Source organism: Lithobates pipiens, unplaced genomic scaffold (genome assembly GCF_037356315.1).
Source record: "Lithobates pipiens isolate NorthernLeopardFrog02 unplaced genomic scaffold, aLitPip1_a1.2 Scaffold_16, whole genome shotgun sequence".
In the NCBI taxonomy this organism is placed as follows: domain Eukaryota; kingdom Metazoa; phylum Chordata; class Amphibia; order Anura; family Ranidae; genus Lithobates; species Lithobates pipiens.
The window spans coordinates 179,369,526-179,441,614 of record NW_027507748.1 but is presented as its reverse complement, the minus strand read 5'-3'; the positions used below and the strand labels follow the sequence as shown (position 1 = coordinate 179,441,614).

The following is a 72,089-nucleotide window of genomic DNA, read 5'->3' as shown; positions in this document are numbered from 1 at the left end:
GCACATTCTATTTGCCTTTAGTAAATCAACCCCAATGTGTGATGCCATTCAAAGTCATGTGTGTGGTGCCATTCACATTCATTGTGAATGGCACACCAATGCACTGTTCCATAGAGCACAAAACACAAACCACTACAGTGTACTATAATGCATAAAGCATGCATTGTGATGCATTGCATTGCCAAAAAAGGGTTGTGTATGTTTTTTTCTTCCATGTTAGCAGCCCTTTCATAATGTATGGTTTGCCTTCACACAAGTCAGGCCATAGCACACTCTAACATACGTGTGTTTATTATTATTATTATTATTATTATACAGGATTTATATAGGGCCAACAATTTGCGCAGAGCTTTACAATATGAGGGCAGACTGTACAGTTGTAATACAATTCAATACAAGAGGAATCAGAGGACCCTGCTCGTTAGAGCTTACAATCTGGAAGGGAGGGTTAGGTGATACAAAAGTTAATAACTGTGGGGGATGTGCTGAAGGAGAAAAATAAAAGAATAGTTGTTTCTGAAGAGAAAAGTTTTCAGGGATCGCTTAAAAAGAAAGGCTACTTTCACACTGGGGAGGGCGGTAAAGGGGTGCTATATTTAGCACTGCTTTACTGTAGTTTTAGTGGCTCTATTCGGCCGCTGGTGGGGCAATTTTAACCCCTGCTAGCGGCCGAAAAAGGGTTAAAACCACCCACATATCACCACTGCAGCGGCGCTATGCCAGCGGTTTAACAGCACTGCCCCACTGTTTTTAATGGGAAGAGGCACTTTTGGGAGCGGTGAATACACCGCTCCTACAGCACTCCAAAGTTGGGGATTGCAGGACTTTTTGGTACCGTCATGCAAGTGCACCATTCCAGTGTGAAAGCCCTCGGGCTTTCACAAAGGAGACACAGGAGAGCTGCTTTACAGGCGCTATACAGCCGTATTTTGAATTTAATTAGTTGGGTAAGTGGCAGCCAATGGAGGAATTGGCAGCAAGGAGTAGCAGACGCTGAGTTGTTTGCAAGGTGGATGAGCCTAGCAGCAGCATTCATAATGGAGTGAAGGGGGGATAGCAGTAGTCGAGGGGAGAGATAACCAGGAAGTGGATTAGGAGTTTTGTGGTGTCATTGGTTAGGAAAGGGCGTATTTTGGAGATGTTGCAGAGGTTGAGGCAGCAAGATTTGGAAAGTGATTGAACGTGGGACCGAAAAGAGGTCCAGGACTACACCCAGCACTCTGGCATGCATGGATGGGTTTATGGTTGTGCCATTGATTTTTGGCAGAGAAGTCAGGGCAAGGGGCACGTGGGAGAGGAAATATTATGAGCTCATATTTAGACAGGTTGAGTTTGAGGAAGTGGCGTGACATCCAGACGAATATGTAAGTTAGTAAATTAGTGATGCGTGAGGAGTGAGCTGAGGGGTAGAGAGATAGATTTGGGTATCGTCAATGTAGAAATTATATTAAAAACCATGGGAGGCTATCAGCTGACCCAGGGAGGAGGTGTAGATCGAGAATAGGAGAGGTCCAAGGACAGAACCTTGGGGAACCCCGACAGAGAAAGGAATAGGAGAGGAGGAAGTAGGTAGGATTAGAGCTAACAAAGAGCACAGCCACGGAGACCAAAAGAGTGGAGTTTTTTTTTTAATAGGGAGTGGTTAACCATATCTAAGACAGCCGAAAGGTTCAGAAGTAGGAGTACAGAGTAGTGTCCATTGTTTTTTGCTGTAGGGTGTTACCAAAACACATAAACACTTTCAGTGCATAGAGTTCTGCCACAGAGTCTACTATTGCAGTGGATCAAAAGCATCCTTCAGGTATGCTTTGTCATAGCAGCCCACCTCAGATCGAGTAGTAGACAGCTGTAAAAGAGCACACAGGAGGCCACAAATGCCCAATGCATTACCAAAGGTTTATTGTATAAAAAAAAGATACAGACAATTGGAGACTCACAAAAATAAATGTATACAAATGTTAACACACAAAATTTCAATAAAATGAGGGAATAACGTGGCCAAACACACCATACCGCTGTTCTGGCAAGCTGGCACATTTCGGGGATGTGCCCCTTCTTTAGAGCAATGCACCAGGCATGTGTACTCTCTGTGTGCTCTTTTACATGCGTGTTACCACACCACAATGGATCACTCAAGGATAATAGGCCCTCATTGGTGACACATAAATCACTGTTATTGAAAAGCTCTGTTCACTTCAGTTGTGTGTAAATCCTATGTTTCCTGCACAGGATTGAGTATTTGAAGTGAACACATCTTTAGCCTAGGTTCACATTGGTCCAATTTGGCATGCGATTTCACATGTTAAATCGCATGCCAAATCGGAAGCTATTGCCACCAATGGCACCGTCCGAATCCGTGCGGCGTCAACTTTCTGATTCCCAAAAGAAGTTCCTGTACTAGTTTTGGGAAATTTGAGGGGCGATTTGTATAGACATCTGTGCAGGAACCCACACAGATGTCCATCAAATTTCCCCCCGAAGTTGTATTGCATTGCCTGGTTGAATTTGTGCGAGTTCAGCTGAACTCTCACTATTTCGAATCCACAGCAATGTGAACCTAGGCTTAATGGGAAAAGTGAACTTTCTTCTCCTTTAGAAAATCAACCGCATTATATTGAAACCATTAATCTGCCAACCAATTTAGCATTTTTTTGGCTGTCATGGAAGAAGGATCTATCAAGAATCTAATCTGTGGAATTACACACATCCTTAAAAACATGCAGGGGCATGCAACTCATTTAGCATTGTCAATCTAGGAAATGAAGTATGTTATTGTGAGCATAACTTACTAAAAAATGAAGGAAAAGGGCAAAAAAAATTAAACTGATTCAGTGAGCCAATACATCTAGTTTTTGAGTTTAGATATGTTTTCAGTGTGCCAGAATAATTGTCAGGTCAGATATCCATCAGTGAAGACAATAGGTACACAGCCACTGGCACTGATTGCAAAAGACATCTTCTAGAATCTCCTCTTTTACATAGGATATTTTCTTGTTTTACTTTCCCCAGCTTAGAATTATTTAAAATGTGTAGCTTATAAGCTTGTACAAAGTGATGGTATTTTTTTTATTGTTGTTGAGGGGAAAAAATTGCCAATAGCTATACAAAGGAAAGATGCCTTTTTGTCTACAGCATCTGCAAACAAGTCTACTGTGCCTGATTGTAGAAGCCAACACTGATCATTGAGGTGGATTTACTAAAGGAAAATAGGCTATGCACTTTGGAAGTGCAGTTATGGTAGAGCTTAGTAAATGAGTGGAAGATCTGCTGACTTTCATCTTCCACTCATGTGCAAGCAAAATGTTTTATTTTTTTCCCTTGTATGTGATTGGGTATTCTTTGCAAAGTGAATTTACTAACCTCTGGATCTACTGCACTTCAAAAGTGCACAGTGTATTTAGTTACACAGTTAGTCTGGTTAAAAAAAAAGATACAAGTCCGTCTAGTTCAGCCAATAAAAAGGGAAAAAGAAAACTTGCCCCTCGAGAAGCAATTCGATATTCTCTGGATCCACTTCATCTATAAGTGTTAGTATACAGCTATATGATGTGCATTTAGAAAAGAGTTTAGGCCTCTTTTAAAGCAATCTACCGAGCTTGCCAGAACCATATATTGAGGAAGTTTATTCCACATTTTCACAGCTCTTACTGTAAATAAATCTTTCCATATTTGGAGATTAAATCTCTTTTCCTCCAGACATATAGAGTGTTCCACTGTCCTCTGTGATGACTTTAAAGTGAATAACTCAACACCAAGTTCACTATAAGGACCACTTATGTATTTATACTTATTTGCCTTTAGTAAATTCAACCCATTGCCTTAACAATGCTGATCCTGCTTTCTCATTCTTTTATGCTTGACCCAATATATTTATATTTCAATTTTATCTCTAATGTGCTTGATCTCAATGTCTTCCTTGACGTTTTTGTTTTTTGACACAAAATGAAAAGGAATGAACAAAAAAAATGAATTTTAGGGGTTTTTAAAGTGCCAAACCAGGACGCATTTTTTTTTAAATTGTAACAATTAAGTAATAATTGTAACAATTAAGTAACAATTGTAACAAATAAGTATTTCCACAAGATCACATAAACTTTTATTATCTTATCTTATATTATCTAAAAGAGTTTACACAAGTGTCATAATTGTAAGAATGCTTATGATACACTTGGAAAGCTGCCACAAATATTCAGCTAAAAGTCATTAACTTGACATGTTTCACCTTAATATATGGCTTCTTTAGGAGAATGTGATACAACATATAAGTTGTATCACAGAATCAAAATAAGGAAATATAGGAATACAATCATTTAATCCAAGATGAAATATATATGGTTTAACAACAAACTTACAGTATATGAAACAAAATTAAATATTCATAGTGTATTGATGGAGTATGATGAAAGGCATCTCACCAACTGAATATATGTAGATATGCATCAAAGGTAAGTATGAACAGCATAAAGAGGGCAATCGGTCCATACAATTGTATCCAAACACAACTTTAGGCAATATAGGCAAGCCACAGAATGGGCACACAAAACGGCCCTAAAAATTTTTGGGGGAAAAAAAGAACATAAAATGGAATATAGATAAAAAAACTATTGGAATGCCTAGTTATTGTCCTCATCCATAAGCAATGGGGAAAAGGTATCATAGAATATATAGATATGCCTGTAAAATGGATGAACAGTGAAAAAAAGGAATCCCAGTGAGTGTACTAATGAGGGTCCCCATGATATGCAAAAGAACAAAAAGGAAGAAAAAACAATTTAATGGCAAAAATAAATGTCAGCACACGATGACTAACCATATATTTTGAAGGCATATTAGGCATATTAGGCTGGACAGAGACTGTGAGCAATAGCTCCATATACTTGAATGGACCGACTGCATGCTTCGACAAGATGGCCACCGGGGGATGCACCTTATTTCCTATCATTGCTTGTCTCCTCTGCTGATCTATGATGTATGTTACAATGTAGAACCTGTCAGAATGTTTTTGGTTGCTGAACCTCTGTTTTGTTTCTCATTGCTTATTTTGTAGGACGCTTCTGACATAGATGGTCAATGAATAATACCTACTTTACTTTCTTGTGATACAAATGCATTGGAGAACATACAATCATAGCTGGATGTGTGCATCAATGACACAACCATTTATCAATGGCACAACCATTTCTAGTCTAGTGACTCTTCTTACCACTGCCAGTATAAAAAAAGAAAAGTGACCATGAGTTTGGCCAGAGGGTAGGAAGAAAACTCCTAAGAGAAAAAAGAAACGGATTACTAGTTAACATGACAGGCCATATTAGGACATAAAAACTGGCAAATGTACTTGGAGAATAAAGCACTGAACCAGCTGAGTCAATTATTTTGCAAGTTTTAAGAAAATAGGTATTATAGTGCATTTTCCTTTTTCTAAATTGATTATGATGTTATAATTTTTTATAAAGCAAGTATGTTTCCTGAAAGCTTTTTTTTTTTTTTTTTATGGAACATCCTTCGCCTGTTAAATTAGTAAATGTCTTTTTTTTTCTTTTCCAAGAACTCTAGTACTACATTAGCTGCCTGTATCACTGAGCATCCATTATCTGCCTCAGTAGACTTAGTTTTTATTGATCGCTTTCAATGGTGTTTTTTGGAAAAATAATTATTGAAATATAATCGTCAATTTGTAATCCTTCCTTAAAAAGGTATCCAACAAATGCAATACAATTAAGCCTTTATATGGCACCCAATTGAAGTTTAAAGCACCTCTATCCCTTCTATTTAGTATTCTGTAAAATGAAAAAAAAATGGCACAATATACAGTATGAATGATCTATACAATTTAGAGAGGTAAAGGTGCTCTATAAAATCTGAAAAGAATCTTGCCCATATTGTTTTAACATAAAAAAAAACTTGAAGCAGTACTCTGGGATGGCCCAAAGTTAAACATGTTCCCTTCCCCACCAGCATGTGCAGAATATGATGCTCATTTTGTCTAGACGGGATCAAATACAGGGGATTACTTACCTTAACCCACAATCCCACGACAGCCGGCACTTCGATCATCTTCTCTCAAGCACCAGAATGTAGGCAGACCCTGTACATCATTATGCAAGATTAGCAATGGCCTACTGCTCCTGTATTACATGTGATGATGTCAACAAAAGGGCCACAGCATTACTAGGGGGTTCATTTACTAAAACTGGAGAGTGCAAAATCTGATACAGCTCTGAATATAAACCAAACAGCTTCCGTTTTTTTTTTGTCAAAGCTGAATTAAACAAGCTAAAGTTAGAAGCATGATTGGCTTCCAATGCCATGCACAGCTTCACCTGATTTTGCACTCTCCAGTTTTAGAAAATCAACCCCTACCAGCAGTGGGGGCCCATCCATAGGGAATGCCTGGGCGCTGCCCCCCCCCTCCAGGAGGTCACAAAAAAATAAAAAAATAAACAATTTTTTTAAAGCCGGCCCTTTAAAAAAAATACAAAAAAAGTCCTTAAGTGCACTGTGTTCAGACGCCAGACACAGTGCACTTATGGGAAGTGCCACATCTATGCAATCACAAGTTTTCAGACATGGCGCTTCATTTGCGGGCATTTAGCATGTATTTAGTATGTATTACTATGGCCAGAGTGGTTTGATTGACATCTGAGTTTGATGTCACTTCCTGTTTCCTCTCTCCATTTGCGCCCAGGAGAGAGGAAACAGGAAGTATGAGAGGGGCAGACCTCTCAATCGCCGCTGTGGAAGGAGACACCGCAGGAGAGGACAACACACAGCAAGGTAAGTAACAGGGGGAGAGGGGTTTGATGGTGACACAGGCTGCTGCAATTGGTGGTGACACATGCTTCTGCATTTTGATGGTGACACAGGCTTCTGCAATTGGTGGGGACACATGCTGCTGCAATTGGGGGTGACACAGGTTGCTGTAATTGGTGGTGACACATGCTGCTGCTATAATGCTATAATTGGTGGTGACACAGGCTGCTGCATTATGATGGTTACACAGGCTGCTGCAATTGGAGGTGACACAGGCTGCTGTGATTGGTGGTGACACATGTAGCTGCAATTGGTGGTGACACATGCTGCTGCTGTAATTGGCGGTGACACAGGCTGCTGCAATTTGATGGTGACACATGCTGCTGCAATTGGTGGTGACACAGGCTGCTACAATTTGATGGTGACACATGCTGCTGCAATTGGTGGTGACACATGCTGCTGCAATTGGTGATGACGCATGCTGCTGCAATTGGTGGTGACACAGGCTGCTGTAATTGGTGGTGATACAGGCTGCTGCAATTTGATGGTGACACAGGCTGCTGCAATTTGATGATGACACATGCTGCTGCAATTTGATGATGACACATGCTGCTGCAATTTGATGATGACACATGCTGCTGCAATTTGGTGGTGACACATGCTGCTGCAATTGGTGGTGACACATGCTGCTGCAATTGATGGTGACACAGGCTGCTGCATTTTGATGGTGACACAGCCTGCTGCATTTTGATTGTGACACATACTGCTTCATTTGGTGGTGACACAGGCTGCTGCAATTGGTGGTGATACATGTTGCTGCATATTGTGGTGATACATGCAGCTGCCATTGGTGGTGACACATGCTGCTTCATTTTGATGGTGACACAGGCTGCTGAAATTGGTGGTGACACAGGCCGCTGCAATTGGTGGTGACACATGCTACTGCATTTGGCTGGTGACACATGCTGCTGCATTTTGATGGTGAAACATGCTGCTGCATTTTGATAATGAAACAGGCTGCTGCAATTTGATGGTAACACAGGCTGCTGCATTTTGGTGGTGACACAGGCTGCTGCATTTTGGTGCTGACACAGGCTGCTGCATTTTGGTGCTGACACAGGCTGCTGCATTTTGGTGGTGACACATGCTGCTGAAATTGGTGGTGACACATGCTGCTGAAATTGGTGGTGACACATGCTGCTGCAATTGATGGTGACACAGGCTGCTGCATTTTGATGGTTACATGGGCTGCTGCATTTTGATGGTGACACATGCTGCTGCATTTGGTTGTGACACAGGCTGCTGCAATTGGTGGTGATACATGCTGCTGCATTTGGTGGTGATACATGTAGCTGCAATTAGTGGTGACACATGATGCTGCATTTGATGGTGACACATGCTGCTGCATTTTGGTGGTGACACAGGCTGCTTCATTTGATGGTGACACATGCTGATGCAATTTGGTGGTGACACAGGCTTCTGCAATTGGTGGTGACACAGGTTGCTGCAATTTGGTGGTGACACAGGGTGCTGCATTTGGTGGTGGCAAATGCTGCTGCATTTTGATGGTGACACAGGCTGCTCCATTTTGGTGGTAACACAGGTTTCTGCATTTGGTGGTGACACATGCTGCTGCAATTTGGTGGCAACACACGCTGCTGCATTTTGATGGTGACACATGCTGCTGCATTTTGATGGTGACACATGCTGCTGCATTTGGTGGTGACACATGCAGCTGCAATTTGTGGTGACACAGGCTGCTGCATTTTGATGGTGACACATGCTGCTGCATTCTGGTGGTGACACAGGCTGCTGCATTTGATGGTGACACAGGCTGCCGCTGCAATTTGGTGGTGACACAGGCTTCTGCAATTTGGTGGTGACACATGCTGCTGCAATTTGGTGGTGACACAGGCTGCTGCATTTGGTGGGACACAGGCTGCATTTTATGTGACACAGGCTGCATGTAAGGAGGGACTCCACTGGGGACACCTGGTGGCATCTGGTGACAGGTGACGTGGCTAGTGGCGCGCTCAGGGCTCCCACTGATTCTGCATTATGGTGAGTTGAATGATTTAATTTTATATTAAAATGTAATAATAGAAATAATGCGCTTCAGTCACCCTGACACATAACAACCATGGTGCCGGGATGATTGAAGCGCTAACACCACGTGTTTGGAGTATCTTTATCTGCTGATTGTTAAACTTTCTAGAATACACATATTTCTATTGTTGTGTAGGAGCTGGGCCTGCTGCCCCTCCACCCCTCTCTCCCTCTCCCTCCATCCCTCATTCATCTTAGACACTAACCATACCACCTTCGAGCTACGCCCGCTATTTCTCAGAAACCACGCCCATTTTCACCAAGTGGGAGGGGTCAAAAAGGAAGAGTGCTGTCTGGCACCCTCCCATTCTAAAACTTCCCCAGCCGCCACTCTCTACCAGTCAAATATTAGCAAAAGGAGAGGCTTTTGGAGACTGGTAGTCACAACTGGAACCAGTGATGAGAAAGGCTGCAATGCCATTTATTAAGGTAAGAATGTTCTTGGTTAAATCATGATCCAAACAAAAAAAGCATTATATTCTGCATCTGCTGGGGGTGGAGAGAGATAAAGAGATCATTTTGACACCACTGCCAATACCTACTATTTTGGATTTTATTCCAAAAAACTGTATCTCAACATACCTGTAGTTAAAATAATTTCTTTATAAGTCTCAAATGTTAGAAAATTAGATATTGCCAAATAGCATGCTATAGACATTTAAGAGTAATCATATAGCATATTTAGTTTGCTTGCACTTAGCATAATAGCAGGAATCTATATAGCAAGAACAATACAATAGTGTTCAAATCATTACATTTGTCATGACTTGTCTGCTATGTTTAGCACCTGCCATTAAGTTCAGCTGAATAGTTATTCTTGTACTAAAGGCTTTTTATAGCAGGTACAAAAGGTATCTTAAACAAGACCAGAAATATTAAAGACATTTGTAAATGTAGCGATCCCCCCCCCCCCCCCCCTCAGGCGAAAGGGAATACCTCCAGCGCAGGGTAGATCCATCGTCACAATGGAAAGTCATAACAATGGAGGGCACCAGTTCTTTTAGCCTTTTAGCATTGTCCAAGTTTTTTTGTGCCAGCTCACAGAAAGAGAGGGTTAAAGCTTCAGATACCTCCAGCAACATGAATTCCAGACTCCACCACACTTATCTTACCTAGAGAGTACCAGGATCCTCTGAGGGCAGATTCTATCCCCTTTCAGCAGGACTGAAAATCCTTGGATCTCCACCTTGGTTGCTGTACCCTCCTTGACTAGGCAAGGCAACTTAGGCGGAATCGTGCTAGGCCTAAAACAGGCTTCTGGCCCAGTCAACACAAACTCTGCACTTATTTCCACAGGCCACACAAGGAGAAGGAGAACTCACCAGGCCACTCCCCAAATATTTATTTCAAGAAAGTTTTATTGTATTTTCATAGTTAAACAGAATAGCATTGGCTCCATTGCTATAAAGAGACATAGAACAGTAAGGCGACCATTATACATGTACCACTAAATAAATGAAATACCTGTAATTGAGACAAATAGAATATCATGAGAGAGCCATACAAAAAGCAAAACTTAACCTATTCATGAAAACCCTCAAAAATGGCCTGAACTGATAGGGAATAACTCCCCAATACAGATCATTCAGGTTCAGGAAACCAGAAGTATGATAAAAACGAGAATAATAATAAAAAAAAAAAAAAATGAGAAAGAATTATAAAAACGGGGGATCCGGTATAAGGCTCCAGAGCGACCTCCGAGAGTCCAGGCCCCCCCACCCCAATGGGAGCTAACTGTGTGAGGGCCTAGGACTTCCAGAGACCACCCCGACACCCCCCACCACACCCACCCTCCACTGGTAGAGTTAGTCAACATAACTGGCCTCCTGGGCCACAAAATCAAAGATAGAAAATTGATTTATATGTACTTTTAGGAAGTGGGTCAGACCGAATTCCCCCAATTCCTTAAACAGCCTCTGACCTTCAAATATGCGTGGGTGTCATAACAAGTTTTGTAGAACAAATGGGGAGAGAGGGAAAGATACCCCCCTAGAGAGAAAAGAAGAAAACGTGGGAAAAGAAAGAGCGGAAAGGAGAATAGAGACAGAAAGGGTAGTACTTGAGTATCTACAAGAAAAATCAAAAACAAATCAACATGACAAGCCAGGTCTAAGGGGAAAGTGGCAATAAGCGGCCCATGGATCCCAGGTGGCAAAGAAGCTCTCAACCTTATCATTCAATTTAGCCACTAGATGTTCCTGCGACATAATCCAAGAGATTTTCCTTTTACAACACTGGAAAGAGACCGTAGGCTTCTTCCAGGCCTTCGCTATCGTAGTTTTAGCACCCAACAATATGAAGAAGGCAAGTTTCTGTTTATGTTTGGATAGGTTGGGAATGTATTGATTGAGAAGAGCTACATTTGGATTAGGATGTACATTGGTACCGGATACTATGTTGATGGTTCGAAAAAATTTCTGCCAAAAAGAACGGATATGTGGGCAGGACCACCATATATGTATCATAGTACCCTCCAACTCGCAGCCTCTAAAGCATAGGGATGAAGTACCTGGGAACAACCGTGTCAATCTAGCAGGGACATAATACCAACGGAATAAAATTTTAAGGCTGGCTTCTATTAATGAAATATTGTAAATACCTGTAAAAGAGCGCGTGGCCGCCTGAGACCACTCAGTGAGGGACTATGAGCTTCCCGTGTCCTCCTCCCATGCCCGAGCGTATGTCGGCTTTCCCATCCTCGTCAGGAGCGCTGTGTAAATCAGAGAGATGCCGCCTTTCTGATCTGTAGTATTGACACACCAGTGTTCGTAAGGTGTGATGGAGGGGGGTGTCCGTTGATCAGACCATATTGATTTTAAAAAATGAGATATTTTGGAAAATCTGAATAATTCCGTATCCGGCATTTCCGGTTTCTTTCTACAGTGAGAAAGGGTCAGGGGACCCCCAGGAGAAAGAAAGTGGCCTATGCGATATAGCCCTTTGTCAGTCCACCATTTAAAAGCCTGAATGTTCAACCCAGGAGGGAAATTGGAGTTGTTAAATATGTGGGCCAGCGGTTTCAGTGGAGAGGTCAGAGTATTACGTTTGAATAGCTTTGAGCAGAGGGCTACAGAGTGGGATAGAGTAGGAGACATGATGGCTGGTCGCACCTTCGGATTGCACCAAAGAAGGAAGTCTATAGTGTGAAGTGGGACTGCTTTCCTCTCCATAGAGAGCCAATCCGGTTTTGTACCTTTGGAGAAGACCAGAGAAATCTGCGACAATTGTGCTGCCAGATAATAGTTCCAAATATCAGGGAGACCCAACCCTCCTTGAGATTTTAAGCGAAGCAAATTACTAGATGGGCATCGGTAACCCTTTTTCCCCCAGACAAAGCGAATGATCTCAGATTGTAATTTGTTAAGGAACTGTTTTCGAACCGGAATGGGAAGAGATCGAAACAAGTACAGAGTACGGGGAAGGAGCGTCATTTTGACAGCATGTACCCTACCTAGCCAGGACAGACCACACCTCGACCACTGTTCCAGATCTCTTCTGCAGTTGGCTAACATAGGGGGATAATTTGCATTAAACAGATCTTTGATGTTAGGAGTCAGTTTGATCCCCAGATAAGAGATTTCTTTGGGAGCCCATACAAAATCAAAGTTTCTAACAAGCTGCAGAAGGCGGTCTGAAGGAATGTTAACGTTCAATGCCATTGATTTATGAATGTTAACTCTAAGGCCGCGTACACACGCGGGGACTGTTCGCCCAACTTTGTCCGTCAAAGGCCGCGTACACACGCGCGGACTGTTTGCCCAACCTTGTTCGTCAAACAGTTTCGGCAAACAGTCCGCTCAAAATTTGCATGAGCGGACTTGCCCACACACGAGCGGACTGTTTCAGCGAACTGTTTGCCAAACAGTTCGCTCAACTTTTGAAATGAACGGACTCGCCCACGTAAGGAGGAGGCAAATCCGCCCATTTCGAGCGCGTGTACAGGTAGGCGGGGCCCGCGAAGGAGACGTCGCGGGCTCCGCCGCCTGGAATGGGCTTAAAGGGGAACCCCAACACCGAAAAAAATCGGCGTGGGGGTTCCCCCAAAGTCCACACCAGACCCTTGTCCGAGCACGCTACCCGGCCGGCCAGGAAAGGGGGGTGAGCGAGCGCGCCCCCCCTCCTGAGCCGTACCAGGCCGCGTGCCCTCAACATGGGGGGGTGCCTTGGGGAAGGGGGGCCGCGCGGCCCCCCCACCCCAAAGCACCTTGTCCCCATGTTGATGAGGACAAGGGCCTCTTCCCGACAACCCTGGCCGTTGGTTGTCGGGGTCTGCGGGCGGGGGGCTTATCGGAATCCGGGAGCCCCCTTTAAGAAGGGGGCCCCCGGATACCGGCCCCCCACCCTATGTGAATGAGTATGGGGTACAATGTACCCCTACCCATTCACCTGTGAAATAAAGTACAAAAAAAAACACAACACAGGGAAAAAATATTTTATTGCACAGCTCCGGGGGTCTCCTGTCTTCGGGGGTCTTCTCGCCGGACTCCTCCGCTATCTGTGTGTAGCTCTTTTACTAGCGGAGGAGTCCGGCTTTCTTCCTCCCCGCCGCCGGCCTCTTCTCCCGACTTCGGGGGTCTTGTCCCCCTCTTCGGTTCTTCTGCCGGGCCACCGCGCCTTCTTGTAGCTCTTTTGCAGGCGGTGGCCCGGTCTTCTGTCGCCGCTGCCTTCCGTTCTTCTGTCGCCGCCTTCGGTTCTTCTGCCGGGCCACCGCGCCTTCTTGTAGCTCTTTTACAGGCGGTGGCCCGGTCTTCTGTCGCCGCTGTCGTCGCCGCTGTCGTCGCCGCCGCCTTCCGTTCTTGTTCTTCTTCTTGTTCTTCTTCTTCTTCTCCTGGAGATGTTGACTCGACGAGCTCTCCGGCCGGAATGCCAGGGACACGCTCCGCTGCCACTTATATAGTGACAATGGGGCGGTGTCACATGGTATATGTCACATGGGTTGGTCACATGGTGACCCCCGCCCCCTTACGATGTCATAGTCCCCATGTGACATCAACCCATGTGACCAACTCATGTGACATATACCATGTGACACCGCCCCATTGTCACTATATAAGTGACCGCACAGCGCGGCTCTGGCATTCCGGCCGGAGAGCTCGTCGAGTCAACATCTCCAGGAGAAGAAGAAGAAGAACAAGAAGAAGAACAAGAACGGAAGGCGGCGGCGACGACAGCGGCGACGACAGCGGCGACAGAAGACCGGGCCACCGCCTGTAAAAGAGCTACAAGAAGGCGCGGTGGCCCGGCAGAAGAACCGAAGGCGGCGACAGAAGAACGGAAGGCAGCGGCGACAGAAGACCGGGCCACCGCCTGCAAAAGAGCTACAAGAAGGCGCGGTGGCCCGGCAGAAGAACCGAAGAGGGGGACAAGACCCCCGAAGTCGGGAGAAGAGGCCGGCGGCGGGGAGGAAGAAAGCCGGACTCCTCCGCTAGTAAAAGAGCTACACACAGATAGCGGAGGAGTCCGGCGAGAAGACCCCCGAAGACGGAAGACCCCCGGAGCTGTGCAATAAAATATTTTTTCCCTGTGTTGTGTTTTTTTTTGTACTTTATTTCACAGGTGAATGGGTAGGGGTACATTGTACCCCATACTCATTCACATAGGGTGGGGGGCCGGTATCCGGGGGCCCCCTTCTTAAAGGGGGCTCCCGGATTCCGATAAGCCCCCCGCCCGCAGACCCCGACAACCAACGGCCAGGGTTGTCGGGAAGAGGCCCTTGTCCTCATCAACATGGGGACAAGGTGCTTTGGGGTGGGGGGGCCGCGCGGCCCCCCTTCCCCAAGGCACCCCCCCATGTTGAGGGCACGCGGCCTGGTACGGCTCAGGAGGGGGGGCGCGCTCGCTCGCCCCCCTTTCCTGGCCGGCCGGGTAGCGTGCTCGGACAAGGGTCTGGTGTGGACTTTGGGGGAACCCCCACGCCGATTTTTTTCGGCGTTGGGGTTCCCCTTTAAGCCCATTCCAGGCGGCGGAGCCCGCGACGTCTCCCTCGCGGGCCCCGCCTACCTGTACACGCGCTCGAAATGGGCGGACTTTCTGAGCGGGAACAGTTTGCTCATTTCGAAAGTAGCCTACACACGGGCGGACTGTTCGCTCAAACACAGTTTCAGCGGACAGTTTTTCGGAATTTCCGAAAGACTTTGTCCGTCCAACTGTCCGCTGAAACTGTCCGCTGAAAGCCCACACACGGGCGGACTGTCCGCCCAAACACTGTTCAGCGGACAAGGTTGGGCGAACAGTCCGCCCGTGTGTACGCGGCCAAACAGTTTCAGCGGACAGTCCGCTCAAAATTAGCATGGACGGACTTGCCCACACACGACGAACGAATAGTCCCCTGAAACCGTGCGCGATGACGTGAACGGCACGTACGACGGGACTAGAAAACGACGTCCTATACACTGCAATGCAAACTTCGGCGTGTAAATCCTTTCTGAGCATGCGCGGAACTTAGTTTGACGAACAAGCCTACACACGAGGGCTTTGTTCAGCAGACTGTCCGCTGAAACTGTTCGCTGAAAGCCCACACACGAGCGGACTGTCCGCCGAAACACTGTTCAGCGGACAAAGTTGAGCGAACAGTCCCCGCGTGTGTACGCGGCCTTAGTCCAGAAATCCCACTAAACTTACCCAACACCTTGTAGATCATCGGTAAAGAAATTAGGGGAGAGGTAATATACAGAAGTATATCATCTGCATATAATGCACATTTATGAATCTGGTCCCCACATACCACCCCCCGAATGTCAGGGTTCGACCGAATAGCTATCGCTAAGGTTTCTATTGCAATTGCAAACAGCAGGGGGGATAGTGGACAGCCCTGTCTAGTGCCTCTTCTAATGCGGCATGGAGCGGAATATCTACCCATCAATCGTATTTGTGCTGAAGGAGTGGAGTAAAGTGAATTGATTAGATTAAGGAAAGAAGGGCCAAATCCCCATCTGTGCAGGATATCCGATAAATAATCCCAGTCGATCGAGTTGAACGCTTTGTGTAGATCGTGATTAAGAAATGATGTTGCGCTCCAGCTAAATAAATCTAATTAAACTAAAATCAACTAGCATGTACCTAGGTAACAACCAAAAGTACATGCAGAATAAATGTGAGACTATGTGTTTGAATAAACTCAGACAATGTGCATAAATTCTAAAGTGCAACACACCAAATCAAATTGTGCACTTAGCATAAAAACTAGGTATGACGGGTCTTCTACAGTGGTGTGAAAAAGTGTTTGCCCCCTTCCTCATTTCCTGTTCCTTTGCATGTTTGTCACACTTAAGTGTTTCGGAACATCAAACCAATTTAAACAATAGTCAAGGACAACACAAGTAAACACAAAATGCAATTTGTAAATGAAGGTGTTTATTATTAAAGGTGAAAAAAAATCCAAACCATCATGGCCCTGTGTGAAAAAGTGATTGCCCCCTAAACCTAATAACTGATTGGGCCACCCTTAGCAGCAACAACTGCAACCAAGCGTTTGCGATAACGTGCAATGAGGCTTTTACAGCGTCCTGGAGGAATTTTGGCCCACTCATCTTTGCAGAATTGTCCTAATTCAGTTACATTAGAGGGTTTTCGAGCATGAACGGCCTTTTTAAGGTCATACCACAACATCTCAATAGGATTCAGGTCAGGACTTTGGCTAGGCCACTCCAAAGTCTTCATTTTGTTTTTCTTCAGCCATTCGGTGGTGGACTTGCTGGTGTGTTTAGGATCATTGTCCTGCTGCAGAACCCAAGTTCGTTTCAGCTTGAGTACACGAACAGATGGTCGGACATTCTCCTTCAGGATCTCTTGGTAGACAGCAGAATTCATAGTTCCTTTTATCACGGCAAGTCTTCCAGGTCCTGAAGCAGCAAAACAGCCCCAGACCATCACACTACCACCACCATATTTTACTGTTGGTATAATGTTCTTTTTATGAAATGCAGTGTTCCTTCTACGCCAGATATACTTGGACACACACCTTCCAAAGAGTTCCAATTTTGTCTCATCGGTCCACATAATGTTGTCCCAAAAGTCTTGGGGATCATCAAGATGTGTTGTGGAGAAATTGAGACGAGCTTTGATGTTCTTTTTGCTCAGCAGTGGTTTTCTCCTTGGAACTCTGCCATGCAGGCCATTTTTGCCCAGTCTTTTCCTGATGGTGGAGGCATGAACCCTGACCTTAACTGAGGCAAGTGAAGCCTGCAGTTCCTTGGACGTTGTTGTGGGGTCTTTTGTGACCTCTTGGATGAGTCGTCGCTGCGCTCTTGGGGTAATTTTGGGCGGGCGGCCACTCCTGGGAAGGTTCACCACTGTTCCATGTCTTTGCCATTTGTGGATAATGGCTCTCACTGTGGTTCGCTGGATTCCCAAAGCTTTGGAAATGGCTTTATAACCCTTTCCAGACTGATAGATCTCAATTACTTTCTTTCTCAATTGTTCCTGAATTTCTTTGGGTCTCGGCATGATGTGTAGCTTTTAAGGATCTTCTGGTGGACCTTACTGTGTCAAGCAGCTCCTATTTAAGTGATGCCTTGATTGTGAACAGGTGTGGCAATAATCAGGCCTGGGTGTGGCTAGAGAAATTGAACTCAGGTGTGGACAACCACAGTTATAGTATGTTTTAACAAGGGGGGCAATCACTTTTTCACACAGGGCCATGAAGGTTTGGATTTTTTTTCACCTTTAATAATAAACACCTTCATTTACAAATTGCATTTTGTGTTTACTTGTGTTGTCCTTGACTATTGTTTAAATTGGTTTGATGTTCCGAAACACTTAAGTGTGACAAACATGCAAAGGAACAGGAAATGAGGAAGGGGGAAAACACTTTTTCACACCACTGTATATATAATACAAAATGACAGTGAAGCAGTGTTCAGTGCACGCAAATTCCTAAGTAATAAACAATGTAAATAATCTACATTTATAAGAAGAGAAAGAAAAAAAAAAAAAAAAAAAAATTATATATATATATATATAATTGAATGCTGGGTGTCGTTATACGAGTGCAATAAAAAATCAATAAATGCACATAATGTTAATGGTCCATGCACAGTGAAACATGTGTTTGAACAGAGGCTCCAAAACAGAAATAAAGTGAACTATAATAATGCAAAAAACATGTCCGTTCAGTGGTCAAAAAAACACAGTATCCTGCGTGCCCAAAAAAGGAAAAGCGGGAGGTGAATTCCACCAGTGTTCCTGTGCGTATTGTATCCTCACAATAGGTGCAGTAATTACCTTACCTTACTGCTGTAAGGTAAACAGCACTTCCAAAGTGGCACTTGTTGTCCAATATTGTAAGTTCAATAGATGATGTAGTCCTAGGCACTCGTTCACCGTAGGCACGTTGTAACATGCAGAGAAAGCAAGGGGAACACTCCAATGGTGAAGTACGTATTCACAGTTTATTGGATATAAAACGAAGGTATAGGTACTCACATTTAAAACAGATAAAAATAAGCACAACTAAACGAACGCGCGCCACGTTCGTGCTTCCGGACGTCACTTCCGGTGTCCTCACTGGCCAATTGTGTTCCTACGCGTATCGTCATGTGACTTCATCCCTGGTTGTGACACACCTCTCTCCTTCACCCCCTCCTCTTCTTCTTCCTCCATGGCCTCTTCCAGTGCTCTGTCCTCAGAACCAGCGGTGCTCCGTAGGCGTTCCAGGGGCTACGCAAGTACGCAGGCAAAATTATGCCATGCCGTGCTTGCGCTGGTTTGTTTGGGGGACAGGAGCCACACTGGGGCGGATGTTTTGTCAGCTCTGCAGGGGCAGGCCGAGAGGTGGTTGACGCCACGCCAGCTTAAGCCAGGAATGGTGGTTTGCGACAATGGCACCAACCTCCTCTCCGCCCTCCGACAGGGACAACTGACCCATGTGCCCTGTGTAGCTCACGTCCTTAACCTGGTGGTGCAGCGGTTCTTGGGCAGGTACCCCGGCTTACATGATGTCCTGAAGCAGGCCAGGAAAGTCTGTGTGCATTTCCGCCGATCATTTAATGCCTGTGCTCGGCTGGCTGAGCTCCAAAAGGAGTTGAACCTGCCCAAGAACCGCCTTATATGTGACATGCCCACCAGATGGAACTCAACATTGGCCATGCTGCAGCGGCTGCACACGCAGCAGAGGGCCATCAATGAGTACCTGTGCGACTACGGCACCAGGACAGGGTCAGGGGAGCTTGGTTTTTTCTCACCACGCCAGTGGGGCATGATCAGGGATGCATGCACTGTCCTGTCACCGTTTGAGGAGGCCACAAGGATGGTGAGCAGTGACAGTGCATGCATCAGTGACACTGTACCTCTTGTCCACCTCTTGGAGCATACGCTGCGTGGAATAATGGACAGGGCACTTGAGGCAGAACAGAGGCAGGAAGAGGAGGACTTCCTTGCCTCTCAAGGCCCCCTTTATCCAGACAGTGTTCCTGCTGTGCCACCCATCACACAGGAAGAGGGTGAGGAGGAGGAGGAGGAGGATGATTGTGTCAGCATGGAGGTGGAGGCTGGCACTCAGCATCAGCATCAGCAGCAGCAGTCTTATAGGGATGATTTACAGTCCCAAGAAACACGTGGACTTGTACGTGGCTGGGAGGAGGTAGCTGCGGATCATGTTGTCCTTAGTGACCCAGAGGACTCCGGACCAAATGCCTCAGCTAACCTACACTGCATGGCCTCCCTGATCCTGCAAAGCCTGCGGAAGGATCCTCGTATTCTTCGGATCAAGGAGAGGGACCATTACTGGCTGGCCACTCTCCTTGATCCACGGTACAAGGGTAAGGTTGCCGACCTTATCTTGCCATCGCAGAGGGAGCAGAGGATGAGACATCTCCGGGAGGCCTTGCAGAAAGGTCTGTGCAACGCGTTCCCAGAGACTGGGAGGTCACAAACTCCTGGTCCTGGACAACGTGTTGCTGAGGCATCAGTCAGAAGGAGCGGTGGAGAAGGTGGCCGTCTGACTGATGCTTTCAGACAATTTTTTAGTCCGCAGCCCCAAGGTATGATTGGTTCCAGCACCCATCGCCAGCGTCTAATTTACATGGTGCAGGAATACCTAGGGGCAAGGTCAGACTTGGACACCTTTCCCACCGAAAATCCTCTGGCTTACTGGGTCTTGAGGATGGATCACTGGCCAGAGCTTGCACAGTATGCAATTGAGCTACTGGCCTGTCCTGCATCCAGCGTTCTTTCGGAACGCACCTTCAGTGCTGCTGGTGGCTTTGTTACCGATCACAGGGTGCGCCTGTCCACCGAATCAGTTGATTGACTGACCTTCATCAAGATGAATCAGTCTTGGATCACCCACAGCTACCAAGCACCTGAAGCTGATGTAACCGAATAATTTTTTTTGAAATACCACATCCCTTCAAGACTGCCTATGCTGATGCTGAGTGACTGTCCTGTTATGTTGATTGTCTATCCTCTTCCTCCTCCGCTGATATGTTAGAAGAACATTTTTGGTTCTGGGTGATGCCAGCAGCCCAATTTTTCTGCCCCTGTTTAACAGGGGCGTTTAATTACAATTTTTGATGCAATGCTTTGCAGCAGGGCTAATTCCTGCAATAAAACTAGAGTATATGGCAGAGGTTGCAGTGTGATGGCACCAGTGCCTAAGGCCCAATTTTTCTGCCCCTGTTTAACAGGGACATGTAATTACAATTCTTGATATAATATTTCACAGGAGGGCCCCTTCCTGTGCCCACCCAGAGTAACGGTGAGGACTTATAGTGTTGTGGCACCAGCACCACAACCACCAAAGGTCAATTTTTCTACCACTGTTCAACAATGGCATGTAATTACAATTCTTGATATAATCGTTCACAGCAGGGCGCTCCAGCGCCCACCAAGAGTCACTTTCAGGGCTTACAATGTTGTGGCAAAACCAACACCTTGTTCCGCCATTTCTGCAGAGCATATAGGGCAGGCCCCTACTTTCAAACATCCAACTTACAAACATCAGACAGCAGCAAGTGAGATGAAAAAAGATGGACGACAAAACAAATTATAGAGGGGTGATAACCCTTCCCTATGTTTTCCAAAAAGCTTAAAAATAATTTTTTTGACTGGAGCTACACTTTAAAAATGTACCAGTTGAAAATTACAAACAGATTCAACTTAACACAACAAACCTACACAGTCCCTGTCTTGTTTGCACCGCCTGTATACTGCTGTTCTGAGTATATAGGGCCTGGGGGCCACACGCATTTCCTTTTTTTAATATGGGTACGGGGTTCCCCTTAATATGCGTACAAGACCCAAATAGGCTGGTAATGGGCAGGGAGGGCTACCCATGCCATTTTTCTGAATGATTTTCAACCATATTGCAGGAACCAGATATAACATTAAAACTGCAAGCAGTTTTAAATGGTGTTATTTCCGTTTAATGTCATTTTGTGCAGGGACTGTTCTAAACACGGGAAACACGTGGCACTTCACAGGCATACTACAGACACCCCCCAGGCACCATATTTAAAGGAATATTTCACTTTTTTTTTTCACTTTAATCGTCATTAAAATCAGTGCTCCCGCCAAAACGGCCGTTTTTAAAACCTTTTTTTGCATTGACCCATGTCCCCTGAGGCAGGAGTCAGGTCCCCAAACCCTTTTTAGGACAGTATCTTGCATATTAGCCGTTAAAATGAGCACTTTCCATTTCGAACGTTCGAGTCCCATGGACTTCAATGGGGTTCTAACGTTCGTTTCGAACGCGGGGTCCGTTCGAAAGTTCTGGTGCGAACCGAACCGGGGGGTGTTCGGCTCATCCCTAGTGGTAACCCTGAGCCAGACTCGGGATCGCATTGCAGGATGCAGGGAGACTTACTTACCTTATTCCTTGGATCCTGCGATGTCCTCCCCGCTGTGTGTGCGAGCTGTCCTCCGCTCGATTCACACAGTGCCCGAGTGCTGCTGAGCTCCATTCCCTGCGACGTTATGACGCACGGGAGCGGAGATCGGCGACAAATTCAGTAAATCACAAAACACATACAGTATACTGTAATCTGTAAGATTACAGTACTGTATAAAAAAATACACATCCCTAGTGGTCTGTCCAGTGCCCTGCATGCACTTTTATATTATAAATACTGTTTTAATCTGCCTGGAATTTGGAGATTGTCCATAGCGACCAAAAAGTGTCCCTTTATGTCAAAAGTGATTTTAGACCGGCTAGAAAACAGCGATAATAAATTAGAATCACTTGCAGAATTTAGCGATAGCGATTTGTGGGGAGATCCGTCATCAAACACTAAATCTAATGACAGCGACAATTCTGCAAATGAGCAAATTTCAGTGTTTTTGGATTTGATTACATTAATGAATCATTTTTATTATTATTTGTTATAATTATTTATAGTTATTTATTATATTATAAACTTTATCATACCCCGGGATGTCTACTAGACTCTGGTTTGAACAGATTTAAGAGAGCTATTCCTAAGAATTGCAGGCCTACAATATAAAATGCCAAATTTCCATGCAAAATAATTGTACCACTTTCAGCACCTAAAATGAAAAATAATCATACCACCAGGGAGGTTAAGAACCTCAAATCAGGTTCTGCTCCAGGCCCCGATGGTCTCCCTAACCCCTATTACAAGACATTTACCACCACCCTGACTCCACATTTGACAAAAAATTTTAACGCAAAGACACAGGGAACCCCACTTGATCCTCACCTAAACACAGCCTACATTGCAGTAATACCGAAACCGGATAAAAACCTGGAAGAAGTCAGTAATTATAGATCCATCTCCTTCATCAATAGCGACTTGAAAATCCTTACCAAACTCCTTGCAAATCATCTAGCTTCCTTCATTAACCGATATGTTCATAAGGATCAAGTGGGGTTCATCCCAGGCAGACAGAGCCATGATCAGATCAGAAGAGCCATAGACATAGTCTCCATCCTCCAGACAAACTGGCCAGGAAGTCCAAAACAATCAGGCATGCTTTTATCACTGGACCTTCAAAAGGCCTTCGATTCAGTCTCCTGGCCAAGTTTATGGACCTGATCCAAGCTCTTTATTCAAATCCTAAAGCCTATATTAGGCTTCAAGGCCACTACTCCAAACCAATACATATAGCCAAAGGCACCAGACAAGGCTGTCCTTTATCTCCGCTAATCTTTGCAATAGCAATTGAGACACTCACCATCTCCATTCGCTGGGACCCCAACATACAAGGAGTTCAATGTGGCTCTCAGGTTCACAAATATGGCCTGTTTGCAGAAGACAAACACTGATGCCTAGTCACGGATTCCTATCTTGGGGAAAAAGACACATGGTAATTTCTGTCCCTCTCTTTACATTCACACCTAGGGTCGGTGGTTAAGTTTCTCCTGTCAGGCACAGCTAGCTCCCATTGGGGGTGTCCAGGGAGGATGTACACCTCCGACCATTAACAGGAATACCAACCCTTCACTCTAAGCCCTTGTGCACACGGTCGGAGAATCCGTCGGAATGTGTCCTATCGAACCGTTTTGTCCGATAATCCGACTGTGTGTGGTATGCATCGGACTGTTTCCGTCGGAATATCCGTCGGACCAAATTTTCCAACTTGCTGGAAATATTTTCCGACAAACTGGTCCAATCGGACATACTCCGATCATGTGTAGAGAATTCCGATCGGACAAAGTGCCACGCATGCTCAGATTAAATTCCTAGACCCAAGCTATTGGCTACTAGCCTGAACGTAGTCCCGTCGTAACGAAATAACGTCATCACATTCTGAACGATCGGATTTTCCGACAGCTTCATCCGACCATGTGTATGCAACAGTTTCGGACAAGATCCGAAGGACAAAATCCGACGGACAAAATCCGTCGGATTTGGTTGTCAGAATCTCCAACCATGTGTACAAGGGCTAACACTACCATGTGTGTCGAAAATGATTGAAATGAAGATGATTTATATCTCTGACGTGCTACACTCGATTCATATTGTTGCGCTGCCTGTAACCTTTCTATGTTTTGACTGAATCAATATTCTGAATGTCACTTTCAAATGTATTATTCTTGTGATACAAAATAAAATACTTTGAAATTAAAAAAAATAAAAACTAATAATCTTGACCTAGAAGGACGGGGTCCATATGGAGTAGGAGGTTGAGATGGCGGTGGATGTGGTGGTGTAGGTGGAAGCGGCGGTGGAGGAGAACGAGGTAGCCAACACTGGTTTTTGTTTTTAATTAAATTTTTTTTAAATTAGGGTACACCTCAAAAGAGTGATAAAGATCAAAAATACAACAATGGCTGGGTAAGGCTGGTGATGTGTCGAATTCTGTCCTCCGTCGGATAGTGCCCGCCCTGTACTGCGCTTGCGCAGTACGGAGGACAAGGGGATTCCGAAAATCTCAGAAGATGAATGGCGCCGTGAGTCCAGGTTCAAGCCCCATCATCCAAGTGGACATAAAAAAAATCTGAGTGAAGCGAGGCCGAGCCCGAAGCGTGGCGAGTGGCCCTGTTACTATGTGCTGCCATACGTCCACTTGGATGGTGGGGATTGAACCTGCACTCACTGCGCCTGCACAGTACAGGGCGAACACTATGCAATGACTAGACAGTTTTTGTCAGAACACCGGTATACATGTCTATTCTGCACAAGGTATGGACAAGTACTGTGATAACGACTCCTGCCGTGCTAAATACACGTTCAGATAATACACTGGCTGTAGGGCAGGCCAGCACCTCCAAGGCGTAAAGAGCAAGCTCAGGCCATGTACCCAATTTGGAGACCCAGAGGTTGAAGGGGGCAGACCCGTCATTCAGTTCGTGTAGGCGTGTGCACACATACTGCTCCACGATGTTGGTGAAATGCTGCCTCCTGCTAAGACATTCCATCTCAGCAGGTGGTGCTGGTTGTTGTGGCATTCTGACAAAGCTTTTCTACATTTAGGCCATGCTAACCCTGCCTTCTGAGGTGCTGGCGGTGCCCCGGCTGCGTTGGTGTCCTCTTCCTCTTCCTCTGCCTTTGCCTTGTGATTCCACCGTGCCCCTGCTGTCAGGTGGGAATGCCACCAGCAGCGCATCTACCAGTGTGCGCTTGTGCTCGCGCATCTTATGATCGCGCTCCAGTGAGGGAATTAAGGATAGTACGTTGTCCTTGTAATGGGGATCCAGCAGTGTGGCCACCCAGTAATCAGCACCAGTTAGAATGTGGGCAACTCGGTGGTCATTGCGGAGACACTGCGCTCACGTGTGCCAGGCTGCCCAGAGGAAAGCAAAAGCTGTCCTCTGTGGGAGGTGTATCGTCTGTGTCCTCTGTATCCCCCCAGCCACTCACCAGTGATGGCCATGAGCTGGTCTGGGTGCCATCCTGCTGTGAACATGGTTCCTTCTCCTCCATCTCCTCCTCCTCATCCTCGTCATCCTCCAGAACTGTGCCCTTGCTGGACAATTGTGTACCTGGCATTTGTTGGTGCAGGAACCCACCCTCTGAGCCACTTGTGAATGACTGCACTGAAAGCCTTGGAAATGATCGCTCTTCCTCCTCCTCCTCCTGTGCCACATCCTCTTCCATCATCGCCCAAAGCGTTTTTTCAAGGAGGCATAGAACTGGGATAGTAACGCTGAGAACGGTGTCATCTGCACTTGCCATGTTGGTGGAGTACTCGAAACAGCGCAACAAGGCACACAGGTCTCGCATGGAGGCCCAGTTGTTGATGGTGAAGTGGTGCTGTTCCGCAGAGCGACTCACGCGTGCGTGCTGCAGCTGAAACTCCACTATTGCCTGCTGCTGCTCACACAGTCTGGCCAGCATGTGCAAGGTGGAGTTCCACCTTGTGGGCACGTCACATATGAGGCGGTGAGCAGGAAGGCCAAAGTTACGCTGCAGTGCTGACAGGCGAGCAGCTGCAGGGAGAGAAAGCTGAAAGTGCGCACTGACAGGCCACACTTTCTGCAGCAGCTCTGGCATATGGGGGTAATTTTTAAGGAACCTCTGGACCACCAAGTTCAGCACATGCACGAGACAAGGGATGTGCTTCAAACCGGTTAGGCCCAGAGCTGCTACAAGATTTCACCCATTATCGCACACCACCAGGCCGGGCTTGAGGCTCACTGCCACCAACCACTCATCGGTCTGTTGTTGCTTGTCCCTCCACAACTCCTGCGCGGTTTGAGCTTTTTCCCCCAAACAGGAAAGTTTTAAAACTGCCTGCTGTCGCTTACCCCTGGCTGTGCTGAAGTTGGTGGTGTTACGCTAACCGGATAAGGAGGTGGTAGAGGATGAGGAAGCGGAGTAGGAGGAGTTAGCAACAGGAGGCAAACTGAAGCGCCCTGCAATCCTCGGTGGTGGAAGGACATGCGCCAAATTGCTACACACCTCAGGCCCAGCCGCCACTGCATTTACCCAGTGTGCTGTTAGGGAGATATAATGTCCAGGGTGCACGTGAGGCCGCTTCCGGGGGAGGAGTCTGTGATGGTGCGTGTTGGCACCTAGCGTCCTGGTGTGCTCCATGGCCCCCACCGTTCGGAGAATGCCGCTGAGTGCGGCTCCCTTCTAGTCCTCCCCTGCCGGCCTTTTTGACCCGATCTTTGGGCTATCCCCCACCGAAAAACGAGGATCTTCCCTACTACCTTCCCCCTCTGTCTCTCCCCCCTGGTCCGGAATATGCTGCACGTTGCTGAGCGGTGCTCCGGGTGATGACTCGGACCCTCTGCAGGTCTCGTGGGGTCCCAGCGGTTGTACGGACGCGTGCCGGCGTGGCCGGTCTATTGGATCTGTGGCCAGTGTAGGGCTCGGCGCCTCTGTGCTCGGAAAACTTCGGAAAACTTTGCTAACCCTCGGAAAGCCTTTTGTGAGTTTCGGACGCCATCTACTGGTCAAAGTAAGATATAACCCCCAGGACTCTGGAAGGTATTGTATTGCATTATATTGGTAAAAGGGCAGAAATCTTATGAAGGTTAGTAAAAACTAAAAAAATGAAAATGGGGGGGCTGAATCGGAAAGAAAATGTTGAATGTTGAAAATGTTGAATATTTGAATGCTGAATATATCGTAGAACCATAATATCAAGATAATCCTCATTACAAGCAACTATTGAGTAAATGGCAAACGGACGTAAATATATTAAATATTAAATTATAATACTAGTTAAACATGGAGAAGGCTTGGTAAAACTACTCGATAAGGGTTAATATATAAGCAGGAATATACAATTTCTATGGCATAACAGCAGCGCCAAGGCAATACGTAAACACATAGTGACAACTGGAGGCTGCAGATACCCCGGGACAATAAACAAAAATCTAAAAAAAAAGGGGGAGAGAGAAAGGGGAAGAGGAACACATAATAATAGCAATAAAGGGGTTCAACTATTGCCGTGCAAGATGAAGGGAAAATCAGCTAAAGCAGGGGCGACCCCAAAATCTCCACGCCGGAGCTTAGTCGCCAGTCCAGGTGCAATGAATAAATATGTTACACAGATGGCAGCTACAGAGAAGCAGCAAGCAGAAAAACCACAATTACAATACACAAGAACTCAACAGATAGAAAGCAGCGACAAAAGGGAAAGAGAAAAGAACAAAAAAGATAAAAGAAAACATCAAGCACTAAATAGCTCCGCACAGGATCCAGAAATATTAGCTGATGCTCCATTAGAAGAAGGACCAAGACCAACAACAGATTCAGATTATATGGTTGAACCCTTAATAATTCAACAGACGCAGCAAGATAACCTCCAGCTATTGCCCACTAAAGATGAGATGATCTCTATGTTTGCAGCTCTGGAAAACACCATGAAAGCTGAAATGGAAAGATTACATAAAAACCTTGGTCATATACTCGAAAGGGTAGAAGAGGTGGAAAAAACAGTGGAAAAAGACACAAAGATAATAAAGAATCTGGAAGCAGAAATACAAAGCTTAAAAATAACGCAACAAGATCAAGCATACAAGATCGAAGACCAAGAAAATAGACATAGAAGGAAAAACCTTAGAATACGTGGCGTGCCAGACGCACAACAACGTGAGGATCTGACAGAAATAATTATGAAGATCTGTAATCCCTTAATGAATAAAGAAATAACTAATGAGATAAAAATAGTGAGGGCGCATTGAATAAGGAAACCTAAGGGACTCCCACAGGAAACGCCACGGGATATCATAGTGCGATTTCAAAATGAAGAGGAGAAATATCAAATATGGAAGAATATAAGATCAAAAGCACCATTAAAATATGAAGGAAAAGACATTCAAGTATTTCAAGATTTCTCACAGGAAACTTTGAAGAGAAGAAGAGCCCTAAAACCATTATTGACAATACTGGTAGAGAACGAAGTGCAATATAATTGGGGCTTTCCTGCAAGTTTAATAGGGAGAAAAAACGGTCGGATGGCTAGACTGAGATTCATAGAAGAGATCGCAGAATTCTGTGGAAAATTGGGGATCCCGGTTCCGGAAGGGGGGGGGGCAATTGGGGGGAGACGGAAATTGGTCCCGCCTCCCGTCGCCTGGAGGGGGGGGGGAGGTGAGATAGAGAGAGATGTAAATTAATAAGGGAGTTATAGCCTGGTGGGACGTTTTCCTTCTTTGTTCCTGCCCTGTCCCCTCCCCCCCCTTTTTGCTGGGGAGAGGGAGGATGGGACGGGTTGGGTTAGTGGGGTCGGAGGGGGGGAGGTGGGGAGGTGGGCGGTGGGGGCGGGCGGAGCCCCTAGTGTGCGGGATAACCACCTTGCCAATGGAAGGCGAGATGGACGAAGGCACCATTAAACAGAATTCCACCCTAGGGCCAAGGGATAATTGGAACGAGGGTGTTCCAGACAAAAGGTCCCGGACCAGTAGGTCAATCTTACATCTGGCGGGGGAACTAGGTCGGGGGAGGGATGAGAGGGTTAAGGGGAGGAGGGAGGTGGGTAGAGGGAAGGGTGGGAGGGTTAAATCTGTTAACACGAAACCACATCTCCTAGTAAAAAACTTCAGAAAAAGTATTAAGCATGTATAATGTCAGAAATTAAAATAGCAACATATAATGTCAGAGGAATGAATTCTCCAAAAAAAAGAAATAATATACTGAGGGAGATAGAGGGATATTCTCTAGATATCGTGTTTTTACAAGAAACGCACCTGACGTTGGATTTATGTATCAGACTAAACACACAGAAGTATCCAACGTGGTACTATGCAGACACCCCAACAAGGGGCTCTAGGGGAGTGGCAATTGGGATCTCTAACAAGGTCAAATGGAAAACGGAAGAAATAATAACGGATCCACAGGGGAGGTTTCTATTTGTAAAAGGATGTATAGAAAGAAATAGATATACACTAGTAAATATATATTGTCCCAATAAAGGCCCAAAAAAATATCTAAATAAAATTCTGAATAAATTAGATACACACAAACAGGGTCATATAATCTTGGGCGGTGATCTAAATTTTGCCATCGATCCGAATATAGACAGTACTTCATTGGGCATGGTACATGAAATTAAACAACATGGAACCTTAAGGGCCAGTTCACACTGCAGGCGAGGCGAGGCGACTCCGACTTGCCTCGCCGCGACCTGCAGCGGCCTCGGCGGCGACTTGCAAATGACTTCTGTATAGAAGTCAATGCAAGTCGCCCCGAGGTCGCCCAAAAGTAGTACAGGAACCTTTTTTCTGAGTCGGAGCGACTCGAGTCGCTCCTCTCAGAACGGTTCCATTGTACAGAACGGGGGCGACTTGCGAGAGCGAGGCGAGGCGAGTCATGTCGCCTCGCATCGCCCGCTGTGTGAACCGGCTCTAAAAAAGAAGATGGCCCAGCAACAACTAATGGATACTTGGCGAATATTTAATATAAGGAAAAAAGACTATACATATTACTCCACAGTACATGACATGTATGTCAGATTGGATTATATACTCGTCGATCATGAATTATTAGAAAACATACTAGAAGCAAAAATAGGATCCATAACCCTCTCAGATCACGCACCGGTAATAATAAAATTAAAAGATCCAGGAAGAGAATTCAGTAAAGGGATATGGAGACTAAATGAGTCCCTATTAGAAAACGTGGAAATAGAAAATATTGTTAAAAATGAAATCGAACAATATTTTTTATTCAATGACTCAGAAGAGATCCCAAGGGCTACACTCTGGGAGGCCCATAAAGCTATAATCAGGGGGAAATTAATCTCCATAGGGTCCTGGAAAAAAAAAGAAAATGAAAAGCAGCAAAATGACTTAAAAGAAGAACTCTATTTATTAGAACAAAAACATAAGTCTCATCTCGATAAAAACATATATAAAGAAATAATACACAAACAAACTCAATTAAATAACAGAATGGAACAAGACGCAAGAAAAATCTATAAAAATGTAGCAAAAGAGAGATACATGTGGGGAAATAAGACGGGGAAACATCTGGCTAGACTGGTAAGGGATAAAAAAGCTATTAATTACATAGAAAAGATCAAGAACGCAAAAGGCGAAATAAAATATAGAACATCAGAAATAGCAGAAGCGTTTAAAACATATTATGGCGCACTATACGCAATTAGGAGCAGGGAGACTGAAAGCCAAAAGGAGACTAGAAAAATAAAAATACAGGAATACCTGAAGGAAATAGATCTACCAAAAATAACTCCAGAGATGGCCAGAAACTTAGAAGACCCGATCACCCCAGAAGAAATAGAGAACGCAATGGGTTGCCCAATGGGAAAAGCCCAGGACCAGATGGTTTTACCATCAGATATTATAAAAAATTTAAACAACTACTGGTCCCCCAGCTATGTAAATTTTGGAAAAAATTGGTGGTGGATGAGTCCATGAGAAAAGAATCACTACTAGCAAATATCACCCTTATCCCAAAACCCGGTAAAGATCCTTCGATCTGCTCTAATTATCGACCAATTGCGTTGCTGAACGTGGACACTAAATTATATGCAAAAGTAATAGCAACGAGGATAAAAAAATTACTCCCAGAAATGATTAATGGAGATCAAGTAGGGTTTGTCCCAGGAAGGGAGGGACGAGATAACAGCCTTCGAACGCTGTTACTAATGGGGAAGGATGGAGAAACTAAACCTCCAATGATATTGGTTTCGATTAATGCTGAAAAAGCCTTCGATCGAGTAGATTGGAGCTTTATCATGGAAACACTACAGACATACGGCTTTGGGCCAAAAATGATGAAATGGGTGAATAACTTATATATGTATCCATCAGCCAGAGTGGGGGTTAATGGGAGTATGTCGTCTGCCTTTGATATGCATAATGGTACAAGACAGGGGTGTCCCCTCTCGCCTTTACTATATGTGATAGCTCTGGAACCCCTATTAGCAAAAATTCGAATTAATCCAGTCATAGAAGGAATAAGAATGGGGGGGGGGGGGACACAAAGTGGCGGCATATGCAGACGACATACTCCTATATATGACTAACCCCCAAACATCGTTATTAGGCCTGATAAAGGAGATAGGAGATTATGGGGCCCTCTCTAATTTTAAAATAAATCCAATCAAAACTGTTATTCTGAATATCGGGTTAAACTCGCAAGAAGAAGAATTGACACGGCATAAATTCCCTTTTACATGGGAAAAAAAAGAAATAATATACTTAGGGATTAAAATAACAAAGTCAATTCAAGGGTTATACCAAGCTAATTATATCCCTCTAATAAATGAAATCAAGGAGTTACTCACAAAGATGAATAAAGGAACAATATCCTGGATGGGAAGAATTAATGTGTTGAAGATGGTAGTATTACCAAAAATTACATATAAAATGCAAATGCTTCCGATAAAAATACCAATTAGTTTTTTTAATATAATAAGAGCGTTATTTTTAAAATTTATATGGCAAAACAAAAAACCTAGGATAAAATATAATTTATTAACAAGGAAAAAAAAACGGGGAGGAATGGCACTACCAGATATACACAGATATTACTTAGCAATCACTATATCGAGATTGGTCGAATGGTCAAACTCAACCACTAAAAAGAAATGGGTAAAAATGGAGGAGATACTGATGGGGTCACAATTACAAAAAAATATTTGGATTCCACCAAAATTTAGAGTAATTAGTAGTAGGACACACGAAATCACACTAACGACACTGAAAAAATGGGACACAATACAAAGTAAAAACAAATGGCAACACAATTCACCCCTAATCCCCTTAGAGGGCACGAGTTTTTTTACACCAGGACACGACACTCCATTAGGGAAACAAATGAAGGACTTACAATTAAAAGACATTATAAGGGAGGGGAAGTTAATGCCAAAACTCGATTTAATGAGGAAGCATAAATGGCAAAGGTTAAAAGATTGGGAATATCAGCAGATTCAGCACTTTGTGAACTCCATCCCAAAACCATTAAGAAATGAAAGTAGTTTAACACTAATGGAAAAACTATATACAAGGAAATCTTCAGTTAAGCATTGTGTCTCACAGGTATACGACGGCCTTTCTGAACTAGAGGGCCAAGGAAATATCCCATCTATAGTCAAATGGGAGAAAGACCTTGGCTATAGAGTGGATGAGACCCAAATGATTAACTCGATATATGATTCCATACATGATATAAGATCAATTGAAGTAAATTACAAATGCTTAATGAGATGGCACTTAACACCAGATAAATTACATCAAATTGACCCCTCCAACTCCAAACTATGTTGGAGAAAATGTAGTATACCAGGATCAATTTTTCATTTCTGGTGGGAATGCCCAGTAATAAACCAATACTGGAGTAAAATAATAGAATATATAGAGAAGATAACAGGGCAAAAAATACCTTTATCCCCAGGGGAGTGTTTGTTCTTGGGAGTAGAGGAAAAAATGAGTAAGCAATCCAAAAGAAGAACAAGAAATTCATTAATACCCGTCCTACTTAATGCTGCAAAAGCCATAATACCAAAAAATTGGTTACAGGTGAAAGGACCCTCGATAAGAGAATGGATTCAAAAAATTGAATATATAAATAATATGGAGTTTCTAAGAAAAATGGAGGAAGATAGAATGACACAATTTCGTAGAACATGGGAAAAATGAAGAATATTTAAAAAGACAAAGCATTATACACAAGCATTAACGGAATGAAGAGATGTGGAGATATGGAAGGTTAACAGATAATTAGAGAAGAGGGAAGGGTGGGGGAGGTATAACTGAATTAAATAAAGAATAAATGACTAGGACAAGAAATAAAATAAAAAAAGGGAGATATAACGTCCCTGACCATGCTTACTGGTCCACCTATCCATAGTTAGGTGGACCTTGACACAATGGCGTTGCGCAGTGCACACCTGATTTTGTCCCCACTTGGTTATGCAGGGAAGGGATGGCTCGCCTAGAAAAGTAGTGATGGCTGGGCACGACATACTGTGGGACAGCCAATGCCATCAGGCTTTTAAAATTCTGCGACACCCCAGACGGAATGACAGCATTCAGGGCCAGGAATCGCATGTGGGTAAAGGGGTACTTCCTCTTCCGCTCCAGTGTTTGGGAGATAGAGAGCTGAACGCTTCCATGGGACATTGTGGAGATGGTTGGTGACCCAGGTGGTAGTGTTGCTGGCAGATCCTCTGTTTGTGGGTTGGCAGGTGCCACTGGCCACTGTCACTACAGAGGTGGATGAAGAGGCCGAGACTGCAGCAGAAGAGGAAGCAGGAGGAGTCAGAGACCTTTCTTGGTTTTTGAGGTGTCTACTCCACTGCAGCTCGTGCTTTGCACTTAGATGCCTGGTAATGCAGGTTGTGCTCAGGCTGAGAACGTTCCCTTGCTGCGTTGGGCAGTAGCAGGCGTACTGTCTAGGGGATGGATGCTCCGCTTTTGCACCCTGCTCCCTCTTCTGCTCTACTGGTGGCTTTGTGCAACCACTGCCTCTTCCTCAGGACTACAAAGGTCACCTGCATGACGTTGATTCCATGTGGGGTCGAGGACCTCATAATCCTCCACATCATCTTCCACCCAGTCTTCACCCCTGCCATCCTTGTCGGTCTGCACAATTGCAAAAGCAGCAGTAGTTGGCACCTGTGTTTCATCATCATCCGAGACATGCTGCGATGGTCCTCCCATGTACTCATCTTGAAACATAAGTGGTTGGGCATCGGTGCACACAATCTCTTCCACTTCTGGGGAAGGGCTAGGTGTATGGCCCTGGGAAACCCTGCTAACAGAGTCATCAAAAAGCAGAAGAGACTGCTGCATGATTTGGGGCTCAGACTGCTTGGCTGATTTGCAAGGGGGTGAGGTGAAAGACTGATGGACATTGGCTGCAGGGGCCAACTCTGATCTTTCAGCAGGAGACTGGGTGGGAGACAATGTGAAGGAACTGGAGGCACTGTCAGCAACCCAATCTACTATCGCCTGTACTTGTCCTGTCCTTAACATTCGTAGAGCCGCATTAGGCCCGACCAAATACCGCTGCAGGCTCTGTTGCCTACTCGCACCTGAGGAAGGTGTTTCACTTGTGCATGTAGCTGGCACAGATTGACTATATCCTCTCCCTGCAACAGGAGCTCCACCAGCAGCACCACGACCGGGGCCACGTCCCTTCTTTGACGTTTGCCTCATATTTATCAAATTTAGGATTTTGCCCTGAATGGGTGTTTTTTGAATAGCAGAATAGAAGAACAGTATCTAAAGTGTGTATCTCACGTACAGATGTACAGATATGCAGGAAACACTGTAAAAAAAAATTGGCCCTAAATGGGTGTTTTTAGAATAGCAAAATAGAGCAACAGTATCAAAAGGGTGTATCTCACACATACAGATATGCAGAAAATGCTCTTCAAAAAAAATGTTTTTGCCCTAAAGGATTTATTTTTTTGAATAGTAGAATAGAAAAACAGTATCTAAAGTGTGTATCTCACACATACAGATATGCAGGAAACACTGTAAAATATTATTATCTGCCCTAAATGGGTGTTTTTAGAATAGCAGAATAGAGCAACTATATCTAAAGGGTGTATCTCACACGTACAGATATGCAGAAAATGCTCTTCAAAAAAATTTTCTTTTGCCCTAAATTATTATTTTTTGAATAGCAGAATAGAAGAACAGTATCTAAAGTGTGTATCTCACACGTACAGATATGTAGGAAACACTCTAAAATATTTTTTTTGCTCTAAATGGGTGCTTTTAGAATAGCAGAATAGAGCAACAGTATCTAAAGGGTGTATCTCACAGTAACATATGCAGTGCTGGTGCACTGAGCTTGCATAAAATGCCCGCCGACGCCAACCTAACTAACAGATGGATAAAAGTTATATTTTCTCTGGCAGTGGGCTCAGGGCAGGGTAAAAAAATTGTGCACTGCACCCACACAAGAAAATCAAGGTAGATCGCTGAGTAATTGAGTTTCTGAATCAGGACTCCTATCTAATTCTCTCCCTCAAAGCAGCAGCAGCAACCTTTCCCTACACTTTCCACCACCCCCTCCCTTTACAATGTAAGCTCTATGAGCAGGGCCCTCCTGTACTTTTTGTATTGTACTGTAATTGTGTTGTCCCCTCTATACATTGTAAAGCGCTGCTTAAACTGTTGGTGCTATATAAATCGATAATAATAATAATAATATACTACACTAAAGCAGAGTGACGTGCTGTGCTATGTGCCTCTAGCTTATATAGGGGCTGGGTCACATGCTGCTCTGGCCAATCACAGCCATGCCATTAGCAGGCATGGCCGTGATGGCTTCTAAGGGCACATGAGTTAAACGAATGTTGATTGGCTGCCCTGCAGCTGTTTAAAAAGCGCCATTACATTACCGAACACCGAACTCGATCCCGAACATACAGTAAATTGTCCGGGTTCGGGTCCGGGACCCAAAAACCCAAAAGTCTGGTACGAACCTGAACTTTACAGTTCGGGTTCACTCAACCCTAGTGAAGATGATGGTCCCCATGGCAGACATGACCTATGTTAAGGCCAAAATTGGTGCCCTGAGGAGTACATATCTGAAGGTGAGCAAGAAAGTCAGAGAGTCCATGAGATCAGGAGATCCAGGTGACATTTATGTCCCCAGGATGTTGTACTATGGCTGCATTTTCTGGCAGAGCCGAGGGATCCCAGGCCACCACTCTGCCGTCTTCCTTCAAGGCTTCCTCCCCCCCAGCTGAGGCTTCCAATGTCTAACCTGGGCCTTCCAGGCAGTAACATGTGGAGGGGCCCAGCTTAAGACAGGTATAGCATTGTTCAACTGATCTCTTGGACTTCCAGACCAGACTGTTCTCCCTTAGATATGGACTCCTCAGGCCGCCAATTTTGCATTTAAATAATTGATGTATGCCCTGGGGGCCAAAGGCTTTCGTCAAATTAACCAGTTTCTCCAGTGTTGCCTTTTCTGTTTATTTGATTATGACACCTGCTAAAGTTTTTTTTTGGTTAAAGAAATACTTGCCTATGTGTTTTACTTCAAAAAATATTTTAGTTTAAATATTTGCACTGTTTATCACAGAATACAGCCATTTTAGGTACCCTTTGCAGTGTCCCTTTTTTCCCAGGACTTGACCCCTGAGGGGTGGAGGGTATTGTTAGATGTACTAGCAGATTTAAATATACTGACAATTGAAGCTAAACTCCAGCTAACACTTATGATTAGCTACAGTAGCAGTTTTGTTCCTTTTGAGATAAAGTTTTTACATACTGATCATTGTAAGAATATCTGTCAGTGTTAAATGGTTTGTCTCAACCCCTATCTACTACATTTGCAGGACAGCATGAGCTGCAGCAGAACAACAGACTTACTGGCCAGATCACCAAGTGAAAATAAAAGAAAGAACGCCTAAAAATGAAGGTAATGCAGCCACCACCTCTAAGAATTGGTAAACTGCAATATAATAAATGTTTGCTTTTGGGTTTAATACCACTTTAAGCCTTAAGCCTAGTTTCACACTGTAGCGATGCGAAAACTATCGTGATTACATCGCCAGTTCCCGAATGGCATCTCTCCCACAGGCAGTTCACACTACCCTCTGCAAACCGCTGCAGGTGTCAATACAATGTTAATGACACCCCCAGATCGGTTCACAGATCGCAGTGCGAACTGTGAACTAGCACAGGAATCAGATTGCATGGATGAGAACACCCATGCGATCCGATTCTAGTGCGGGAAAAAAGTCCCTCCGCTATTTTCTTGCGAATCCAATGCAAGTTCAGCCATACAACTCTATGGCTGAACTCGCATTACACAGACATTGCATGCGATTGGCACCACAGTGCAGGTGCAAATCACATGTGATGTCTGTGTTCACACAAGTGTGAACCTGGGCTAAAGGAATCCTTTTATATAAGTTTTATAGAGGAAACATCAAATTGCCCAGCAATCATGCTGGTGTATTTCAAAACTTTCTAATTTTTTAGATCCGGTATGTAACCACTGAAGTCAAACCCTTAAAGAGGAAGTAAACTCTCCCACTCTGATGCTTCTTTTCATTTAGTCCATGATAATAAGCCATTATCAGACTATAGCCACTGTAATCCAGCCCTTACATTGAGCACTTCCTGTACTGTTAGCCAAGCCTCCTTTTCAATCCAACATTTCTATGGCAACTCTGCTTCCCTGTTCATAGCTTACTTGTTTATTTCATAGTATTTACTTGTACCGATGTCTAATGCCCATTACTGCAGTCTTATCAGCTAAAGCTGATAAGTCTGACAAAGGGAAACAAGTTTAGATGGTATGTGAGGTCACATGGTGTGTATCTAGGAGGAAGCTCTGAGTGATTAGCAGAGTTCAGTGTTGTGCCGTAGGAAGTCCTGATAACAGACAGATAAGACATAGAGAGTGTGCCTTAAATCAGGGGAGATCTGGGCATGCTCAGTGACATCATTCTACAGAATAACAAGGATTACAACAATACTAAGCAAGTAGGAGATATCTACAAGCAGTGTTCATTAGGGTTTTTTATGCTGATTTACATGGGACAAAGTTGTGGGGGAGGGTTTACAACCACTTTAAGGCTCCATGCACACTGGAGCTCATAAACTGCAGTTTATTGGAATTTGGAAGTTTTTTTTAAAAGCCCATAAAAACCCATAAACTCCACTCTATGTTAGCCTATGTGTCCATGTGCACTCATGGACGTTTTTTAGCTTTAATGAGCAGTGGAGTTTATGGGCTTTTTTCTGAACGCCAGAAATTCGCGTTCAAAGTGCCGCTTTTCACCGCCAAAAAATGTCAAACGCCGATAAACGCTTATAAACGCTCATAAACACATGTTAATTAGTGTTCGGCATTCTGTTTTTTCAATGAATTGTGGGAGTTTGGAATGCACTGATTTTTGGAGTGTCCTCTGTGTATTTTTATTGAAAAGGCCCATAAACGCTAATAAATGCTCATAAACGCTAGTACAAAACACTGTTAAAAGCAGGTTTTTCAACTAGTGTTTTCTGCCAGCAATCTGGCGTCCAGAAAAAGCTTTTTTGAGCTTCAGTGTGCATGGAGCCTTAACATGTTCTAGGTCAATAAGGTGAAATATTATGTAGCAAAAATATCAGCAGGACAGCTACACAAACATCCTTTTCAGGGAAATTGGCCAGCTATAGCAGATTATGGGGGTTATTTACGAAAGGCAAATCCACTTTGCACTGCAAGTGGACTTGGAAGTGCAGTCGCTCTAAATCTAATGCCGCATACACATGACCGGACTTTCCGGCAGAAAAGGTCCGACGGTCTTCCCGACGGAGTTACGACAGACTTCCGAATTAACGAACTTGCCCACACAGCAACTGACTAAAGTCTGTATGAAAGTCCTTTCATTTTGAATGTGATGACGTATGACGGGACTAGAAAAGGAAGTTCAATAGCCAGTAGCCAATAGCTTCCCTTGTGTTGTATTTGGTCTGTCGGACTAGCATACAGACGAACGGTTTTCCCGATAGGAATCGAGTCCGTCGGACAGATTTGAAACATGTTCTATTTCTAGGTCCATCGTAATTTTTTAACGGAAAACTATCGGACTATCCCACACATGATCGGACTATCCGACGGAATGATTCAGTCGGACCTTTTCTACCGGAAAGTCCGGTCGCGTGTACGCGGCATAAGGGGTAGATCTGAAATGAGTGGAAGCTCTGCTGATTTTATCATCTAATCATGCGCAAGCTAAAATGCTGTTTTTTATTCTCCTTGCATGTCCCTCTCGGATCTACAGTGACTGCACTTGCAAGTGCACTTGCAGTGCAAAGTGGATTTTCCTTTAGTAAATAAGCCCCTATGCACTTCACTTTGTACAGCTTTTCTATAACTCATATCAATTTGTTTCAGACAAAATTCCCTTAATTATTACTAAAAGCCAAGAGAATTACATTTTTTATTTTTTTTTGCTTTATTTCCAAAAGCAATCTGTGATTCTGTTATGTGCTGATACATGTTTTATTAATAATGGCTAATGTATATTTAAAACGTTTATTGCTCTCAGCTTTTATGATTTGGTACCATAATACATTAATGCATTAATGAAAGAAAACTTCAAACAGATATATTCAAAAGACTTATTTCTAAGCAACCTAATGAAACTTTGTAAAATATAAAACATTAAGACAGTCTATAGGTTCGGATTTAAAAAAAAAATTGAATAAGAGTACCTTAGCTTAAAAGTTGTGCCATCACTTATGATAGGAATAGTTAAAGGTGGGGAGAATGCTGTGTTGACGCATGTAGCTGATGGTTCATTACACTACATTGATCTCCATTTGCTGTCAGTACAACTTTGCCTCAAGCAAGTGAAAATTGTCCTATGTAATTTTTCCGTTTTGTAGTCTGTATCTATCAGGAGACCTCTGTCTAGTACATCTCTAGGGATTTAACATAAACAGAGATGTAAGATTTCAGTAAGCCATAAGACAAGTGAACAAAAAAAAACTAAAATTACTTTAATGTGATTGAATATTTTTTTATAAATAACTGCATGATTTATTTTACAAACAAGCTTATATAAAACATTTAATTAGATTGATAAGATTATATTAAAGAAACATTTCTATCAAAGAGCATGGTATTATTTAAAATAATCAACAGATTGGCACTTCTATTTTTTGAAATACAGAGTTAGAGGAAAAAAGGAAACAGCACATAAGAAGAGTTTAGTTTCAAGGTAACTAATTCACAATTATAGACAAAGTCGTAAGGGTTAATGTATACTGGGCTTAAAAAAACGCCAGTTCTTGTGGCAGAAAAAAAAATGCTTACCCTATTTTCGCTCATAAGATGCACCTCCTTTTAGAGGCAGAAAACAAGAAAAAAATATTCTGAACCAAATGGTGTACTAAAATATTTACCAGTGCCCATGAAATGCAGCTTGACCAGTGCCAATGAAAAGCAGCCTGACCAGTGACAATTAAATTCAGTCTTACCAGTAGGGATGAGCCGAACACCCCCTGGTTCAGTTTGCACCAGAACTTTCGAACGGACCCCAAATTTGTACGAACTTTAGAACCCCATTGAAGTCTATGGGACTCGAACGTTTGAAATTAAAAGTGCTAATTTTAACGGCTAATATGCAAGATGCTGTCCTAAAAAGGGTTTGGGGACCTGGCTCCTGCCCCAGGGGACATGGGTCAATGCCTAAAATGTTTTTAAAAATGGCCGTTTTGGCGGGAGCACTGATTTTAATGACGATTAAAGTGAAAAAAAAAGTGAAATATTCCTTTAAATATCACGCCTGGGGGGTGTCTGTAGTATGCCTGTGAAGTGCCACGTGTTTCCCGTGTTTAGAACAGTCCCTGCACAAAATGACATTAAACGGAAATAACATCATTTAACCACTTGCCGACCGCCGCACGACGATATACGTCGTCAGAATGGCACGGGCAGGCATATGGACGTCCCTGCCTTCCCGCCCCCCCCCCCGGTGCCTGCGGCGGTCGGTATTCGTTCGGGAGCGATCCGGGATGAGGGGGCGGCCATTCATTCATGGCCACCCCCTTGCGATCGCTCCCGACGAATGGAAATGCTCCGTGACATCACTTCCTCTCCTGTAATGTAAACACAGGCAGAGGAAGTGATGTAATCGCTCCTCCGTGTCGGTATTTTTCGTTCCGGCACCGAGGAGAGAGGATCGGTGAGTTGCACCAACACGACACTACACAGTAGAACATGCCAGGCACACTCACACCCCCCCTTCACCTCCATGCTGACACAATCATCCTCCTCCTCCTCTTCCTCCTCCTCATCCTCTTCCTGTGTGATGGGTGGCACAGCAGGAACACCGTCTGGATGAAGGGGCCTTGAGAGGCAAGGAAGTCCTCCTCTTCCTGCCTTTGTTCTGCCTCAAGTGCCCTGTCCATTATTCCACGCAGCGTATGCTCCAAGAGGTGGACAAGAGGTACAGTGTCACTGATGCATGCACTGTCACTGCTCACCATCCTTGTGGCCTCCTCAAACGGTGACAGGACAGTGCATGCATCCCTGATCATGCCCCACTGGCGTGGTGAGAAAAAACCAAGCTCCCCTGACCCTGTCCTGGTGCCGTAGTCGCACAGGTACTCATTGATGGCCCTCTGCTGCGTGTGCAGCCGCTGCAGCATGGCCAACGTTGAGTTCCACCTGGTGGGCATGTCACATATAAGGCGGTTCTTGGGCAGGTTCAACTCCTTTTGGAGCTCAGCCAGCCGAGCACAGGCATTAAATGATCGGCGAAAATGCACACAGACTTTCCTGGCCTGCTTCAGGACATCCTGTAAGCCCGGGTACCTGCCCAAGAACCGCTGCACCACCATGTTAAGGACGTGAGCTACACAGGGCACATGAGTCAGTTGTCCCTGTCGGAGGGCGGAGAGGAGGTTGGTGCCATTGTCGCAAACCACCATTCCTGGCTTAAGCTGGCGTGGCGTCAACCACCTCTCGGCCTGCCCCTGCAGAGCTGACAAAACATCCGCCCCAGTGTGGCTCCTGTCCCCCAAACAAACCAGCGCAAGCACGGCATGGCATCGTTTTGCCTGCATACTTGCGTAGCCCCTGGAACGCCTAAGGAGAACCGCTGGTTCTGAGGACAGAGCACTGGAAGAGGTCATGGAGGAAGAAGAAGAGGAGGGGGTGGAGGAGAGAGATGTGTCACAACCAATAGTAGCATTTTGGAGGCGTGGTGGCGGAACAACCTCCAACACTACTGTACCTTGTCCTGCATCCTTCCCAGCTGCCAGAAGAGTGACCCAATGGGCCGTGAAAGACAGGTAACGTCCCTGTCCATGCCTGCTGGACCATGAGTCAGCGGTAATATTCACTTTACCGCTGACCGCCCTGTCCAGTGAGGCAAGGACATTGCCTTCCACATGCTGGTAGAGAGCCGGAATCGCCTTCCGTGAGAAAAAGTCGCGTTTGGGGACCTGCCCTTGAGGAACCGCACATTGTACAAACTCACGGAAGGGGGCCGAGTCTACCAACTGAAAAGGCAGCAGTTGAAGTGCTAGCAATTTGGCCAAGCTAGCATTCAACCGCTGGACATGTGATTGGCTGGGAGTGAACTTCTTTCGCCGGTCCAGCAGCTGGGGCAGGGACATTTGCCTGCTATAATCGGACGTGGGTGTACTGCTAGCAGAGTGCCCAGAAGCACTTGGCTGTGACACACCTAATTCTACACCTTCATTCCTCTCAGAGCAGGTTTCAGAGAGGACTGAAGGTCTAGTGGGGTTGGAGATGCCAGCTGATGAGGAGCAAGGAGAGGTCCGCTTTGTTCTTTGGTGTGGGTCTTTGAGGTACGCTTGCCAACAAGCTGCATGGCAGGTCAACATATGTCTGGTCAAGCATGTGGTGCCCAAGCGGCTGATGTTTTGGCCACGCGACATACGCTTGAGACATATGTTGCAAATAGCAGTGGTGCGATCTGATGCACTCGTCTCAAAAATGGCCCACACCAAAGAACTTTTAGAATAACGCACAGAGGCAGCGCCCTGCACAGGCGGAGCTCTGCGGTGTGATTCAGTCGGTGTGCTGCCCCTAAGCTGGCCCCCGGAGGGCATCCTGCCTCGTTGGACATGTGCCTCCTCCTCCTCCTCCTCCTCCTCCTCCTCCTCTCTCCTACCAGGCACCCACGTGGAGTCAGTGCCCTCATCATCCCCTCCCTCTTCATCGCTGTAGCAAACCTGGCAATATGCTGCAGCTTGTGGAACATGACTGCCAGATTGCTGTCCTTCTTGAGCATCCCCTCTCTCTTCATTCACGCTACTGCCTTCCTCTAGCTGAGTGTCATCATCAGAGCCTACAAAACACTGGGCATCCTCCTGGAGCATGTACCCAACACTGTGCTCAAAGAGTTCAGGAGACTCCTCAGGAGGACGTGGTGGGTCTAGGGAAGGAGTTACTGATGATGACATTGAGACGAGGGAAGACGATGCGTTGGCAGCTGCTTTGCTAGTACCCTGAGACTGGGTGAGAGAGGATGAGGAGGATGAAGAGGGCTTGGTCATCCACTCTACCAAGTCGTTGGCATGTTGCGGCTCAACATGTCCAGCTGCCGAAAAGAAGGACAAGCGTGTCCCATGGCCACGTGCTGATGATGACAATGCACCGCGTCCACGACCAGCACTGTTGTCTCTAGACACAGAGCCTGCTTGCCCTCTTTTATCGGCTCGCGCCTGTCTGCCTCTCCTTGCTGGCCTTCTAGACATGGTAATGCCCTGAAGGGAGTTGGGTAAAACAGCAATTGGGTAGTGTATATTGTGCTGGAGGCACACAACACCCACTAACTCCTGCAGATGCCTTTATTATAGAACACCAGCAATAAAGGGTAGATAAAGGGGTATACTGTACTGGAGGCACACAACACCCACTAAGCCCTGCAGATGGCTCTATTAGCCCTTGTACACACGGTCGGAGAATCTGTCTGAATGAGTCTTATCGGACCATGTCGTCAGATAATCCGACTGTGTGTGGTATGCATCGGACTGATTCCGTCCGAATCTCCGTCCGACCCAATTTTCCAACATGTTGGAAATATTTCCTGACCAACTGGGCCGGACGGACCTAATCCAATCATGTGTAGAGCATTTTCATCGGACCAAGTGCCACGCATGCTCAGATCAAATTCCTACATCAAAGCTATTGGCTACTAGCCTGAATGTAGTCCTATCGTAACAAAATTACGTCATCACGTTCTGAAAGATCTGATTTTTCGCCAACTTGGCCCTACCATGTGTATGCAACAGTTTCGGACACAATCCGTCGTACTAAATCCGACGGGCAAAATCCGACGGATTTGGTTTGCAAACGTGGGCTTAGAGAACAGCAATAAAGGGTAGATACAGGTGTATATTGTGCTAGAGGCACACAACACCCACTAACTCCTGCAGATGCCTTTATTATAGAAAACCAGCAATAAAGGGTAGATAAAGGGGTATACTGTACTGGAGGCACACAACACCCACTAAGCCCTGCAGATGGCTCTATTAGAGAACAGCAATAAAGGGTAGATACAGGTGTATATTGTGCTGGAGGCACACAACACCCACTAACTCCTGCAGATGCCTTTATTATAGAACACCAGCAATAAAGGGTAAATACAGATGTATATTGTGCTGTGCTGGAGGCACACACAACTTCCAATAACTCCTGCAGATGGCAGATGGCTCAAATAGAGAAGAGCTATGTAGGTGGATATAGCGGTGTGTACTGGGTACAGAGCACCCAGACAGCACGCACAAGCTCCTAACACTGACTGCAAGCTCTATTATAAAAGATAGATATATCGCTAGCTATATAGGTGAATATAGCGGTGTATACTGCGGTCAGGGCACGCAGACAACAACCATTACAGAAGAGCAAGATCGAAAAATCGGCCGATAACGATCGGTGTATACTGTGTTGAAGGTACACAGAACACCCACTAACTGCTTCAGATGCCAACACACTACACAAGGCCGCCTCGCTGGCGGCCTTATATAGTGTGGGGCGTGTACTACACAGCCTGAGCTATGATTGGCCACAGGCATCCTGCCTGTGGCCAATCATGGCTCTCCTCGCTGCCGGCGCTGTGATTGGCCAATAATGTTCGGTATTCGCCGAACGGGCGAACAGTCGATGTTCGAGTCGAACGTATGTTCGACTCGAACACAAAGCTCATCCCTACTTACCAGTACCCATGAAATGCAGCCTGACCAGTGCCTAATTAAATGCAGCCTTACCAGTGTCCATTAAATGCAGGCTTATCAGTGCCCAATTAAATGAAGCCTTACCAGTGCCCATTAAATGCAGCCTTACCAGTAAAAATTTAATGCAGCCTTACCAGTGACAATTAAATGCAGCCTGACCAGTGTCCACAAAATGTAGCCTGGCCAGTGCCAATGAAATGCAGCCCGACCTGTGCCAATGAAATGCAGCCTGACCTGTGCCCATGCAACCTTTCCAGTCCCGTGAAACGCAGCCTTACCGCACAGAGCTCTGTCACAGATTCTAATATCCTGGTGCCCACTGTAACAAAGTCCCGCCTCCTATGATACAAGTCACACTGATTCACTGTATCATTGGATCAGTGTTCCATTTGTCTAGGAGGTGTGACTTTGTTACAGTCCTCCACCTCGCACAGACTGGAATTCCCTGGTGAGGAGGTCATCACATCCCCCTATCACTCAGATAGAAGATGGAGCAGCCCAAGCAGCTGCCGCAACCGTACTCCGTTCGACCGCTTGGACTGCTCTGAGTGACAGGTCTAGTTGGGAGATCACCCAGCACACGCGGGAGGGAGGGGTCAATATTTGCTCCATAAGATGCACAGACCTTTCGGCCCCCCCATTTTGAGGGGTGCATCGTATAGAGTGAAAAATACGGTATATAGAGCGATTTTGTACAGGCATTTAGAATTTTTTTTTATGCCTCTAAACGCTAAGCTTAAAATTTGCCCCTAAACATCCTATTATGCACAGGCACATAGGGGGAGATTTACTAAAACTGGAGCACTCAGAATCTAGTGCAGCTGTGCATGGCAGCCAATCGGCTTCTAACTTCAGTTTGTTCAACCAAGCCATGATAATAAAACCTGGAAGCTGGTTTCTATGCAGATCTGCACCAGATTTTGCACTCCAAGTTTATTAAATAACCCCCCACAGGATAACATAAGCTGCTTCTACAGCTAATGTTATGACCAAGTAATGCTGGAGGAAAAGCAGTTTAACCATAAAGAGGACCTTCAGTCATTTTTTCAACTTTCCTTCTATTAAATCTTCTCCCCTTGTTGTTTTAACTTTGGATAGTAAAACGTTTTGTTTTTTTCTGCCAGTAAACACCTTACAGCCCACTTCCTGTTTCTTTTCTGGTAAAAAACCTAGGCTTATGACATCATGGACAGCTCTCTCGTTCACTCTTATAAGCGTTTGCCAGGAAGGGAGGGGGGATGAGTCATAAGAGGGCCAATGAGAGCTGCAGGGCTGCAGAACTGAAGGTGTGCCTCTGTGTGTCTGTGTAAATCCAGGAAGTGAACAGGCAGCAGCTTCAGCTTCCCACAGTTAAAATGGATGCAGCCAGACTTAGTGGAGGGAGATTTCTGCAGCATATTTGGCAAGGACAGAACCATAGTATATATGAAATAATATGCAAAGTGGTTGAGCAAAGCTTCAGATTGGCAAAGATGTTTTTACAAATTAAGTGAGCAGTCTGTAGTTCCTCTTTAAGCTGCACAGGGGGGTTTTCACTGTCAGGACAGTAAGGATGTGGAACTTTCTTCCATAATTGGTGATGTGAGCTTGGAGTATTGGTATTTTAAGAGACTCTTGGATGTGTATCTTAAAGAACACAACATACAGGGATTTGGGGAATAATTTGTCTACGGCAATTCATCCCTTCTATACAAGATTGGGGATACCATGGCAGTTCAAAAATTAGCAGAGGGGCCCCTAAGGATGAAAATTCCTGGAATGAGGTTATCTAATTTATGTGCATTTCCTCTCCTCTAGTTTATGAGATTAAATCAAATAGTTCATAATCTTTCGTAATTCAACACATGGTATGTAGAGTAACCCTTTCTTTAAAGCAGGAGGGTGGAAACAATTTGTTGCTAAATAAATAGTTTGATAATTTTATTTTAATTATTTAATTAGATAAACTATATGATTATCTTCCAATGTCATTATCATTCCTAAAAATCAGGCTTGTTTGGTACTACAGTATATTAGATATGGGAAACTCTGAGCTAGGTACAAATAGAAATCATCAATATGAAAATCAATATAAAGCTGTATAGCCAAATACCAAAAAGAGAGTTAAAATCAAAATATCTGAATACAAGATATCACAATAATGTTAAAAAAAATGTTGTGCTACCCTTTTAAATGGGTATGTAATTGCAAAAAAAACAGCATCACATATGAAGTGCAATAAGGTTTGATGAAAAGAAAAACATGAACATCAATAAAATAAAATAGCCCCCCTTAGAAAGTGAACATCCTTGAAAGCCCTCAAAAACATCAAAGACATCCACCATAAACCAAAGTCAAAATCCAATATGTGATCAATACACAGATAAGTCCAATATGTGATCAGTACAAAAGAAAATTCACATCTGACTTCAGTGCTTCACTGCCAATAAAGAAAATTCAATCTTCTGACCAGAAGCACATGACCCCTATATAATGAGAGCATGAGCCCCAGTCAACCAGCCCTGGGGCTCAGATCAAAAAGCTACACAGTGAACACTCAGCAGCTGTTAATCGCCTCAGGGAAATATACCAAACACGGACCATAAGAGAAAGGATACAAGGCACATAGCATAATCCTGTACAACAATTTATTGACTTTAGGTGGAGGTTAACCCATTCTGTAGGCTTGAACATACAGGTAAGCCTATAATAAGGCTTATGCCGCGTACACACGACCAGACTTTTCAACATCAAAAGTCTGACGGAATGATTCCGGCAGACTATTCGATTGTGTGTGGGCTGCAGCGGACTTTTGATTTGCAAAAGTCTGACAGACTTTAGAAATGGAACATGTTTCAAATTTTTCCGCCAGAACTCCGCCGGACCCAGTTCCTACCGAGAAATCCGCTCGTGTGTGTGCTAGTCCGACGGACAAAAACCGATGCGAGGGCAGCTATTGGCTACTGGCTATGAACTTCCTTATTCTAGTCTGGTCGTACGTCATCACATTCGAATCCGTCGGACTTTGGTGTGATTGTGTGTGGCCAAGTCCGTTCATTCAGAAAGTCCGTCAGAACTCTGTCAGAACTCCGTCAGAACTCCGTCGAAAGTCTGTCGGACCTAAGTCTGGTCATGTGTACGCGGCATTACTTTCAGGTACTATGAATATCTCCTAAACCTTCATGCAGACGGTGTTGTCACCCGCGGTATACCCATGCTGTCCCTTCAGAGCTCCATGCGCATGTGCGGGAGTGACGTCACTGCGGCGGAGGGTGCAAACCCGGAAGGAAGACCAGGTAAAGATGGAATTTTCTGTGAGAGCTTACAGCACTGCAGTGCAGGACTTCGTTTTAAGGTAAGTATACAATGCATACCAGCATATTATGCCTTTACTTTGCAGGACTTTTTTTTAAAAAAAAAAGAAAAATTGGCACGATTTACTTTTGCTTTAAAAGCATGAGAATACTTACAAACATAGAAAAGTAAGAAGCATGGACTTACAGCATCGCTCAATCCAATGAACGTGATGATGTCAGCCTGCCAAGCTTCACCTGATGTCTTTTATTACAGGGGACGTCATCAGGGGCCACTGTACGACAACGTGTTGACCGCGACAATGACACGACAACCACGACCACATGATGATAATCTGCCAGAAAATGGAGCTTAGACAAAACAGATAAAGATTCTACAATGCACCAGCCAGGTACGGACAGTGACAATGATCACGATTTTGTAATGTGTGGCTCTGGTAAGCCTCATCTCATAACACAATGAGAATTAGACAACCTGGTCAGGGACTTATTTTTGTCAAAATCAAAGGCAGAACTATTGGATTCAAGACCGCAAGGATGATGTTTCCTATCACCAGGTATGAACATTTCCGTCTTTCGATGTCTCCAAGTTGATTTAACACATTTCTTTGTGTAGCACCACTAATGTAGGAGCAGCTGGTTGAATCAGGTCCTCTGCTCCTACGTTGACCCTGTTAAAGGCCCTAGTCCCCCTGACACCACCTGTTACACTGGGTTTGTTGTGAATTATTTGATTCTACAGTACATTAATATAAGTTCTGTTCTCTGCAACAACACTCTGAGTGCTTATTGCTGCTGCATCATGCTGCACCTCCCCACAGGCCAATCACAGTGCACCTGCACCATGTGATAGCTGTGGCCAATGACTACTATCACAGTTGTACATAATGGCACATGAATGAATTCTATTCATAAAAATTATTGCTTAGAACAGTGATCTTCACTGTCATCACTGTTATAAGCAACCATAGTGTAAAAAAAAAATCCTGATCACTTCCCCAGAGTAGTAACACTGCACTGCTCTGGTCAAAGTATATAAAAAAAATAATAAAAAAAAGAAAAACATTGTAAAAAAAATAAACAAAATGTTAAAAAATAATTTTCACAGTCCCTGATCACCCCTACACCAGTCATATGATCATGATCTACTGCACTGGTGACAATATGTAAAGAAAAACACTTTTTTATTTATTTTCTTTATTTTTCAAAACATTCTGACAAAAAATTACAACTCTAAGGCTCCATGCACACTGAAGCTCAAAAAAACTTTTTCTGGACGCCAGATTGCTGGCAGAAAACGCTGGTTGAAAAACTTGCTTTTAACAGCGTTTTGTACTAGCGTTTATGAGTGTTTATTAGCGTTAGCGTTTATGGGCGTTTTCAATAAAAATACACAGAGGACACTCCAAAAATCCCACAGTACATTCCAAACTCCCACAATGCATTGAAAAAATAGAATGCCGAACACTAATTAACGCGCGTTTATGAACGTTTATAAGCGTTTATGAGCGTTTATCAGCGTTTGTCGTTTTTTGGCGGTGAAAAACGGCACTTTGAGCGCGAATTTCTGGAGTTCAGAAAAAAGCCCATAAACTCCACTGCTCATTAAAGCTGAAAAACCTCCATGTGTGCATGGACACATAGGCTAACATAGAGTGGAGTTTATGGGCTTTTAAAAAAAACGTCCAAACTCCAATAAACTTCAGTTTATGAGCTCCAGTGTACATGGAGCCTAAAAAACTCATGATGCCTCTTACTAAATACTTTGGGTTGCCTATTTTGTAAAAAGAGGTAATTTGGGGGTATTTGTACTGTCCTGTCATGTTAGGGCTTCAAGGCCATTGGTACATCAGATTTTCAGATATATGCATCTCATAGTTTGTAGACTCTATCTATTTGGCCTATATTTATGAAGAAAGTGTATTTATTTGCAACATTTTATAACAAAAACAAAGACAAATTTTTGGTATTTTTTGGTATATGTAGCAAAAAATAAAACCCAGAGGTGAATAAATACCACCAAAAGAAAACTCAATCTGTCTCTAAAAATTATACAAATTTAAGTACAGTGGTACAGTGTTAAACTCCCTCAAGAGTTGGTTCTGGCCAGTTCAGTGAACACTGACACACCTTGAAGGTTTAAATGGGCTTTATTTAATGGCAAAGCCCTAGAAAGGAATGTGTTAATTAACAACAATTTATAATATAGCAAATGTAGGCACCTTGTGTATGGAAATTTCCCTGAGGGGTTTGTATTGCAGAAAATAAATCCAACATAATTAATAAAAATAGTTTATTACAAAAAATAGTATGTACAAGCACAACTGTCCATCAAGACATGAGCTCTAAAACCAAATACTAGCAGGCTTAAAGTGCATAATTATACAATGGTACAATAGACATGTAAATGGCATAATAGCTGTAGAAAGTCATACAAAAATCCCAACGCATTTCGACCATGTTTTAGTAGAGGTCTTCTTCAGAGGGGAGTATATAGACTTCTGAGAAATATAATGTATCAATCAGTACATTGAAAACCAAATATTAAAAATGGTTGATTAGCAAAAAGTACAAGATAGGTAACGAGTTTTATATTTACCACTGAGCAGCTTTTTTTTATATATGCACTTTATGCCTTCTAGTATTTGGTTTTAGAGCTTGTGTCTTGACAGTTGTGCTTGTACATAATATTTTTTGTAATAAACAATTTTTTTTATTATTTTGGATTTATTTGCTGCAATACAAAATCCCTCAGGGAAATTACCATACACTATATTGGGGCGTGCAGCCTATTCTTGCTCATATTATTGTATCGCTTTTTGCCTCTAGCAATTGCTCTTGGGTGGTTAAACACCTGCTCCCTATTTATGATACTCTGTGAGTCAAGACACAAGCTCAGCTGTTCCATGTTCTAATGTTATTTTAATGTTTGTAAAAACTTTATTTTGAGGCAATTTAATGGCACACTTGTTTTTTACTGCACTATGAATACCTTCCAAGTGGAAGACTGGGTTAATCCCATGTCTGGCTACCAAACCGAGTTTGGTAAAGGTGATCCAGCTTGAGACCAAAATTGCCTCTTTGTTTCAAAAACTGGGTTGAATTCTTGAAAAGAAGTCGGCCCTTTTCTGGCACACTAAATCCTACGATAGGTACTAGCTCTGGTCCCCTATAAGGATCATATTCTTTTTCACAAACTTCAAATGAAACTTAAGGATAATTTATCCATTCACAATAAAAATATTCTTCAAAAAAAGAGACCAAATTTTGTAGGGATCAGCTAGCCTTTTCGGAGGGGCGAGCCTATAAATGGCATCGTCCCAATTTACAGCAACATAAGACGCATCAGATAAGGAACTCCAAAAATGTTGACCCTAAAAAGATCCATACGACTTAACAAAAGGAATCCCATACATTTCCCAATAAACGTAGTAGACAGAAAAGGAGTAGGACCAACAGGGGCTCACTCAAACAAGAACCTAAAAAGAGAACTTTGGACATGGAATCACCACACTGATGAAATTACATCGGTGGATCGGATTCCGTCTGCAGCCATTTCTCCCAGTGGTCATCATGCTGAGATGGGTGGGTTCATTCCCTCCTCCCCCCAGATGGATCAATCCACGTGAGAAATATGGCTGAAATCCAAGAACAATCTAAACTAACTACGACTTTAAACCCAGCACGGGGGAACCAATTCCTCCCCTCAAATTCTCAAATTCTCAAGGGGGAAAGGGATTGGATCCATAGGTCATTCGGATAAAGTACGATCCCCAAGCATGATCAATCTCTCGGCTTACAAATTAACCGATGCAGAGATCCACCTGCTGTCACATGGTTTAACTTTCTGTCCAGAGGCCAACTTCGATCTATTTGAGGCTGTTACGGATATACAACTCTTTGCATGGAAGATCCTGTTGAAGGTCTTCCATGCAAAGAAGGAATCCAAAGTAGACACCACAGACTGGTTGTTATTTAGTATGAAGGAATTCAAAGCACTACGTGATCTCACTTTGATATATCAAGAAAGTAATACCCTTGATCTGATCGACCAAATCGACCTTGATCAAATTCTTGAAGAATTGATACACCTACCACTAACCCCCTGTTAACTTTTCAAGAAAGCTTCAACCAAATTTCCCCAGATGAATAGCAATCCCAATGTATCCATGTTTTTGAAACAAACAATTAGAGAGCTATGTAAATTACCACAAAAGATGACCAATTCTACTAATATTACAGCCAATGAAACTAAGGCCCTTACAAGTCTATTATCAAAAAGGCGTCAGACAAAGGTAGCAACATTGTCATGATGAATAGCTCTCACTACAAGCGTATGTGCCTCCAAATTCTGAATAATTCCGTGTGGTATAAAACTATTATTTTATGCATTTATGGATCATAGGCTCAGGGGATATCACCAGGGACCTTTGGGAGTTTATCAGAACAAAGCACCCTCGGGTTGCTACCTTCTATAGCCTTTCCAAAGATTCATAAAAACCCTAGCGACCCCATAGGTCGCCCTATTGTGTCTGACAATGGTAGTATAGCTGAAAATCTCAGTCGAGGTATTGATGCACTTCTACAACCATACGTTCTTGCTTTGCCTACTTTTACTAAGGACGCTATTTAGTTTTTACAGAAAATTTAACAAATAGCCCTAACAGATGAATCGATCTTGGTAGCTCTGGACACAGAAGCCTTGTACAGCTCAATCCCAAATGAGAAAGGTCTGACTGTCATCTCCAGGATCCTTATACATGGTACTTACCATGACGGATCACTAAACACTTTTATTTTGAACGGTTTGAAGTTTATACTTAACCATAATTTTTTTCTGTTTGACGGCTCCCACTACCTCCAGGTGCGGGGCATTGCAATGGGGACATGTTGTGCCCCATCCTACCCCAATCTGTACCTGGGGGAGTGGGAGCGGTCACTCCTGGATGATGTTGACGTTGTCAAGTACACCAGCCATATCAAGGTATGGCTGAGGTATATTGACGATGTCTTCATCGTCAGGGAGGGGACAGAAGCCATGTTGATGGAGTTCTATCATCCTACCAATGTGAACAATTACCATCTCAAATTCACTCGCTCCTTTGATGCAAATACAATTACCATTTTGGATGTTCGGGTTTTCTCTACTCCAAGGGGGCAACTGTGTAGTACCTTGTTTAGAAAGGAGATGGCGGGGAACACTGTGCTACATGCCGATAGTTCCCATCCAGTATTCCTCAAAAACTTCATACCATTTGGACAATATTTGCGCCTTCAGTGAAATTGTTCTAATGAAGACCTTTTCAGGGAAGAAGCTGAAAAATTACAGGAGAGACTCCTAGAAAGGGGTTATCGTCGGTCCTGTCTACGGAAGGCCTTTAACAAAGCAGCCATTTGGCCTCGTTGTGACCTCCTTTTTAGGACAAAATTCAAATGACCTCTTGAATCTAATACCACTAGACTGATTATGCGCTTCTCCAAACAGCATCAAAAAATCTGAGAGATCCTCCAACAACATTGGTCAATTCTAACCGATGACCCAAAAATTCACCAATTTGTTCCAGATGCTCCCTTCCTCACCGTTCGAAGGACACTGTCAGTCAAGGACCACCTAGTAACCAGTGAATTTAAAGGAGAAATGACTAAAGAGCATTGTCCCACTAGGGGCCCTCTTTCCCCTGCGGTCAATGCTCGCAGTGTTCCCTAATTAAAAAAGAGAAGGTTTTTCTACTTCTCCATTTTGCGAATTGTTGCACTCGTGGCCTAGTTTATGTAATGTTCTGTGAATGACAAGCATTCTACATAGGAAAAACTAGGCAGGAGTTGTCGCATTGCCCCACATATTTACAGCATGCAAATTGGGAATCTACACTTACCGTTGGGTAGAAATATGGTGTTAACACACAAATACATTATGCCCAAAGTCTCTTTCGCCACCCTTAACTGGGTTCACATCCCGGTTAGGAGGGGATGGTTGGAACAAATCTCTTTTACAGCGTGAGCAACAAAGGATTTTTCATTTGCAGGCAACAGTATTTCCTGGCCTCAATGAGTCCATCACTTTTGCCCCTATTTGGTATGCTTTCATATATTTTTTATATTTCTTTGAACATGGGCTTCATTTGATATTTTTCGTATTATAATGATCAGAATTGACCCTTATTATTGTGAAAACCAGTTATATCTTTTTCTTAATAAAATCTATTGTCCTCCTTTTCGTTCCCCTTTTTAGGATCGGGCTGTGCGGTGTGCACCTGTGGCGTCTGCCCATCTTGGGGTTGGCATGCTCTCCTAGGCCCTTTGAACCTCCCGGCAGGGAGGGGGGAATGGCAGCAAAATTGTACTGGCGTATCCCCCCTCCTTTTTTCATAGCCACGGTGGCCTTCATCTTGACCACTGGGGGCTGCATCGGTCTGCCAGCAGCATCCCGTGATCTTCCCGAACATCCTTCAGCTCACCACACATGTGCAAAAACGTTGGTGGCGTGCACGGTTCATCTGATGTTACAAGCATTTGCAACAAGAATGACGGCCCCCTCCCCTCCTCTCTGTCGGATTTTGGAGTGTTTGTTTGTGTGGGATCTGCCTTGTGGGGGGACGGTGGTGTGGGGAGTGCGTGAGGGTGTGGAAATGTGGGTGCACATGTGAGGGGGCAGGGGGCCTGTGCGGTCCAGCCCAGATGGAGGCTTCCCTTGGTTAATTATTTCCCTATTTAAGCAAGTAGGTGTCATGGCAGTCTGTCTTCAGACAGCCCAGGGTTGGATCGATAAAGGAGTTTCACCCATACTAGCAAGTAACATGCTGCATACTCAGCTTACTTAGCCCCTCTGCCTAACTATTCATGACTTATTTTTTGAAACTTTTTAATTTGTAATTTATAGATTCCCACTATTCACCAGTTGACACTCTTCAATATTTGAGGAGTGTCTCCCCCTGGGACTTGAGTTTCTTTCCATTGAGTTATAACTGTTTATACATTTAAGGTAATCTTAAGATCAAGTACTATTATTTCGTTACCCCTCTCATCACTTCACTGTTTTCTCTTGTTTTTTGTTTAGTTCACTTTATTGTGGCACATCACTTCATGGCCTCATTTTCGGGGCCATCCTATTAAGATTTCTTTGATTACATACGTTTTGCAGTTCATCAATATTATTCTCATTCATTTTGTTTATTTTTCTCTTTTTCACTGCTCACGCTCATATTCATCATTTTCAATTAACTTCTCTAGTGTCTCCTGCTTTGGCACCCCATTTTATTTTATTTTTCACTTGATTGCTACCACTTTCCCTTCAAGTTTTTTTTGTTGCTTCTTTTGGGGTCCTCTGATTCACAAACAGTGGTTTCTCAACCCCCCCCCCCCTTTTTTTTACACTTTTTCACTATCACTGTTCACGTTCTCACTTTCACGTTTTCACGTTTTCGTTTATGGGTTCACCCCTGAAATCATTAATTGGAGCAATTATTAATCTAATCTTTACATTGAATTGGGACCCTCCTCTCGCTTGGTGACCTCCCTGTGAGGCCTATTAGGCCCCTCCTTTAATGCTCGCCCGACATCTCCTTTCCCCCCTCCCCCCATTTGCCTCCCTCGCCCCTCCTCTTTCTTGGCAACAAGTTTGACCTCTCGCAGGTTCTCATTGTGGCCTGGTGGGTGTGTGCCCTCTTGAGGGGCGGGTGCTATTCTTGTTCCACTGTCTGGATCTTTGGGCTACAATCTCAGGCATAATTGCTGGAAGGCTTAAAATAAAGCTGCTCAGTGGTAAATTTACCTATGCTTTTTTTTTGCTAATCAACCATTTTTAATGTTTGGTTTTCAATGTACTGATTGATACATTATATTTCTCAGAAGTCTATATCCTTCTTCCCTGAAGAAGACCTCAAAGACTAAAACACGGTCGAAATGCATTGGAGTTTATTCTGTATGACTTTCTACATGTCTATTGTACCATTGTATAATTATGCACTTTATGCCTTCTAGTATTTGGTTTTAGAGCTCATGTCTTGACAGACAGTTGTGCCTGTACATACTATTTTTGTAATAAACAATTTTTTATTAATTATGTTGGATTTATTTGCTGCAATACAAAACCTCTCAGGGAAATTTCCATACACTAGGTGCCTACATTGCTATATTGTAAATTGTTGTTAATTAACCCATTCCTTTCTAGGGCTTTGCCATTAAATAAAGCCCATTTAAACCTTCAAGGTGTGTCAGTGTTCAGGAAAGGGGCAAGTAATCACAGATGCAGGGCAGAAGAGACCCAATAAAAATATCAGTGACTCCTGTGGGGGCAATGCTACATAGTTCTTTCTTAAAGCAATCCACTGAGCTGGCCAGAACCAACTCTTGATGGAGTTTAACACTGCACTTACATTTTTATCATTTTTTGAGACAGATTGAGTTTTCTTTTGGTGGTATTTGTTCACCTTTATTATTTTTTTATGAATTATTTTGGATTTATTTTCTACAAAACCCCTCAGGGAAATTTCCATACACTATATGCTTTCATTGGGGTGTGCAGCCCATTCTTGCTCATATTATTGTATTGCTTTTTTGTCTCTAGCAATGTAGGCACCTTGTTAAGTTACACAATTCAGAGCATGTCACTGTTCGTTCACCAAATCCGCCTGGGAAGCAACTGGTGCACAAACATGCACTAGGCAGGTGCTAGTGAGCGATATTGGCTTGTAATTGCAGATTGATGAGAGTCTTACATAGTACAGCAACACAAATGGCATGTGCAAAGGCAATACAGCCTACCTACTACCTAATGCAGAGTTGCTCTATCTAACCACTGGCCAGTGGGAATATGTAGAGAGTCTTCCGACGATGGGGCCCTTGCTGGGGAGTGGAGACTAAATTAAACCAGATAGTGTCTGGAAGCTCCTTACCACTGATGACTGATTCTAGTCCTGAGGGGTGGGGAGGGGGGTGAAGGCGTCCTTCCTCTTGAGCCAGCTCTCTGCAGCTTTAGCAGGTAGCTGGAACACATGGTCACTGTGAGCAACTGGAACTCACTCGATATAGAATAGAAGCACAGTCTTTCCTCCCTCACTGTAGAAAGTAGTGTTCAGCATAGCAACAGCCCACAGCCTGGTCCTTGCACACAGTTTTGCATGTAATTCAGGTGCAGCACACTTTTCTTGGCAGAACAGATCCTCTGGCAACAGCATGTGGTGAGCAGCTAACAACAACAGTCCTGTGGTTTCTTGCAGCCCCGAGCCCTGTAACACGAGCTTCCAGGCTAACACCCTCTGGGCAGACACAGTACAGTTCAGCTCCCAGACTCTGTATAAACTGTCACAGAAAGTTCTCAATTCTCTTTCTCTACTCACAGAACATTTCCCAGGGATTTATTGTACTGGCCAGGCATTCTTGTTCCATAAGTGGCTCTCTAATTAGGTCCTAGAGCCCTTTAATAAAATCCCACATGGACCTCCTGCTTCTCTCTGTGGTGGGGCTGAAAAAGTCCCACAGCCAATTGGACACCAGCCTGGCTTAAGCAGCTAATCAGGAGTCCTCCTTCCCCAGGGTTACTAGGGGCAGGTCCTCTTCAGCTGTAGCAACAGCCAGTCAGGGCACAGCCTCCTCTCTCCCTGCAGCAGTCAATCATAGGAGAGAAGTAAAAAAAAGTCCTTTTAAAAATAAAAAAATAAAAAGTCCTTTCTGTGTTTATTTTGTCAGCAGTGCTGGGAAACAAAGGTAAAGAGCCCAGTCCAGTGCTACACCTAGATTATTTTCTAAATTCACAAACTATAACTGGATTCTAATATTTATAGGTAAAGTTGATCCAAGGAATATCCAATTGCCTCTTGTTGGATCGGGAAGGACTTTTTCCCCCTCTGGAGCAAATTGGATCATGCTTTATTCTTTTGGGATTTTTTTTTGCCTTCCCCTGGATCAACTGTGGGTATTGGATAATGTATATGGAGGTTTTCTATTTGACTTTGTTGATTTTCTTTTTTTTTATGTTGGTTAAACTGGGTGGATTTTTAAATCAGATTAACTACTGTATGTAACTATCTACGTGTTCCATGACTGAGTAGTTGGCATTCAAACTGTGATAGTGCTGAAATCGGAAAATTGACCTGGGCAGGAAGGGGGTGAAAATATTCGGTATTGAAGTGGTTATCACAGATGTTTCCAAGAATAGCTGATGCCAAGATTAAAGAAGGCTTTTTGTTGATCCACAAATCAAATATATCATCGATCACAAGAGTTTCAAAAATCCAAAGAAATGTACCTGGAAACACGTCATTGAGAATTTTCTTGGCAAGTACAGAGCACTAAACTATATTCAGCTGGTTGACAAACTTCTTACAGCTTACAAGACAACAAAGTGCAACATGTCACTAAACATTCATTTTCTGCATTCACACTTACCAAAATTCTAGGTGCAGTTAGTAACAAACATGGTGAAAGGCTTCATCAAGACATTGCCACCATGGTAAAACAGTATCAGGAAACAGTAACTGGAATCCATTAATGGCTGACTATTGTTGGACATTGCTGCGAGATACACCAAACATTGAGAAATCACTTTTAGCCTTATTGAACTCATGCAGCGTGTCAGAAACATTATGTGATTAAATACATTCTAGTCATTAAAAGTTATATTTGTGTTTCTCAAGAGTTCTACATGATACAGCAATTCTGAAATGATATTTGTATACAGTTTGAAGGGGTCTATTAAAATCATCAAATGTTTTTCAGTACGTTTTTTGGAATACTAATTAGATAGGCTAGTCTCCCTGTATGTCAAGATTCATTTTTTTGTTTTGACTGTTGTGTGCCTTTAAAGTGGACTTAAACTCATACTTCTCTCACGTGTGAATTGAAGGGTTTTAAACAAGGGATCCTTACTGTTCCATATGGTTACTATACAATGATGATGATGAACATAGCTGATAGGACCCTTAGTCCTTGTCTAGTTTTCCTATGCACTTTTCTTTTCTTTCTTGTTTCATAGTTTTCTAGGTTTTCGAGGTTACTAACTCAGTAAGATATGATACCGGGTTAAATCCTGTCATTTTGTATGTATGTATTTCTCTATGGTAAAGTAAATTTTAATACAAATGATCCCCCCCCCCAAAAAAAATTGACTTAAACTAAAAAAGTGAAGATTTTTTCTTTTAAGGCTAAACGTGCATTAACGACAATGCAACAAGCTACTAAAAGCGTGTTTTTACAGCCACTTTTTCCTGGCATTGGTAGTGGCTTTGCAGCTCGTTTTTTCTAATGCCTGTGTATATGAGGCCTTATATGGAAAATCTAAGAAAAGTTAAAGAATGTTAGATTTGGTAATGTCACTGCTGCTTACTGTTCTAATGAAGGCTTTCTTATAGCTACCAACTGTGTTTCATTTCAATTGTCACCTTGTAGCAAATCCCACTCTCCATCTCCTTCTCATTTGTAATTTTTTGTTCTGATGTATGAACTTCTATAACAGTGTACTAAATAAAGTGTTAGACTACAGTAAACATTTATTTAGCCTCTAAATGATTGCATTTATTACTTTGAAAAATAAAAGAAATGCAGAGGGGAAAAGAGTGCCTTTGGGTTTAAACAAATTATATTTTGCATTCTTCGTAGTTCATCTACCCAGGGGGAATAGTAGAGATGTATCCTTTGCCTACATAGCTTGTACCAAACGGCGTCTCTCTGTCTAATGCTGGTAGATATGCTTTCTGGGGAAGAAGCTATGCTGAGAACCTGTGGAGCAAGTATTTTCCTACCTCTGCTTCAATCATTCCATGAATCTATGCTATTCCATCTCCCATGCTTCTTTTTAAATATTTCCTCATCCGTCAGCAGGACAGTAGCTCTGATATGAGGAAGCAAAACCCTAAAACAGTGGGGGTTATTTACTAAAACTGGAGCATGCAAAATCTGGTGCAGCACTGCATAGAAACCAATCAGCTTCCAGATTTTATTGTCTAAACTTAAGTGAGCAAGCTAAAGTTAAAAGCCGATTGGCTACCATTCACTGCTGTACCAATTTTAGTATATCTCCCCCGATATGTACTGGGTTTGAGTATAACTAAACCCAACACATTTAATTTCATTTTGGATGGAGTAAGATATAGTGAAAAACCCTCTCAGGTTTTATTTTTCATCTATGCCCCATTGGTGATATCTACAAATCTCTACAAATTGAGAGAAAATGCCTTGTTAGTTGTCACTGGAATAAGTGTCCCTGCTAGAAGGTTTCCTGTCTATCCCTCTTCTGGTGGCAACTCAAAATTTTGGTTTCTCTCTCATTTCCGATTCTAGTGACAGTCACCAGAACAAATCAAAAGTATGTATCTATCTTATGCTGGCACAGGCAGGAATAAAAACCTGACAGAGGTTCTAACCACTCACCACTTGATCCAAAACTAAAAAAAAGTTCTCATTTTAAATGCACTTAAGTTAGTAGGGAAAAGAAAAGCTGCAGAGAAGATACAAGCAGGAATGGTGACTAGTCCATTGTCCTATGTTTGCATGCTCTGCCACTGCATGAACCACTCATTCAGGATGGACATGTCAACATCAATAGTCTGTAACCAGCAGCAGAGTCACTGCAGGCTACACTTTGTTATATTGACACATGGTCCAATGCAGCGGCGGCAACTGATGGGATCCATTTACACTATACGCATGTAAACTTCAGCACAAATGTTATGTGCGTACAACTTATATACAACTTTTTACTCAGGATGTTTCTGGCATGCATACATCCCTGTGTTTAAGACCTTAAAGGAAATGTATGGCCAAAGCTTTTTTGATTATACTTCTCCTGTGGGTCATAGGAGTGCACTTAGATATACACTCCTGTGACCCAGATTCAGACGACAGCAGGCTAAAGTACACTGTCGGCTGACGTCACAGAGCTGATTCAGGCTCTGCAGGGATCCTGATAATAATGTTGGGATTTGCCCAGATGCCTGAATAGCACAGATGTTACAGAGCCGGTACAGGCTCTGGAAAGGTCCCAGCCATATTGTCGGGATCCACCCAGAAGCCTGGAATCGGCACCTGGCTCAGCCTCAGTCGTTCTCAACCCCTTTACAGCCAATTGCTCCGGTGAACGATGGAGTGGCAGAGCAGAGAGCCGGTAACAGCCAGTCACTGTTCTCCATTCATTTAAGACTGAGAACTGAGCAATCAGTGGTATTTGATCGCACAGTTCTCAGTTTTAGAGGCATCTGGGGATAGATGTAGCATCCCACTGATGTTGCATCCACCTAGGTGAGTAGGGATGTTTACTTTTTTGAAAGCATGCACTTCTTATTTAAGCAGACATACCTTTACATTTCACCTGTATAGGTAGCCATTACTAGAATACAAATAACTGTTAATGGTTAAGGGTGAGATTCAATAATGGTTTATAAGACTGCATTTATTTGCATACTACTCTTTGTTTCCCATCTTTGTTTTTCAGAATCGGGAATGCTGTTACTCATTGCTAGATTCAGCTAAATACATATTGTGGTGTTCAACAACAAGCTCATACTCCAGGAAGCCATCTGCTCATATAATGTGGACTACTGAGCACAGTATCAGGAAAACATCTTAGCTTATGCCAAATCTCAACTGACAAAAACATTCTACACTTGTAATTTGTAATGCAGCAGTTGTCTGATAGAAGTGTCATGCAATTAAAAAGAATCTATCATTAACATTTTGTGTAATGGTAATTACATACTTGGGAAGTGTACTTTCATCTTCGGCTTCATGCAAACTGATATTCCCTTATAGTTTTGATATTGTATATTGTTTTTTTTTTCCTTGACAAAAATTTACGGGGTAAAATAATTTTTGATTTAAATTAAATAAATCAATAAACTGACATTTATGAGTTGTCCATAAATATCCCATAAGATATTAAAGCTGAATTTTAATATTGGTGCCCAATATTTGTGTATTTCTTCTAGACCCATGCGCCAATTTAGCATAAAACTAATCCTAACTTTGCATCAATGAAGGTGATTCTAATAATACAGATCAGTCACTGCTGCTCTTTTCATTGTACACGGTTCTGTCTCTGCCCCTCTGTAATTTCCTGTAGGCAACCAGTTGTGCAAGGACCTGCAGGATTTCACCCCCAGCTTTGCTTTTCACAGAGGCTATGTACAGAACATTGTTGATGTCACAGCTAGAAGGTAATATATGGGTTTCCAAAGGTGCTGAGGATTTACAGCATCTCACAAAAATGAGTACACCACTCACATTTTTGTAAATATTTTATTATATCTTTTCATGTGACAACAATGAAGAAATGACACTTTGCTACAATGTAAAGTAGTGAGAGTACAGCTTTTATAACAGTGTAAATTAGCTGCCCCCTCAAAATAACTCAACACACTAATTAATGTCTAAACCGCTGGCAACAAAAGTGAGTACACCCCTAAGTGAAAATGTCCAAGTTGGGTCCAATTTTCGAATTTCTCTCCCTGGTGTCATGTGACTCGCTAATGTTACAAGGTCTCAGATGTGAATGGGGAGCAGGTGTGTTAAATTTGGTGTTAGCGTTCTCACTTTCTCATACTGGTCACTGGAAGTTCAACATGGCACCTCATGGCAAACAACTCTCTGAGGATCTGAAAAAAAGAATTGTTGCTCTACACAAAGATGGCCTAGGTTATAAGAAGATTGCCAAGATCCTGAAACTGAGCTGCAGCACGTGGGACAAGGCCATGCAGCAGTTTAACAGGGCAGGTTCCACTCAGAACAGGCCTTGCCATGGTCAACCAAATAAGTTGAGTGCATGTGCTTAGCGTCATATCGAGAAGTTGTCTTTGGGAAATTGGCATATGAGTGCTGCCAGCATTGCTGCAGAGTTTGAAAGGTTGGGGGGGGGGGGGGGGGGTCAGCCTGTCAGTGCTCAGACCATACTCTGCACCCTGCATCAAATTGGTCTGCATGGCTGTCATCCCAGAAGGAAGCTTCTTCTAAAGATGATGCACAAGAAAGCCTGCAAACCATTTGCTGAAGACAAGCAGACTAAGGACATGGATTACTGGAACCATGTACTGTGGTCTGATGAGACCAAGATAAACTTATTTGGTTCAGATAGTGTCAAGCGTGTGTGTGGTGGCAACCAGGTGAGGAGTACAAAGACAAGTGTGTCTTGCCTACAGTCAAAGGTGGGAGTGTCATGGTCTGGGGCTGCATGAGTGCTGCCGGCACTGGGGAGCTACAGTTCATTGAGGGAACCATGAATGCCAGCATGTACTGTGACATACTGAAGCAGAGCATGATCACCTCCCTTCAGAGATGAGCCGCAGGGCAGTATTCCAACATGATAACATCCCCATACACACCTCCAAGAAGACCACTGCCTTGCTAAAGAAGCTGAGAGTAAAGGTGATGGACTGGCCAAGCATGTCCAAAGACCTAAACCCTATTGAGCAGTTGTGGGGCATCCTCAAACGGCAACCTGTGATGCTCTGGGCCCAAGAGGGTTAAGGCAGTGCTGGAAAATAATGGTGGCCACACAAAATATTTGCATTTTGGGCCCAATTTGGACATTTTCACTTAGGGATGTACTCACTCTTGTTGCCAGCAGTTTAGACATTAATGGCTGTGTGTTGAGTTAATTTGAATGTACACTGTTATACAAGCTGTACACTCACTACTTGTACATTGTAGCAAAGTGTAATTTCTTCAGTGTTGTCACATGAAAAGATATAATAAAATATTTACAAAAATGTGTGGGGTGTACTCACTTTTGTGAGTTGCTGTATATCCTTTGTAACTTATTAAGCAATACATTTTAATAAAACTTTTTGTGCTTGGAATTCCAGGTCTTTTCACACTTTATTTTAATGAGTTCAGCATTTTGGACTCAGCTCTGAGCATTTCGAGTTTCAGAACTGAAAGCCAAATGCACAGAGCATCAAGCACAGTCCATACTTGATTAGCTGGGGCAAAGGGCAGGGGTGACATTAGGGGTGTAATAGATCCCCAATGTCTTCAAAAAGAGACCCAGTTGCCTGTCTTATGCTGTTACATAGGTGCTTGTACTTGTTGTAAACTCTTACAACACACTTTGACCTACATGTAAGCCTAGATTAAGGCTTACCTGTAGGTCCAAGAAATATCTCCTAACCCTACACGGTTTAGGAGATATTTGCCAAAAGACAGGCACCGATGTCTACGGCGCATGCGCCGTAGACAGCGGCGCGCAGGCGCACTGAGCGCGGCACCCGTCAACGGCGATATGCCGCGCGTGTTCAAGCTTGCTTGCTGTGACACAGCCAAATGCCTCCTGGCCACCAGGGCTCATGTAAAGTGCCGCAGTACCCTGGCAAAGGAAAACAGTAGCTGAATCCTCTGGGTTCCTTGCCTTCCTGGTCCTTTTGGTTGGAGGGCGGAGGGGAGGAACCTGGGATTCTGTCAGGCTGCTTGCCATGGCCTCCTCCTGGCTGAGACTTCCCTGTGTATAAAAATGGTACATAGTTTTATTTTTTTGGTCATCAATCACACACAATTTTGAGTTCATGACTGTTGCAAATTGAATGTTACCAAATAGAACAGACTATCCTTTTGACCCCAACATTTTTCATTCTTGCCCCAATTTCCCCCATTTTTGGCTACTACTGTCTATTGATATGTAAACCACTTGGTAAATCACAAATTAGTGATCAATAAAATCTAGTTAACATCATTCAATTCTTGACAAGAAATATGTTTGACAATGATGTGGAAGGAAGTCTGGAAGGAAAAGTAGATAGTGATGGCCTGGGTTCTGTGTGGTCTGTCAAAAAAAGCAGTCTGTCATAAAACCACAGCCTGAGGACATATGTCATCTGCTGCTGCTCCGGATCTCTGGGAATCAGACCTGCTTGCACTCCCTATTATATGTGCTCCTCAGGCTACCAATTTTGGCCCTCAAGTAGTTGATGTCTGCCGTGGGATACACAGGCTTGGCCAATTCAAACAGTTTATACAGCGCTGCCTTCCTCTTTTGCTTGTTCGAGTAGTTCCTGTTTTGGACTTGCCAGAGACATGGCTGCTCCCTGTACATGTCTAGGAATCTGGGCAGGAAGTCAGGGTCAGTTAATTTAGGCACCATTTTAGCTGCAAGACACAATACAAGACAAACCCTAATGTCAGGCTAAACTCTCCTAATCTTGTCTCAATATAGGCCTCAATTTATAAACAGTATAGGCCCCTAACCTGTCCTTCTTTCTAGTGTATTCCCCGCCTTTTCTCTTTCGGGGCAGTGGGAGAGCACATGGCAGAAACACAGCAGGTGTGTGCTGTTATCAGCAACGATGAGGAAAGCCCGGGGCAAGGCAATTCTAGATCCAGGAGGAGATATAAGGTCTCAAATATGTCCTTTGAAGAGATGGTGAAGATATTGGACATACTGAAGAGGGCAGACTATGATGGTAAGCATGGATCATACAGAAACCCAAATGTGAGAAAGATCAAGATCATGACTAAAGTTGTGAGAAGTCTGCACAGGACTTCTGGGGTATGACGATCCAAGGAGCATTTGAAGAAACGCTGGTCAGACCTGAAATTGAGGGAGCAGGATCAGTATAGAAAGACCAGGAAAGTGTTGCTAAAAAGTTAGTATTTGTCATGTAACAAATAGAAAAATAAAGGGGTCGGTGGTGCTACCAAAAGAGGTAAGGTACAAGGGGAACAAGAAAGGGGTGGGGGCTTTGACCACAGATATGAGGTATACACTAGAGCTAAACACCTACAAAAGTGTGAAGCAAGCCCCCTGTGGGTAATACCTTAAGGTTTGTGTGGGTCTACAAAACAAACCCCCCTCAATGCACGTGTTAATGAGCAAATACACAATGTGACTCCCAAAAAAAAACGATTAACCAAAATACTGCCTAAGTGTTCCTACTAAGTGTGTATATACATTAAAGTGGTGTTGCCACCAAAAAATACAAAATTGTTTAAAAAATCTTAAAAAATAAAAAATAAAAAAATAATTGGAAAAAAAAATAAAAATTTTACTGACCTCTAAATATCTGTTGCTAGGAGGTCCCTCGTAGTCTGCCTTCTTCCTTGCCCGGGCTGGTGACATCACTTCCCCTCGCGCCGCACAGTCACCTGGGACCTGTCACGTGTCCCGGGTGACTGTGCGGCGTATCACGGTGCCCTGCGGAGCGGGGAACAAGGGGGGGCTTCGTTCCCCCGCATCGCTGGACCCTGGGACAGGTAAGTGTCTGATTATTAAAAGTCAGCAGCTGCAGTATTTGTAGCTGCTGACTTTTAATTTTTTTTTTTTAGGGGGCACCCCACTTTAATCTCATATATATAAAAAAAAGTGACATAATTAAACGTGTCATAAGCGAATCAGTCATAATAATTGCCCTAAAATGGAAATGGAAACAATATCCTATGCAAAAGTATATATTATAGTGTCCCAATACCTACATGTGATATATAAAAGTCTGTACCATGCATTAATGCAATATGAAAATTTTATAATAATGTGCAATAGTGTTATATCCAAGACACAAAAATGAAAATAAAAATAAAGAACCACTAAAAATAATACAAAAATAAAAAACAAGGTGTGGGAAAATCCACAAATAAAAAATATCCAAAGATCAAAAATCAAAACACCACCATAAAAAAAATGAAAAATGAAATAAAAGTCTATATATGTAAGTGGAGGTGTATAGCGGTTTCCACATATATGGTCATCATACAGTACATATAGCTGTGTAAAGAGACATCAATCACAGGTGACTTTTGTGCTCACAGTATCTCCAGGTGACTTGTGTGCTCCCCCTCAAGGGTCCCCACTCACCGGATCCTTTCACCCCTACAAGGGTAGTATGCGTGTAGTCCACTCTATTGAACCAGTATCGCCAGGGATCCACTTTATAGGCTCCAGTGGCGTCCCTTGGGCTCCAGGTCAGGTGGGCTTAACCACTTCAGCCCCGGACCAATTGTCAGCCTAAGGACCAGAGGTCTTTTTACAATTTCGCACTGCACTGCTTTAACTAGTAATTGCGCGGTCATGCAATGTTGTACCCAAATGAAATTTGCGTCCTTTTCTTCCCACAAATAGAGCTTTCTTTTGATGGTATTTGATTGCCTATGCGATTTTAATTTTTTGCGATATAAATGGAAAAAGACCGAAAATTTTGAGAAAAAAATATATTTTCTACTTTTTGTTATAAGAAAAATCGAATAAAATTAATTTTAGTCATACATTTAGGGCAAAATTTATTCAGCCACATGTCTTTAGTAAAAAAAATGTCAATAAGTGTATATTTATTGGTTTGCGCAAAAGTTATAGCGTCTACAAACTAGAGTACATTTTCTGGAATTTACACAGCTTTTAATTTATGACTGCCTATCTCATTTATTAAGGTGCTAAAATGGCAGGGCAGTACAAACCCCCCCCCCCCCCAAATGATCCCATTTTGGAAAGTAGACACCCCAAGGAAATTGCTGAGGGGCATGTTGAGCCCATTGAATATTTTTTTTTGTCCCAAGTGATTGAATAATGACACAAAATTTTTGTTTACATAAAGTTGTCACTAAATGATATATTGCTCACACATGCCATAGTTATATGTGGAATTGCACCCCAAAATATATTCTGCTGCTTCTCCTGCGTACGGGGATACCACATATGTTGGACTTTTTGGGAGTCTAGCCGCGTACGGCACCCCGAAAACCAATCACTGCCTTCAGGATTTCTAAGAGTGCAAATTTTTGATTTCACTCCTCTACCTATCACAGTTTCGAAGGCCATAAAATACCAAAATAACACAAAACCCCCCCAAATGACCCCATTTTGGAAAGTAGACACCCCAAGGAAATTGCTGAGGGGCATGTTGAGCCCATTAAATATTTTTTTTTTTTGTCCCAATTGATTGAATAATGACACACAAAAAAAAAAGTTTACAAAAAGTTGTCACTAAATGATATATTGCTCACACATGCCATAGTTATATGTGGAATTGCACCCCAAAATATATTCTGCTGCTTCTCCTGAGTACGAGGATACCACATATGTGGGACTTTTTGGGATTCTAGCTGCGTACGGCACCCCGAAAACCAATCACTGCCTTCAGGGTTTCTAAGGGTGCAAATTTTTGATTTCACTCCTCACTACCTATCACAGTTTCGAAGGCCATAAAATGCCAAAATAGCACAAAACCCCCCAAATGACCCCATTTTGGAAAGTAGACACCCCAAGCTATTTACTGAGAGGCATGTTGAGTCCATGAAATATTTTATATTTTGCCACAAGTTGCAGGAATATTACAATTTTTTTTTTTTTTTTGCACAAAGTTGTCACTAAATGATATATTGCTCACACATGCTATGGGCATAAGTGAAATTACACCCCAAAATAAATTCTGCTGCTTCTCCCGAGTACGGGGATACCACATGTGGGGGACTTTTTGGGAGCCTATCCACGTACGGGACCCCGAAAACCAATCACTGCCTTCCGGATTTAAATATAAAACACTACCAAAAAAAACTGTTAGCGATCGCAGTGATCAGGCCTGACTCTGCAAACGCTGCAGTTATGTGTTTAGTGTTTTGTAAGTGACAGTGATCGATCGATACTGCACTTGGGTGGGCTGGGCGGAGGGGCAAAACGCAGGTGCTAGGAGGTATCTGGGCTGATACTGCTAACAATGCGTTTTTTTGGAACCCTAAACTGCTGGGGACGCTAGTATAGATCTGATCAGATCAGATATTGATCTGTTCAGATTCTATACCACTACGGGAGGTTTATGCTTTGCGCATGGGTGTTAGCGGTACTGGCACTAACCTAGCGCTGCCTGGGGCGACACAGACCCTGACCCTAAAACCTAATTGATATCACCCGCCGGGTGATCATGGGGTTAACCCTTTATTGGGTAATAAATGGTGGGTGCCCTGATGCTATAAAAAGCAAACTAACCAGAGTCACCCGTAACACTTATACGGTGATCACTGGTGAAAGGGTTAACTAGGGGCAATCAGGGGGTTCAAATTTTTATTAGGTAGTATATGGGGGTCCCTGGCGCTATATAAAAACCTGACGGGGAACCTAAATAACTAACTGGCTAACCAGCGTCACCAGTGACACTTATACGGTGATCGCTGGTGAAAGGGTTAACTAGGGGCAATCAGGGGGTTAAAACCATTATTGGGTAGTATATGGGGGTACCTAGCGCTATAAAAACCTGGCGGTGAACCTAAAAAAATAACTAGCTACTTAGCGGCACCAGTGACACTAATGCAGCGATCAGAAAAACGATCGCTTAGTGACACTGGCAAAAGGGGGTGAAAGGGTTAACTAGGGGCAATCAGGGGGTTAAAACCATTATTGGGTAGTATATCGGGGTACCTAGCGCTATAAAAACCTGGCGGTGAACCTAAAAAAATAACTAGCTACTTAGCGGCACCAGTGACACTAATGCAGCGATCAGAAAAACGATTGCTTAGTGACACTGGCAAAAGGGGGTGAAAGGGTTAACTCTAGGGGCAATCAGGGGGTTAAACCTTTATTGGGGGGGTAGGGGACTACCCTGGACCTAACACTAACTGCCCTGACACTTTTTACTTTCACAACTGACACTGAATGCAGTGATCAGTAAATAAATGATCACTGCAATCAGTGACACTGTGACTGGGAGGGGGAGGGGGGCGGGGGGGATCGGGGGGCGATCGGGGGGGTGATCGAGGGGGATTTGTGTGCCTATGTGTGCCTACATGTTTGTGTAGTGTTTGGTGCACTTACTTTCAGTGTTCTCCTCGTAGTCCGGTCAAAAAGACCGCCCGAGGAGAATGACATCACTTCCTCCCTGCCTGTGTTTACTATACACAGCGGGAGGAAGCTTCTCATTCGCCAGGAGCGATCGAGAGGGGATGGCCAGAAACCAACGGCCATCCCCGCATCCCGGATCGCTCCTGAAGCAAAACGGACCACCGCATCCAGCGGGAGGGGGTCCGATCGGACCCCCCACCCGCTGGAAGGCAAGCACGTACATGTACGTGCTTGTGCCTGTACATGCCATTCTGCTGACGTACATTGCCATGCGGCGGTCCTTAAGTGGTTAAGCATTAGTGTATTGTACTTGGAAGAAAGAAATCAGCTCCCATAGTGTAGTATAATAGTCAAATTGTTCAGTTTATTTAAAAAATATATATGTATAAAAACTCAAAGTACATAAAAACAAAGAAGCAATATATATATATCCCCGCAAGAGACCGCCCATCGCCGCAGGGGAGGAAAATAAAAAACTACGAATTACAAAAGGTAGATTAATAAAAAAAAAAAAAACATGTGGCATTATCAAATGTACACTCTAGAGGCAACAGAATGGGCAAATGTATTATTATGAGTGCAGAACCGCTTTAAGTTTTCAACCAGAGACCTCCTGCATTCATCCTGTTCGATGTCTGTAAACAAGCTGTTAGCAAAACTGGGAACTTAAATGCCAAGGATAAATATATTTTATGGTTGCTAAATAGAATATTTTTGAGGATCCTTGGACCAGTGATAAAATCCTAAAAACAGTAAACATCAACTGACTTTCCAAAGCCCTATGTATATTCAGGTAGGCTTATGGACAGAAAGGATAAGTGAGGCTAGTTATCCAATAACCTGTCATTGTCTCAGCTCCAAGAAAGATAAGCACAGAGTGAGACCTCACAGAATGAAACAATTTTTCCTGTAATAATTTCACCAGCTAAAGACATTCATATAATATAAAGTCACTTCACAATTTCTATGTTGCAAATTATCAGGACCCTGTGTGATATATATATATATATATATATATATATATATATATATATATATATATATAAAGGCCAGTATGGTGGCCTGAATTTATGGGAGGAGCCCGGAGGGGTATTTAACCAGTCCGTTCCTCTGTGGTCCTCGTCGGTTCCTGTGCACGATACCTATTACGTCACTAGGCCGACTATTCTAAACGAGCGTTCGAGAGATCCTGCATGCGTCAGTCCTGTCTTCGTAGTTTTGTTTCCGAGTCCGGTGTCTCTGGTTCGGCTGTCGCAGGTATGGCTTCGGCTCACATTTTTTCATTTCACACTTCGTAAATTACCATGTCACTAAACTGTGATATCTAAACAACGAATTACAACATTTCACGTAATCCGTACGTATATTTCATTTCGCACCGTCGTGTTTTGCATGTTCATATAAATGTTCTTACCATGTGTCACAAAATGATTCTCTCGCTTGTGACACTTCGGTCGATTGCTACATCAGGCATTCGTTTCGCAAACATTTCAACAATTTCAAATCATTTCAGTTGCTTTAAACGTTATAACCATTTCAAAGCATTTCTAATCATTTCTAAAAACATTTCATAGCATTTCGAATCATTTCGTTCATTTCTGTCACACACCTCGCTCCGATTCGAATCCAGTCGCATCTTCGATGCACCGATTAGTTCCGGTGTGCCCCAGTGGATCTTGGCCTCATTTCAGTACATGCTCCATAGTCGGATTCATTTGTCAGTCGTGGGTTCGCTCGTTGATTCTTGTCTTTGTCATGGCATATCATTTCTTGTCACTTGTTACGCTCCGATACGAATCCAGTCGCATTTAAAGATGCACCGATTCACTCCGGTGTGTCCAGTTGTTTGGCCTCATTTCGGTGCATGCTCCAGAGACGGATTCACTTGTCAGTCGTAGGTTCGGTCACTCATTCTTGTCTTTGCCATGGCATATCATTTTTTGTCACTTATTTTGCTCTGATACAAATCCAGTCGCATTTAAAGATGCAACGATTCGCTCCGGTGTGCCCAGTTGTTTTGCCTTATTTCAATACATGCTCCAGAGACAAATTCACTTCAGTCAGTCAGTCGTGGGTTCAGTCACTGATTCTTGTCTTTGTCATGGCATATCATTTCTTTGTCACCTATCACGTTCCGACACGAATATAGTCACATCTACGCACTAATTCATCTCGGCGTGCCGCAGGAGAAGCCACATTTCAGTAC

The 72,089-nt window shown here is 43.6% G+C and overlaps 1 long non-coding RNA gene across 1 annotated transcript; it reads left to right on the top strand.

Annotated features, from left to right (window-relative positions):
- The first annotated feature begins 36,475 nt into the window (after positions 1–36,475).
- On the top strand, positions 36,476–61,810 carry LOC143984291 (uncharacterized). Its single transcript, XR_013274775.1, has 3 exons — positions 36,476–36,560; positions 48,401–48,536; positions 61,571–61,810. It is a non-coding gene; the product is annotated as an uncharacterized LOC143984291 (long non-coding RNA).
- Positions 61,811–72,089: the final 10,279 nt, after the last annotated feature.